The sequence below is a fragment of the Bos mutus genome, chromosome 17, assembly GCF_027580195.1.
Source record: "Bos mutus isolate GX-2022 chromosome 17, NWIPB_WYAK_1.1, whole genome shotgun sequence".
In the NCBI taxonomy this organism is placed as follows: Eukaryota; Metazoa; Chordata; class Mammalia; order Artiodactyla; family Bovidae; genus Bos; species Bos mutus.
Window position 1 is genome coordinate 9,640,993 of NC_091633.1, and position 68,915 is coordinate 9,709,907.

The 68,915-nt window shown below is 49.9% G+C and overlaps 3 protein-coding genes across 5 annotated transcripts; all 3 read right to left on the reverse strand.

The window, feature by feature from the left end:
* Positions 1–8,938: 8,938 nt before the first annotated feature.
* ACADS (acyl-CoA dehydrogenase short chain) lies at positions 8,939–25,433 on the reverse strand. Of its 2 annotated transcripts, XM_070386012.1 has the most exons (10): positions 25,281–25,433; positions 23,671–23,834; positions 11,938–12,087; positions 11,616–11,727; positions 11,121–11,272; positions 10,673–10,843; positions 10,453–10,590; positions 10,182–10,277; positions 9,928–9,984; positions 8,939–9,753 (listed from the first exon to the last, which is right to left on the reverse strand). In XM_070386012.1, the coding sequence occupies exons 1-10, from the start codon at positions 25,324–25,326 to the stop codon at positions 9,601–9,603; spliced, it is 1,239 nt and encodes a 412-aa protein (XP_070242113.1). In that variant the 5' UTR covers positions 25,327–25,433; the 3' UTR covers positions 8,939–9,600. The 2 variants fall into 2 exon arrangements, with proteins under 2 accessions (XP_070242113.1, XP_070242114.1); XM_070386013.1 differs by lacking the exon at positions 10,182–10,277.
* A 2,096-nt stretch (positions 25,434–27,529) lies between these two features.
* Positions 27,530–39,345, reverse strand: UNC119B (unc-119 lipid binding chaperone B). The gene is made up of 5 exons (XM_070386015.1): positions 39,056–39,345; positions 36,338–36,451; positions 33,394–33,514; positions 33,088–33,260; positions 27,530–31,013 (listed from the first exon to the last, which is right to left on the reverse strand). The coding sequence occupies exons 1-5, from the start codon at positions 39,297–39,299 to the stop codon at positions 30,901–30,903; spliced, it is 765 nt and encodes a 254-aa protein (XP_070242116.1). The 5' UTR covers positions 39,300–39,345; the 3' UTR covers positions 27,530–30,900.
* A 6,515-nt stretch (positions 39,346–45,860) lies between these two features.
* MLEC (malectin) lies at positions 45,861–61,129 on the reverse strand. Of its 2 annotated transcripts, XM_005891486.3 has the most exons (5): positions 60,753–61,122; positions 54,418–54,596; positions 53,237–53,413; positions 53,062–53,119; positions 45,861–51,480 (listed from the first exon to the last, which is right to left on the reverse strand). In XM_005891486.3, exons 1-5 carry the CDS (start codon positions 60,958–60,960, stop codon positions 51,251–51,253), a joined length of 852 nt encoding a protein of 283 aa, XP_005891548.2. In that variant the 5' UTR covers positions 60,961–61,122; the 3' UTR covers positions 45,861–51,250. The 2 variants fall into 2 exon arrangements, with proteins under 2 accessions (XP_005891548.2, XP_070242115.1); XM_070386014.1 differs by lacking the exons at positions 53,062–53,119; positions 53,237–53,413 and having other exon boundaries at positions 60,753–61,129.
* Positions 61,130–68,915: the final 7,786 nt, after the last annotated feature.

A 68,915-nucleotide genomic window follows, 5' to 3' on the forward strand; every position in this document is an offset into this window, starting at 1 on the left:
AGGCCCTGAAATAGAGGATGGTTAGTTTTTATGGGCTGGCTAATTTCATAGGCTAATCAATATGTGAACCGTGAACTTCCAGATGTTCAAGCTGGTTTTAGAAAAGGCAGAGGAACCAGAGATCAAATTGCCAACATCCGCTGGATCATGGAAAAAAGCAAGAGAGTTCCAGAAAAACATCTATTTCTGCTTTATTGACTATGCCAAAGCCTTTCACTGTGTGGATCACAATAAACTGTGGAAAATTCTGAAAGAGATGGGAATACCAGACCACCTGACCTGCCTCTTGAGAAATTTGTATGCAGGTCAGGAAGCAACAGTTAGAACTGGACATGGAACAACAGACTGGTTCCAAATAGGAAAAGGAGGCGTCAAGACTGTATATTGTCACCCTGCTTATTTAACTTCTATGCAGAGTACATCATGAGAAACACTGGGCTGGAATCAAGATTGCCAGGAGAAATATCAATCACCTCAGATATGCAGATGACACCACCCTTATGGCAGAAAGTGAAGAGGAACTAAAAAAAAAGCTTCTTGATGAAAGTGAAAAAAGGAGAGTGAAAAGTTGGCTTAAAGCTCAACATTCAGAAAACGAAGATTATGGCAGCCGGTCCCATCACTGCATGGGAAATAGATGTGGAAACAGTATCAGACTTTATTTTTGGGGGCTCCAAAATCACTGCAGATGGTGATTGCAGCCATGAAATTAAAAGGCGCTTACTCCTTGGAAGAAAAGTTATGACCAACCTAGATAGCATATTCAAAAGCAGAGACATTACTTTGCCAACAAAGGTCCGTCTAGTCAAGGCTATGGTTTTTCCTGTGGTCATGTATGGATGTGAGAGTTGGACTGTGAAGAAGGCTGAGCACTGAAGAATTGATGCTTTTGAACTGCGGTGTTGGAGAAGACTCTTGAGAGTCCCTTGGACTGCAACCAGTCCATTCTGAAGGAGATCAGCCCTGGGATTTGTTTGGAAGGAATGATGCTAAAGCTGAAACTCCAGTACTTTGGCCACCTCATGTGAAGAGTTGACTCATTGAAAGGACTCTGATGCTGGGAGGGATTGGGGAAGGAGGAGAAGGGGCGACTGCCGGGTCCAGCCCCGCTGATCCAGGTATTGAAGCGGGGATGGCGTTGGCGAGGATCAGGATAAAATAGCTTCAATTAGATATTAATTAGAGATGTAAAGAGTAATAGAATGAGGATAGCTCAGTAGGAAAATTCAGTGGAGAAAAGAGGCTGAGTAGCTTGGTTTATGCGGGAGACCAATAAAACTTCAAGACAAGAAGCTTGCACCACTTACATAGGCCGCAGGCATCCTTCCGTTCTCCTGAAGGAGAGGAGACACTGAGGCCTCCCGGTCGGATCTTAGAAGCCCAGGCATAATTAGTAAGCATGGTGGGTTCCGCGCTCCAGATGGAGACTCAGCCAGAGTGAGAGACAGAGCGACATGGGGAGACCAGTATTTTGAGAAACTGATCCCAATTCTTTATTTTCCATGGTCTACTTTTATACACTGAGATGTTATGCAAAAGTCACGTGGGGTCAGCAGTCCTGACTTTTATCAAAGTCAGGTGCTTCATACAAATGTATACAGAGGTCTTAGGGGTGTTACATCATCTTCTGGCCAGGGGGCCTGCTGACAATTTATGACCCTCTCCTTGTGACAGCGGTCAGTCAACCAGGACACTTATTTCTCCAGGGGTGATTATTCTTAAAACAGACGCCACCCAAATAAAGTTACATTCCTATAGGGTGAGGGTGTAGTGGGTTTTAGTTAAGGCAAGAATTTATTTAGCCTAAGGTCTAACGTGATTAATATCAAAGGTTAATACTTATTTCTTCTATATATTCATTAATGTGTGTAAGGGCAGGGATATGGAGACTTAGCAACAAACATTGGCTCAACAAATGAAAAACCCTTCACCAATACAATTTCTAATCAGCCCATTATACTTATACTAATAGTTTTCTAACTTTTCTAAGGAACCTGTTTTTAGAAGGTTTAAAGCATCTCGTGCCTCTCACGGTTGGGAGGCTGTGAGCAATCACATGTGGCCGGACAAGCCTGTCAGGCAGGCTAGAGAACCTTCAGAGGAGTTTGTAAGTTAAAACACTCTTGTCATGCCCAGGAGTTTTTACTAACTGGAGCTCTAAATTAACTCCTTCTCTGAAAGAGGTGGTGGGGGACAGCCGCCCGTAAAGTCAGAGGTGTAGGTGGGAGCACAAAGTAGTAAAGTAGGCAGGCTCTGGTTATGGGGGTAGATGCTCGAGAATTTCCAGGGGGACTCCTGAGGCTCGATCCCACCTTTGCGTATGTCGAGCCTCCTTCCTCATGACCTTTGCCATGGGTGGAGTGCCTCACTCTGGCCCCCAACAGACGACAGAGGAGGAGATTGCTGGATTGCATCACCAACTCGATGGACATGAGTCTGAGTGAACTCTGAGAGTTGGTGATGGACAGGGAGGCCTGGCGTGCTGCGATTCATGGGGTTGCAAAGAGTCGGACACGACTGAGCAACTGAACGGAACTGAATGAGTGGGAAAGTGCAATTCACTCATTCATGTCAGACTCTGTGGCCCCATGGACTATATAGTCCATGGAATTCTCCAGACCAGAATACTGGAGTGGGTAGCCATTCCCTTCTCCAGGGGATCTTCCCAACCCAGGGATCGAACCCAGGTCTCCCTCATTGCAGGCGAATTCTTAACCAGCTGAGCCACCAGGGAAACCCGATGAGTGGGAGGATTATTCCAAATATTTTGGAGAAGGAGTGGAGAGTTCCAGAAATGGGGCCACCACCCACGTTTTGGTCTTCTGTGGTTGCCCTCGGAACTGCCGTGGCACTTGTGGGTGTGTTGTTTAGTATATGCTAATATATTACAATGAGCGTATAATAAGGCTCAAGGTCAAGTTAAATCTTCCACCATCTAGGACCCCATCAGATCTGACCAGTTTATGTCATTCTTTTAAAGGCTATGCCCTGCCCTTTTCCCTCCTGTTTCAAATATACATAAGGCCACTGAACTGAACACTTACAAATGGTTAAAATGGTAAATCCCACGTTACGCATATTTTACCACAACCTTTTTAAAAAGGAATATGTGTAGACAAGCTGGCTGGTTGGTTCTCTCTTTAGTGCTAGGCAACTCCTAGATCAGGGCGGAGCGGGGTGCTGGCAGGTTGTATATGTGTGTACGCACGTTATACATATGTTATACACATGTTATAACACATATGCCTATGTGTTATACACACATAGGCGTAGGGGGAATCTTTGTCCTCAGGAGAGGTACACAGGTCGCCTGGTGTAAAGGCCACATGATACCCAGAGCATTCATCCCATCTGCTGCTGCTGCTAAGTCACTTCAGTCGTGTCCGACTCTGCGAGACCCCATAGACGGCAGCCCACCAGGCTCCCCCGTCCCTGGGATTCTCCAGGCAAGAACACTGGAGTGGGTTGCCATTTCCTCCTCCAATGCATGAAAGTGAAAAGTGAAAGTGAAGTCGCTCACTCATGTCTGACTCCGAGCAACCCCATGGATTGCAGCCCACCAGGCTCCTCCACCCATGGGATTTGCCAGGCAAGAGTACTGGAGTAGGGTGCCACATCCCATTTGAGAGGAAAGTAAATAACTGATCCTAGATGCACAGGAAAAGGTCTGGAAAGATGTACCCAAACTGCTCCCCAGAGGGAACCTGTCACTTTTTATCATGAAATGAGTGTCTGAAACATCTAGATAAAACTTCTGAAAGGTTTTTTTTTTTTAATTTTCAAAGTGGACGTTAAAACGTAAGTGAAAATCACTCGGTCATGTCCGACTCTTTGCAACCCCATAGACTGTAGCCCGCCAGGCTCCTCTGTCCTTGGAATTCTCCAGGCAAGAATACTAGAGTGGGTAGCCATTCCCTTCTCCTGAAGATCTTCCCGACCCAGGGATCGAACCCGAGTCTCTTGCACTATAGGTGGATTATTTCTCATCTGAGCCACCAGGTAAGCCCTTAAAATGTAAAACCACTTTAAAAAGTTTAAGGGTGTCCCTGTTGGCTCAGTCATAAAGAATCCACCTTCCAGAGTAGGAGACACGGGTTCCATCCCTGGTCCGGGAAGATTCCATGTGCGACCTCAGAGTGACGAAGCCCGTGCATCACAACTGTTGAACCTGTGCTCGAGAACCAGGAGCCACAACTGCTCAGGCCCTGTGCTCCAACCTCTGAAGTCCATGCACCCCAGAGCCCCTGCTTTGCATCAAGGGGGGGTGCCCTGCAACGAGAGGGCCGCCCACCGCAACTAGAGAAAATCCCCCACAGCAGCAAAGACCCAGCGCAGCCATAAATAAATATAAATCCATAAAAAAGTTGCAGTCACACAAGGAAGGAGTCTTTTGGCAACTCTACAGTTGGCAAGTGATTAGCATCCAAAACATGCACACGGAGGAACCTCCCTGGTGGTCCAGTGACTAAGACCCTGCCCCACCCAATGCAGGGGGCCTGGGTTCGATCCCTGGTCAGGGAACTAGATCCCATGTGTCACAACTAAGACCCTATACAGACAAACAAATAAAAATAAATATTAAAAAATCAACAAGGAGAAGACAACCCATGGCAGAAACAAAGGATGTAAATGGCAATTCACAGCAGAAACCAGAATAGCCAATAAACAGTGAAAAGCTGGGCAATCCCTCTATCGACCAGGGAAATGCAGGTTAAAATCACAATGAGGGTGAAGAAAAATCGTCAAGTGTGCTGGTACCAAGAGACAGACACTCTCCTCCCGTTAGGAGGCCGTGTGCCAATGGAATAACGAGGCAGAGCAACCTGGCAGGCGCCGGTAAAGCTGAAGCGGCCAACAGCGTCAGGCCAGCGAGCCCGCTTCTATTTAAACACTCAGAAGCTCTCACAGGAATAAGGAGACACAGTCCAGAATGTTCGCCACATCGTGGTTTATAACAGAGAAAAACCGGAAACTACCTAAATATGTTTGCACAGGGAGACACCATAGAGAAATCAAAATAAACGAACTGGGGCTAAATGCACCAATGTGGGGAAAGAATCTTAAAAAACATTCAGTTTTTATAGAAGATGACTGGGGCCGTGACACAAATCTCAACATATTTCAAAGAATTAAAATAATGCAGAAAATGTTCTGAGATTACAATGCAACTAAGGTAAAAATCAATGGTGATGGAGGAATTCCCTGGAGGTTCAGGGGTTAAGACTCAGTTTCCACCACAGGGGAAGGGTGGGGGTGGGGTGGGTGTTCCCACTCCTGTTGCGGGGAGGGGAACTGGAGAACTAAGATCACACAAGGGGTCAAAAGAAAAAAAAAATCAGTATCGATGGGTATGGGAGTTGCCCTCTGTTTGTTTTTTACTTTTTGGCATTCCAGCTGAGCTATTTCAAATCCTAAAAGATGATACTGTGAAAGTGCTGCACTCAATATGCCAGCAAATTTGGAAAAATCAGCAGTGGCCCCAGGACTGGAAAAGGTCAGTTTTCATTCCAATCCCAAAGAAAGGTAATGCCAAAGAATGTTCAGACTACCGTGCAATTGTGCTCATTTCACATGCTAGCAAAATAATGCTCAAAACCCTTCAAGCTAGGCTTCAACAGTATGTGAACTGAGAACTTCCAGATGTACAAGCTGGATTTAGAAAAGGCAGAGGAACCAGAGATCAAATTGCCAACATCCACTGGATCCTAAAAAAGGCAAGGGAATCCCAGAAAAACATCTCCTTCTGCTTCACGGACTACGCTAAAGACTGTGACTGTGTGGACCACAACAAACTGTGGAAAATTCTTAAAGAGCTGGGAATACCAAACCACCTGACCTGTCTCCTGAGAAACCTGTAGGCAGATCAAGAAGCAATAATTAGAACTGGACATGGAGAGACTGGTTCAGAATTGGGAAAGAGGTACGTGAAGGCTGTATATCGTCACCCTGTTTATTTAACTTCTATGCAGAGTATATCATGAGAAATGCTGGGCTGGATAAATTTCAAGCTGGAAACAAGATTGCTGGGAGAAATATCAATAACATCAGATACACAGTCTGCAAGATTAACCAGCCTGATCTACTTTAAAAATAAAATACCTATAATATACAGTGGAACTATTATGTAACCTTGTTCTGTATTTTCCAAGTCTCCTGTAAATGTGTTACGCTTTCATAATTCAAAAAGAAAATAAAAATTAACCTGTGTGTACACTTCAAAAATGCCAATGTCACAAAAAAACAAATTCACTCTGAGAAACCATCCTAGAATGAGAGGCACACAGCAACATGTTTGCAACCCACCTGTGTAGTTCAGGTTCAAGGGGACCTCACGTGGACTTCAACATTCAGTTCTGAGCTGCAGAAGCTTCCACTAAGGAAGGCCTGCTCCCTGCTCAAAACTGAGGGTTCATGGTTGACTCTCCCCACAAGCTGGAATCAAGATTTCTGGGAGAAATATCAATAACCTCAGATATGAAGAAGAACTAAAGAGCCTCTTGATGAAAGTGAAAGAGGACAGTGAAAAAGATGGCTTAAAACTCAACATTCAGAAAACTAAGATCATAGCATCTGGTCCCATCACTTCATGGCAAATAGATGGGGAAACAATGGAAATAGTGACAGCCTTTATTTTGGGGGGCTCCAAAATCACTGCAGATGGTGACTGCAGCCATGAAATTAAAAGACGTTTGCTCCTTGGAAGAAAAGTTATGACTAACTTGGACAGCATATTAAAAAGCAGAGATATGACTTTGCCAACAAAGGTCTGCCTAGTCAAAGCCAGTTTTTCCAGTAGTCATGTATGGGTGTGAGAGTTGGACTATAAAGAAAGCTGAGCACCGAAGAATTGATGCTTTTGAACTGTGGTGTTGGAGAAGACTCTTGAGAGTCCCTTGGACTGCAAGGAGATCCAACCAGTCCATCCTAAAGGAGATCAGTCCTGAATATTCATTGGAAGGACTGATGTTGAAGCTGAAACTCCAATACTTTGGCCACCTCATGCGAAGAGCTGACTCCTTGGAAAAGACCCTGATGCTGGGAAAGATTGAAGGAGGGAGGAGAAGGGGATGACAGAGGGTACGATGGTTGGATGGCATCACTGACTCAATGGACATGAGTTTGAGTAAATTCTGGGAGTTGGTGACGGACAGGGAAGCCTGGCGTGCTGTAGTCCGTGGGGTTGCAAAGAGTCGGATACGACTGAGTGACTGAACTGACTTCCGCCTTCCCCCACCCCCAACTGGAAAGGGAGACCCGAGACCTGTGAGAGCTTTTGGAAGCCCAGGAGTGCATACACTCCTGGGCCTTGGCTCAGAGACCCTGGCTTTTCACCTGCGAAATGGAGGGTGGTATGGCTCTATCTGGCCCTGTCGCTGAGGTTCTTCCCAGCCCCATCTGAGAAGAACACGGTCAGCTGGGGTGGCCACTGGACAAATCAGCATACTTCCCAGGTGGGGCTGACTCTGCTGGCCCAGCCCTGTGCCCTGCAGGAGCTCTGTGGCTCTGGCTGCCTGGCCCTTCAAGGTCTGGAGCCATTTCAGCAGGTAGGCCAGGCGGGCTTGATGCCAGGCCAGGAGGGGCCAGAGTCCAGAGCAGGAGAAGCAGGTTCCCAGCCTGGCGTCCCGCCTGGGACCGGGGCTCAGGTTGGGCCCCCTCTGTTCCCCTGTGAACCTCAAAGCCCCCTCACACTCCACCACTGCCTGGAGGAAAGGCCCAGAGACCGCCTCAACCTCGTGCCTGTCCCCACACCCTCACAGGGGCCAGGAGCCAGGGCTGCCTCGTTGGAGGCGTCGTGGTGTCATCTGGACGCCTGTGGTGCCCCAGTCACTGAGTCGGGGAGAGACCGTCCTTTCCCAGCCTCCCAGGTGGCTCAACCGTGGCTGCTCCGGGGCAGGAGCCCTGAATCCCAGGCTGCTCCCCGCACCTTCAGCTTGCCATCCCAACCCAGGGCCCCGCAGAGGGGTGCGCTGGCCGCTTACCTGGAGTAGGAGGAGGCGCAGCTCCGCAGACGCCGAGGCGGCAGCGAAGCGGTCCGCGCGCTCCTCGCGGCCGCAACCGTGCGCCTGGGCATCTCGGGATCCCGGGATCGCGCACCTGTTACCACTCACGCCACGCCCGCCTGCGCAGCGGGGGAAACACGCCGCCGCCGCTGCGTCTCCCGGCCCAGCACTGCCAGGCTCCTCCATCCCGCGCACCTGGACCAGGTGCCCCGCCCCGCCCCCAAGGAACGTGTGCCCAGAGAGCCGCTCTCTCCTGCAGGAGCCTCGCCTCGGGCTCTGCCCGAGGGTCAAAAGCAAGGCCGGCCCTGGGCGCCCGGGGTCGGCGGGCTGGAGGCTGCCTCCCAAACCTGCACGGAAACCGCGCGCGGCGAGAGCCCGCGTGGTTGGGCGCCCACTGCATGGTGGCTCCAAATGGATCATGTCCCCATTCCCTGTGCCCTCCAGAGACCTCAAGTGTACGTCTCAGCCCTTCCCGCTCGGCGGCGGAGGGCTGTCCCCACCTCCTCTGAAGCTCTCTTTGCGGGCTCTTCTCACCCCCACCCCACCCCCCTTTTCTGTCTTCTCCAGCAGCTCCACTCTCTTCTCTGCCTTGGGCCACAGCGGTGATCGTCGCGTGCTCCCCCGGACCCCACAGAGGTTCTTCCGTTCCAACGCCAGCCCCACAGCACAGGGACTGGAAACCCAACCCTCCTAAAACCCGTTTCCTTGCTGAGTTTATGATTAATCTCTCTCTCCAAAACTTTGCGCTTCCCTAGTGGCTCAGACGGTAATGAATCTGCCTGCAATGCAGGAGTCCCTGGTTCGATTCAGCCCGCCCCCCGCCCCCCACCCCGTCTCTCTTACACACACACACTCACACAGTGTGGGGGTTTGTAGAGAGCAGGCTAAAAGACCATCGTTCCCTCCCCAGCAGCAGCACTCAGGCAAGGACACACAGGTCAGGGGACAGGTATCCTTTATTACTCGGTTCCCACATATAATTGTCCCAAAGCACAAGTCAGACCCCTCACCTGTACTCATTTATACTTTACAAAGGTTATCGGTGCGCAGGAAGGCTTCCATAACGACCCAGCCCCAAGGCGGCGAAGGCCTCAGAGAACACAACTTCTGCGTCGAGATGTGGTCGTTCGGGCCTCCAACCCACTCCTCCAGACCCTGAACTCAGAGGAAACGGCAGACGCTGGGTCTCCTGCTGAGCGCCAGGACCCACAGGACAGAACCGGGGAGTCCCCGGGGGAATCATTTCTCCCTTCCCACGGCCGAGCCCCCAGATGAAGAAAATAAGGCACGGTCAACGGTGGAGAGGGTACAAAGTCAAGAAACAGCTGGAGATGGGCATCCTCAGGCCAGGTCGCAGCCAGCCTCCGCTTACTCTTAGGAAGCCGGCTCTGGGGTGGAGAGAGGTAACGGCGGGCAGCAGGCCCACCCAGGAGCCTGGGCCTGGGAGGTGGGAGGGGTCCTGGCAAGAGGGGGCGTGGCCCCGCCCCGCAGGCTGCAGCGGGGGAGTCAGTGGGAAGGCCACGTGACTCCCTCCCCCTTTCCCAGGGTCCTCCGGCCAGCTCGGCTCCTCGGCCGGCACGGTCAGCCCTCCAGAAAGGGCTCAGCTCCGGTAGCTCTTGAGCAGGTGCCCGGCGACCACGAGCCTCTGGATCTCACTGGTGCCTTCATAAATCTCGGTGATGCGGGCGTCGCGGTAGTGCCGCTCGGCTGGCATCTCCGTCACGTAGCCCATGCCGCCCAGGATCTGCATGGCCTGAGGGGCAACGGGAGGGCTCAGGAAAGGAAGACCAACCCCCCCTCCCCAACTCGTGGGGGAAAGACAGGGCAGGACCATCCACGCATAAGGGCCAGCGGGGAGGAAGAAGCAGCCGGCACACTCCCGCTTACCCAACCCTGGGGAGCTCACCCAGGCAGTGGGGACTCTCACCTGGTGGGTGATGGCAGTTGCGGCCTCCGATGCAGCCAGCTTGGCCATTGCCGCCTCCTAACCACAGAGGACGGTGGCGTCAGAAATTCTTAGCACCTGGCCTGTTCAACACGGCGGGCCTGGGGAAGCCGCCCCTTGGAGCGATAAACCCACAGGCTCAAGGAACTGGAACCCCGCCCAGACGGCTCCCTCAGTGCCTCTGCCGCCATAGAAGCTCTGGGCTGGGCCCGGGGAGAACCCTGCCCCACTGGCACCTTGGTGAAAGGCTTTTTGTTGTCCTTCAGCATGGCAGCGCGCCAGGTCAGCAGCCGGGCACTCTCCAGGGCGAGGGCCATGTCCGCCAACTTGAACTGCAACAACCCAGACCCGCCCCACCGTCGGTGCAGGCCCGCCCTCCCCTCTCCCTGAGGGGCGGGACAGAGGAGGGCGGAGGACGGAGCCGAGGCTGAAAGCCATCTGGGAGGCAGAGAGGAAAGGCCGAACTCGCGTCCCTCTGGCGTCCAGGCAAGGCTGCGCGTCTGTTACCTGGATGGCCTGCAGCTTGGTGAGGGGCGCCCCGAAAGCACTGCGGTTCTCCGCGTAGGTCACAGCACAGTCCAGGGCGGCCTGGGCAATGCCCAGGGCCTGGGAGGCGATGCCGATGCGGCCCATGTCCAGGGTTTGCTGTGAGGACCCACCTGTCAGGGGCCAGCCGTTCCCCAGGGCCTCACCCTAGGGAACCCCCGCCCCCCGCTGCCAGGCTCACCATGGCGATCTTGAAGCCCAGCCCCGGTTCCCCCAGCAGGCTGTCCTTGGGGATGCGACAGTCCTCGAAGATGAGGTTGGCCGTGGACGAGGCCCGGATGCCCAGCTTGTCTTCCTTCTTCCCCAGCGTGAGGCCGGGTGTGGGCATGGGGACCAGGAAGGCACTGATGCCCTGGAGGCCGGGACACGCCCCTGACTTGCTCACCGGCCCGAGGCCACGCCCCTCAGACGAACCACCCAAGACTCCCATTCGGGTCGCCACCCCAATTTCCACCTCCCTCAGAACCTCGCTGTGACGTCCTCTGCTGGCTCCTCCCGGGACAGCGCCGCCCCGGGGCCGGAAAGAGTTGGCTGGCAAGAGCCCCAGAGCCCAAGCGGCTCGGTCAGACCACAGAGATGCAGCTGGACATACTGAACGGCTTGCCGCCCCTCCCTTGCGAGCCCCTCACCTTGTTATGCAAGGATCTGTCGGTGCTGGCGAAGACCACTACGGCCGAGGCCTCCCAGGCGTTGGTGATCCAGGCCTTGGTGCCACTCAGGACCCACGAGTCACCGTCTGCCCGCGCGGTGGTGGCCGCGGCCCCTGCGTCGCTGCCGTTCCCTGCCCCACACGCAGACTCAGAGTCCACCGCCGCCAGCTCGCCCAGGACCCAACCTCACACCTCCCACACCAAGCACCCCCCAGCCCTGCCAAGCAACCCCCCCATTCTGCGCCCCCCACCCCCCCAGCTGGTGAGCCAGACCCAGGCGCAGGGAATCAGGGTCTGGCTCCTGAGAGAAGGGGCTGGAGGGCCACACCAGCTCCCTCTCTAGAGGTGCGGGGACATGGCACCTGGCTGTCTCCAAGCCAAAGGGACCGCGGGGTCCAAGTCCCTCCGTCCCAGCTCAGGCAAGGTGGACCCCGGGTGGGGTGGGGGTGGGTGAGCCACGGTCCCAGGTGGTACCTGGTTCACTGAGGGCAAAGCAGCCAATTTTGTCACCACTAGTGAAGGGAGCAACCCACCGCTGCTTCTGCTCCTTGGTGCCGAACTTCAGGATGGGCCCTAAGTAGAGGGACTGGGGGGACCGTGGGGGGAGGTCATCGCAGGCCCCAGCACACCCGCATGCCCACCCCCAGGCCTCCTCTCTCCAGAGGCCCCATGCAAAGGACCAGGCCTAGCGGTGGTCAGGGGCGGGGAGCCAAGGGAGGGCTGTGCCTGGATGTGGGGCCGTCTGGAGCCCCCTCCCCCTCTGCCTGTGTGTCCGAGGCCCAGGCGGGAGGCTCACATTGTTGACACTCATGATGACTCCCGTGGAGGCGCAGCCCCGGCTGATCTCCTCCATGGCGATGGAGTAGGCCAGGTAATCGAGGCCGGCTCCGCTGAGCTCCTCGGGCACATTCATGGCCATAAGCCCCAGCTCGCCCATCTTCTTCACCTGGCCCCAGGAAAGGATGTCACGGCAAGGGCAGGCCCCCGGGGGAGGGGGGTGGGGGTGGGGCCACAGGGCCCACCCTCTCCAACCCCAACCCACCTGCCCCCAGGCTGGTGCCCACAGAAACTCAGGTCGTGTGACCCTAACACCCACCCCGGAACCCCCAAGGCCGGATCTGTATGACAGCCCTGTTGTCTCAGGCAGTCCTGCCCCTGTACTCTGCCCTCACTCATCTCTGTGTCTACAGCCACGACCAGTGAGCATGCAGAAGGCACAAGGCTTCAGGGGCCTCCGAGGTGAAGGAGCAGGGCAGCACAGTGCCACACAGACCTTCTTCAGCCCCTAACGCTCACCGCACAGCCTGTCCTCCCCACCACAGGGCCCTTGCACATGCTGTTCCTGTCAGTGATGCCCTGTATCAACTGCTGTAGTCTAGTGCCAGTGAAAGATTCGATAAAGGGGAAGAGCCTGGAATGTTTGACTTGGAATCCAGGAGTGGCCGGGGTTAATTATCAAATGCCTTTGACATGCTCAGCGCTGGAAAGTGCTTCATGTGTATTCTTGGTCCAGTCTCTCCGAAGCTTGAAGCTTTGCTGAGTCAACCTCATGTCACAGGTGAGGAAGCTGGAGCTCAGGGAGGTGGAGCGCTTTGCACAGGGTGGACCTTGTAAATGGTGGGGCTGAGATTGAAACCTACCACTGACTCCAGGACTACAACCAGCTCAGTCTGCACAAGGTGAGTGATCCATGCACGGCATTTAAAAGAGAAAGTCTTATTGACCGCTAGTTGATCTACAATGTTGTGTGAATTTTCTGCTGTATAGCAAAGTAACTCTGCTATACGGATTCTTTTTCATATTCTTTTCCATATGGTTTACCACAGGATCCTGAATATAGTTCCATGTGCTGTACAGAGGGCCTTGCTGTTTATCCATCCTATATACAATAGTTTGCACCTGCTAATCCAAAACTCCCAATTTGTCCCTCCCTCACCCCCTTCTCCTTGGCAACTACATGTCTGTTCTCCCTGTCTGTGAGTCTGTTTCTGTCCTGTATTAATAGATAGGTTCCGTTTGTGTTGTATTTTACATAACACATGTAAGTGATATCTTGTGGTATTTGTCTTTCTCTTTGACTTACTTCACTTAGTATGATAACCTCTAGGGCCACCACACTACTGCAAATGACATTATTTCATCCTTGTTTATGGCTGAGTAATATTCCACCATATGTATGTGCCACGTGTTCTTTACCCGTTCATCTGTCCATGGACAGGTTGTCTGCATGTCTTGGCTATTGTGGACAGTGCTGCTATGAACACAGGGGTCCATGTATCTTTTCAAATTATAGCTTTGTCTGGATATATGCCCAGTACTGGGACTGCTGGACCATATGGCAACTCTACTTTCAGTTTTCTGAGGAGCCTCCCACTGTTATCCACTGCACCAATTTACATTCCCACCAACAGCATAGGAAGGTTCCCTTTTCTCCACACCCTCTCCAGCATTTATTATTCGGAGACTTTTGAATGGTGGCCATTCTGACCAGTGTGAGGTGGTACCTCTGTAGTTTCCATTTGCATTTCTCTAAGAATTAGAGTGGCATTTCTTATCATTAAGTGACTGAGACGTTCTTGACTCGACAGTGATGTCTGGGAAGAGGGGCATCGGTGAATTTGCTGAACTTTCACAATGATTTGTGTCTCTCTATGAAACTGGGTGTTTGATTCCACCTTGAGTTGTTCCCATGCGAGACAATTTGCAAGACTCTACGCTTGGGGTGGGCCTGACCCACCTCAGGGTCTCCCCTGTAATACAAGGGAGGAGATGGCCCGTGCGGAGGCAGAATGTCAGCCTCACAGGGACAAGCACACCCTAACCCCCAGGTTCAAAGAGACTGAGTATGTTCAAAGAGACTCTGCCGAGGAGATTAAGCAAAGGACCCTGAGGTGAGGAGGGGCTTCCCTGGATCATCCAGGGAGGCCAGTGTCCTCACAGGGTCCTTGTAAGGGAAAGAGGAGAAACCGGAAAAGGCCAGGCAGTGATTCTCCCTGGGGCCTGCCCAAAGGCCTGTCCACACCTTCATCAGAGCCCAGAGAGCCCAGCTTTGGATCTCCGCCCTCCAGGAACGGTCAGGCGCTAAGTGTGCACTGTTCTACGCCTGGAGAAGGCAATGGCACCCCACTCCAGTACTTTTGCCTGGAAAATCCCATGGACGGAGGAGCCTGGTGGGCTACAGTCCATGGGGTCGCTAAGAGTGGGACACAACTGAGCGACTTCACTTTCACTTTTCACTTTCATGCATTGGAGAAGGAAATGGCAACCCATTCCAGTGCTCTTGCCTGGAGAATCCCAGGGACGGGGGAGCCTGGTGGGCTGCCGTCTATGGGGTCGCACAGAGTCGGACACGACTGAAGCGACTTAGCAGCAGCAGCAGCTCTACGCCACTGCTTCTGGGGCCTGGTGCTGCAGCAGCAACAGGAAGCTAGTACACAGTGACGAATGGGATTCAGGGCCACCAGGGACGTGGCATTTCGAGAGTCACTAAAAAAAAAAAGAATTCTGTGGTCACCGCACACCTGGGGGCAGCAGGGGGTGACACTGCTCAGGAAGCCGGCGGGGATCGAGGAGTGGGTGAGGGTGGGAGGATCTGAGAGTCAATTTCTAGGTAAGTTGATAAGAAGTCAGGGGTCCCCGAGGAGGAGAGAGGGACACATTTTTTTTCCCCTATATTCCTTAGTCTTAGTCACATACGATGTTTTTTTCTTTAAGCCCAGAGCTGATAAAACAACTCAGCTTCAACTCTGTACTAAGGATTTTATATATAAAACAACAATGTATCCTGCTTGAGGATGTTTCTCTTGTCCGTGATCCTGTTCTCTTGAACATGATGTTTCTCAGCCCTGTCGGACTTTGCGAACCCATGCACTGCAACATAGACTGTATTATAGACTATATTCCATGGACTATCCAGTCCATGGGACTCTCCAGGCCAGAACACTGGAGTGGGTAGGCTTTCCCTTCTCCAGGGGATCTTCCCAACCCAGGGATCAAACCCAGCAGATTCTTTACCAGCTGAGCCACCAGGGAAACCCAAGAATACTGGAGTGGGTAGCCTATCCCTTCTCCAGTGGATCTTCCCAACCCAGGAATCAAACCAGGGTCTCCGGCAATGCAGGTGGATTCTTTACTAACAGAGCTATGAGGGAAGCCCAAGGATTACATATATAACAACAATATATCCTGCTTGAGGACATGTTTCTCTTTCTTGAGAACCTTCTGACTAATCCTGTTATCTTAAAATGTATATTATGGGAGGGGCGTCTAGTAAAATCTTTCTATTGTTAATTCTAATTCTGTCATCTTAAAATGTAAATTGTGGGAGTGGGTCTAGTAAGATCTTTACAACCTTGAGACATTCTTATGATTTATTGTAATAACCAATTAAAAAAGTATATAGCTCCCTTGCTAAGACTGGCATTCTCCGCCCCCTTCTGATGTCTGTGTCAGAAGCTTCCTCTGTCCCTTTTCACAAAAAGAGCTCTGAGTGGTCAAGCCTGGTCTCTGGTCCCGAAGCTAAATCTTCTTGGGAGGTCACTGAATCTGACATGGTTCACTGTAAGCTATCAGATCAAGGAGTGGGCGAAGGTGGGAAGTAGAGTGCAGTTGAGGCGCTGTCTGTCTCTGAGCACGACCTGGGGACTTAGAGCCCAGAGCCAGCCCCGGGGTGGCCTCAGAACAGAGCCCCTTTCGAGCCCACACTTAGGGCCTCTGGCAAACCTATTCCAGAGTGAGGTGGTGGTTTATTGGGGAGGCCTGTGCTGGCTTACCAGCTAGGGCTGCATTCTACCAGGAGCCAGAAATACGCAGGGTCCCCAAGATTCATGCTCAGGCCCAGACAGGAACCCCACTGGAGGGCTTTCTCTGGCCATTGAGCAAAAGAAACTGAAGTAGAAAAAAAAAAAAAAGCCCCATTTGTCTCACCCTACATGCACCATCCAGCTTCTCTAGGCATTAAGACACACAGCCCCCTCTTTAGTCTCTCTCTCTCTCTGTCTCTCTCTCTGGTCCATGACCGTGGGATAAATGACACATCAGCCCATCACACCAAGAAGACTCCATTTCACCCCAGGAGACAGAAGGGGAACCGAAATTCCCAGGTGGAGTACAGGCAGGACAAGGATGACCCCGCGTTCCTGGGACGGGTGGGGCCTCTTGTGCAGATGGTGACGCTCCTGGGAGACACCCAGAGTCCGATGAGAAAGCCAGGGCCCCTGGCTCTCTGCCCCTCACCCCACCCTCTAGTGCTCTCTGTACCAGAAGAGAAAGCTGCCAGAGTCCACAATGACTGCACCCAAGTGGCGGCCTCACCAGCATGCTATTTTCCCCCCAACCTTTTTCACTCTCAAGTGTATCTGGAGATTTCTGGCAATACGCCATGGCCAGCTGCAGGAACATTCCAGGGAAAATGTGGAGACAGAAAGGCAGTGGAGAGAAGAGGGCATGATCAAGAAGAAGAAGAAGGTGAAGACAAAATAAAAAGCAGTACACACATACAAAGACCGTGTGTCTGGCTGTAGAAATCATTTCTGATCACGGCATGTTTAATGGTAACTGGCTAACAGCAGCCAGCCTCCCTAATATTTTTGCCAATATTTTTGCCAATTTTGAGCGATCTCAAGGAGAACCTCTCAGAGACACCACCCACAGTGGTTACTCTCCATGCCTGTGTCTGTGAACCAGGAGTGTGGACCTGCAACCCTGACCGGGCCAAGCCTAGTGGTCTCCAAACCCGCAAGAGAGGGACTTCCCTGGCGGTCTAGTGGTTAAGACTCCCCGTTTTCAAGGCAGGGGCTTCGGATTCAATTCCTGGTTGGGGAATTAAGGGTTCCCATGTGCTGCGTACATTCTCAGTTACTAAGTTGTATCCAACTCTTTTGCGACCCCATAGACTGTAGCCCACCAGGCTCCTCTGTGCATGGGATTTTCTTGGCAAGAAGACTGGAGTGGGTTGCCATTTCCTCCTCCAGGGGATCTTCCCAACCCAGGGATCGAACCCACGACTCCTGCATTGCAGGCGGGTTCTTTACCACTGAGTCACCTGGGAAGGCCCCACTTGCGTGGCCAAAAGTAAATAAATAAATATTTTAAATGCATGAAGTTTATTAAAAAAAAAAAAAAAACTCCCAAAGAACATGTGAGAAAGAGAAAGACCCCTTTCCTAGCAGAGCAAGCCTTCAGCACCTGCTGCCTTCATATGTGGGACCTGTTTTAGAGGGTGCTTCATATAGAAAGCAGTGCTTTTAAGTCACTTCTAAAGCTCACATTTCTAAAAAGTCACATTTGTCCTGAGTTTGCCGATGCTCATCAGAGTCCAAACTAACTCCCTTTAGAGAATCACACCTCCTTACTTGTTGAAGATCTGCTGCTTTATTCATGAGAAGGGGCCACGGGAAGCCACCCAGCTTCTACTCTGTGCCGGTGTGTGCCGAGTGCTGGGACAGTAAGAAATTCAGGATGACTTGACCAAAAAGTTCAAGTCCATAAATTCAGCAAACGTCTTCTGAATGCCAAGCACTTACTTGGCAAGGAGGTGTTTCGCTGGGCCAGGAGGCAGGTGTTTGAACAAGCCTGGCCTTCAGGAAGGCAACCTTAGAAAATAACTGGGACACGGGACACACACAATAGCGTGATAAGCACACCCAGAGAGCCAGGGATTATGAACACAGTGACAAATTCTTGGTGGGAGAGGTGAAAGGTGATGCTATTCAGGGGACGCCACCAGGGTGGCGTTAACAAGAGTCTGTGCATATGAATAAGAGGGAAAATGGAGTATGGTTCAAGAGGCTTCTATGTGGTAAACGATCATCTGAGATTAGGGCAAGAGGAGGAAAAGCAGATTTTGCACCCAATAAACTTACTCAATTCTTCTCCCCTTGACTCTTCCTCAGAAAACCCACTTTTCCTGGGAGAAAAAATTCTTCAGGAAAAAAACATTAGAAAACACTCACTAAGTATCTCCTGCAGGTTGGACAGAATCTACATCTGGCTCCTCCGATCCTAGCTGTCTGGCTTTACTGACTGAGAAATGTAATTCCTGGCTTCTGTTTCCTCATCCGGAAACTGGAGATCAGTGGAGAAACTGCCTGAGTGTTTTGTTGATGATTTAAGGGTAAGTACATGAAAATCACCAATTTAATGGACATGAATTTGAGCAAACTCCAGGAGGTAGTGGAGGACACAGGAGCCTGGCGGGCTACAGTCTGTGGGGTCGCAAAGAGTCAGACACGACTGAGCAACTGGACAGCAACCTGGAATATGGTAACCCCCAAATAAGAGTTACTCCTGTTATTATTACTACCGTCATTTTAAAACACGACTGGTATTATTTTAAATTTTGCAACCTGTCCTATTACCCCTGTGTCTACCGTTTTGACCCTTCTGCTTGTTTAAGTCCTGGATTTCCTTCTGTAACTATAGCTGAGCACCACCCATAGTAACAGAGACAGTGAGAAAAACAATGAGCCAATACGCTTCGATCCTCAGCGAAGGGACTCCCTGGGCAACCGCTGCATCCCATCAGTGACCAAAATGAGAGCGTCCAATTCATGCGAGGCAGTGGCAAGATCAGAGATCAGAAGATTTCCCGCTCTCTCTCCCCAAGCCCTAGAACCTCAGGCAAATCTTACAACTGTTCCTTTATCCTCTGCTGTTCAGTCACTAAGCCTGCAGCACGCCAGACTTCCCTGTCCTTCACCATTTCCTAGGGCTTGCTCAAACTCATGTCCATTCAGTCGGTGATGCTATCCAAACATATCCTCTGTTGTCCCCTTCTCATCCTGCCCTCAATCTTTCCCAGCATCAGGGTCTTTTCCAATGAGTCAGCTCTTCGCATTGGGTGGCCAAAGCATTGGAGTTTCAGCTTCAGTGAATATTCAGGGTTGATTTCCTTTAGGATTGACGGGTTTGATCTCGCAGTCCAAGGCACTCTCAAGAGTCTTCTCCAGCACAACACTTCAAAAGCATCAATTCTTTGGCAATCAGCCTTCTTTATGGTCTAACCCTCACATCTATACATGACTACTGGAAAAACCATAGCTTATATAAGGACTATACAGACCTTTGTAGGCAAAGTGATATCTCTGCTTCTTAATACGCTGTCTAGGCTTATCATAGCTTTTCTTCCAAGGAGCAAGCATCTTTTAATTTCATGGGTGCAGTCACCATCCACAGTGATTTTGGAGCCCAGGAAAAGAAAGTTTGTCACTGTTTCCATTGTTTCCCCATCTGTTTGCCATGACATGATGGGACTGGATGTCATGATCTTAGTTTTCTGAATGTTGAATTTTAAGCCAACTTTTTCACTCTTCTCTTTCACCTTCATCAAGCGGCTCTTTAGTTCCTCTTCGCCTTCTGCCATAAGGGGGTATCATCTGCATATCTGAGGTTACTGATATTTCTCCCAGTAATCTTGAATCCAGCTTATGATTCATCCAGCCCAGCGTTTCTCATGATGTACTCTGCATATAAGTTAAATAAGCAGGGTAACAATATACAGCCTTGATGTACTCCTTTTCCTATTTGGAACCAGTCTGTTGTTCCATGTCCAGTTCTAACTGTTGCTTCTTGACCTCTTTACAGATTTCTCAGGAGGCAAGTCAGGTGGTCTGGATTTCCCATCTCTTGAAGAATTTTCCACAGTTTGTTGTGATCCACACAAAGGCTTTAGCATGGTCAATGAAGCAGAAGTAGATGTTTTTCTGGAACTCTTGTGCTTTTTCAATGATCCAGCGGATGTTGGCAATTTGATCTCTGCCTTTTCTAAATCCAGCTTGCATATTTGGAAGTTCTCAGTTCCTGTACTGTTGAAGCCTAGCTTGAAGGGTTTTGAGCATTATCTTGCTCACAAGTGAAATGAGTGCAATTGTGTGGTAGTTTGGACATTCTTTGGCATTGCCCCTCTTTGGGATTGGAATGAAAACTGACCTTTTCCAGTCCTGTGGCCACTGCTGAGTTTTGCAAATTTGCTGGCATATCGAATGTAGCACTTTCACAGCATCATCTTTTAGGATCTGAAATGGCTCAGCTAGAATTCTGTCACCTCCACTAGCTTTGCTGGTAGTAATGCTTCCTAAGGCCCATCTGACTTTGCACTCCAGGACTTCTGGTTCTGGGTGAGTGACCATACCATAGTGGCTATCCAGGTCATTAAGACCTTTTTTGTACAGTTCTTTTTCAGGCATGACCTAAATCAAATCCCTTATGATTATACAGTGGAACTGAGAAACAGATTTAAGGGACTAGATCTGATAGACAGAGTGCCTGATGAACTATGGACAGAGGTTCGTGACATTGTACAGGAGACAGGGATCAAGACCATCCCCATGGAAAAGAAATGCAAAAAAGCAAAATGGCTGTCTGAGGAGGCCTTACAAATTGCTGTGAAAAGAAGAGAAGCGAAAAGCAAAGGAGAAAAGGAAAGATATAAGCATCTGAATGCAGAGTTCCAAAGAATAGCAAGGAGAGATAAGAAAGCCTTCCTCAGTGATCAATGCAAAGAAATAGAGGAAAACAACAGAATGGGAAAGACTAGAAATCTCTTCAAGAAAATTAGCGATACCAAGGGAACATTTCATGCAAAGATGGGCTTGATAAAGGACAGAAATGGTATGGACCTAACAGAAGCAGAAGATATTAAGAAGAGGTGGCAAGAATACACAGAAGAACTGTACAAAAAAGATCTTCATGAGCCAGATAATCACAATGGTGTGATCACTCACCTAGAGCCAGACATCCTGGAATGTGAAGTCAAGTGGGCCTTAGAAAGCATCACTACCAACAAAGCTAGTGGAGGTGATAGAATTCCAATTGAGCTATTTCAAATCCTGTTTGAAAGATGATGCTGTGAAAGTGTTGCACTCAATATGCCAACAAATTTGGAAAACTCAGCGGTGGCCACAGGACTGGAAAAGGTCAGTTTTCATTCCAATCCCAAAGAAAGGCAATGCCAAAGAATGCTCAAACTACCACATAATTGCACTCACCTCACACGCTATTAATGCTCAAAATTCTCCAAGCCAGGCTTCAGTAATACATGAACCGTGAACTTTCAGATGTTCAAGCTGGTTTTAGAAAAGGCAGAGAAACCAGAGATCAAATTGCCAACACCCACTGGATCAACGAAAAAGCAAGAGAGTTCCAGAAAAACATCTATTTCTGCTTTATTGACTATGCCAAAGCCTTTCACTGTGTGGATCACAATAAACTGTGGAAAATTCTTCAAGAGATGGGAATACCAGATCACCTGACCTGCCTCTTGAGAAATTTGTATGCAGGTCAGGAAGCAACATTTAGAACTGGACATGGAACAACAGACTGGTTCCAAATAGGAAAAGGAGTACATCAAGGCTGTATGTTGTCACCCTGCTTATTTAACTTATATGCAGAGTATGTCATGAGAAATGCTGGGCTAGAAGAAGCACAAGCTGGAATCAAGACTGCCAGGAGAAATACCAATAACCTCAGATATGCAGATGACACCACCCTCATGGCAGAAAGAAAGAAGAGGAACTAAAAAGCCTCTTGATGAAAGTGAAAGAAGAGAGTGAAAAAGTTGGCTTAAAGCTCAACATTCATGGCAGAAGATCATGGCATCTGTTTCCATCACTTCATGGGAAATAGATGGGGAAACAGTGGAAACAGTATCAGACTTTATTTTTTGGGGCTCCAAAATTATTGCAGATGGTGATTGCAGCCATGAAATTAAAAGACGCTTACTCCTTGGAAGAAAAGTTATGACCAACCTAGATAGTATATTGAAAAGCAGAGATATTACTTTGCCAACAAAGATCCGTCTATACAAGGCTATAGTTTTCCTAGTGGTCATGTATGGATGTGAGAGTTGCACTGTGAAGAAAGCTGAGCGCTGAAGAATTGATGCTTTTGAACTGTGGTGTTGGAGAAGACTCTTGAGAGTCCCTTGGACTGCAAGAAGATCCAACCAGTGCATCCTAAAGGAGATCAGCCCTGGGTGTTCATTGGAAGCACTGATGCTGAAGCTGAAACTCCAATACTTTGGCCACCTCATGCGAAGAGTTGACTCCTTGGAAAAGACTCTGATGCTGGGAGGGATTGGGGGCAGGAGGAGAAGGGGACGACAGAGGATGAGATGGCTGGATGGCATCACTGACTCGATGGACATGAGTTTGGGTAGACTCTGGGAGTTGGTGATAGACAGGGAGGCCTGGCGTGCTGCGATTCATGGGGTCGCAAAGAGTCGGTCACGACTGAGTGACTGAACTGAACTGAACACTTGGGAGTATGAATTCTAGCCCCACAAGCTCGTAAGCCTTGGAAAATCACGTCCCCTCTCTGTGCTTCAACTTTCTCAACTGTAATAAAAATAATAATAGTATTAATAGCTTCTGTTTTTCACATGCACCATGGACTTAACATACACAATCGCCTACAATCCTTACAACCATTCCAGGAAGCCAAATGGAGATTAGACCTGCAGCTGGGGATGCCTTTAGTACTAAATGCGATGAAGACAACTTCAAGGCTTACCACATAAAAGTTGCCCAACTCATTTTGGTGCTCAGAATGCCACCCACCTACTACTTTGAGCTCTTTAGATGTTATATCCACAGTCCAGGCACAGTGCCTGTGAACACAGTGCACTGTGAGCACACAGCATGCACTAAGATGGGAAAACTGGCCCCAAGGCTGAAGAAGCATGTTAACAGCAACCACAGGTTCTGAATTCCCCAGACGGGCAGCCAGGGCGTGAAGGCCTGACAGAACCGCTTTATCACAAGTCATCTCAACAGCATCTACTAAGTGTTTGCAATCGTGTGCCAGACAGCTGGTTAAGTCCCACGGGAGGGTACAGCAGAAGCACTTGTCCTCACAGGAATGATACAGTGACACAGGGTGGACAGGACCGACTGGGATCTCAGCAGCTGGCAGAAGACAGATGTGGGTTGGAACCTTAGCTCTGTAACTCATTAGCTTCATGACCTTGTGCTCATTATTTAAGCCTCTCATCAATCTGAGTTTCATCAACTACACAACAGGATACGTAATAATGGCACCTTCATCTCATTGGACAGTTTTAAGAGACAGATAAGCCAGGCACTTCCCTGGTGGTCCAATGGTTAAGACTCCGAGCTGCCACCGAAGGGGGCATGAGTTCGATCACCGGTCAGGGAACTAAGATTCTGCATGACACATGGTGCAGCCAAAAAAAAGAAAAGAAAAGAAACAGGTGTGCTAACCCATCAGCACTTAGGTGAGTACCAAGCACATGTCAGCGTTTTATGTGTTAACTATTATTATCAACACAATGCCTGGTATATAGTAAGCATAGCAATCATCCACCGTGATCACTGTTATTCCAGAAGTTATTATCCTGGCTACAGGCCTCATGCTGGACAGTGGAAACCTCCAGGGCATTTTCTGGCCCCCAGGACCATACACCCTGAGGGTTCCCTGACTGCAGTGTCACTGTCACCGGTTGTCACTGTCACCAGTTATCCTGGAGCAGAGGGCAGATTCCATCACTGGGTGCTGTGGTTGGAATTCTCACCTGAGCTGCTGGGAAGCGATGCTCCTTGTCCACCTGGGCTGCGATGGGAAAGAGCTCCTTCTCGGCAAAGTCGCGGCACGTCTGCCGCAGCATCTGGTGAGTCTCGGGCAGTTCAACAGACTGGTAGACGGTATGTAGGCGACGCCAGCCCCAAGGCCAGGGGGCTGCCAGAGAGAAAAGGAGTCAGTGGAAGAGGAATGCAAGAGGTCTCATGTAGTAATTAAAATAATAACAGTGATCCACTTACTGGGTGGGCTTCCCTGGTGACTCAGATGGTAAAGAAACTGCCTGCAACACAGGCGACCCAGGTTCAATCCCTGGGTTGGGAAGATCCCCTGGAGAAGGGAATGACTATCCACTCCAGTATTCTTGCCTAGAGAATTCCATGGACAGAGGAGCCTGGCAGGCTACAATCCATGGGGGTCACAGAGTTGGACACGACTGAATGATGAACACTTTTTCACTTATGAGTGGTTCTCCACACAAATGACTCGTGTCCCCCAGGGGGACATCTGGCAATGTCCAGAGACATTTTTGGTTGTCTCAACCAAAGGGTGGTAGGGAGTGGGTAGAGGCCAGGAAAACTGCTAAACATTGTACAGGACAGAACCCATGATAAAGAACTAGGGGCCCAAAATGTCATTAACACTGCTGTTGAGAATAGAACGGAATGTTCACCATGCTTGCTGAACACTGTACAACAGTCCTCCTCAGTGGCCAGTATAAGACCAGTGACGTGAGAGCACAATTCTGTGACCTCAGGCCAGGATCTTAACTTCACTGGTTTCTCTAAATGTGGAGGACAACAGTACTCTGCTCCTGGGCTAGAACCATGAAAACTAACTGTAGCACTTAGCACTTAACCCTAACCTTGCTGAGAGCAGCGACAGCTCTCAAAGAGGGCTCCCTTTGTTATTATTCAGGGTGAGTGGGTCTTGACCAGGCAAAGGAAGCCCTGGCCACAGGTGCCACTGCTGCCACAGGGTAGAGAAATTAGAAGATGGGAAAGAGGATACCAGTGAGCTCCTGTCATCTGCCAGGCACCTGTATTTTAATCCTTGTTTAACAACTCTATGACTTCTGGGAGACCTGGGTTTGAACCCTGGGTCGGGAAAATCCTCTGGAGAAGGAAATGGCAACCCACTCCAGTACTCTTGCCTGGAAAATCCCATGGACGGAGGAGCTTGGTTAAGCTACAGTGTGTGGGGTCGCAAAGAGTCGGACACGTCTGAGCGACTTCACCTTACCTTCACCTTACCTAACAACTCTGAGAACAGCAGTATACTGTGGTCGTTTCACACAAGGGCCCAAGGTCACAGATGTACAGTTTGGGTTCAACCCCAGACCTGGCACCCTAGGAATGGCGTACCTTGAACCTCCTCCGAAGGTGCAATAAGTTTCGGGGTGAGAGTGGTGGGGTGGTGCAGCGTGAGAAGCGGGCCGGAGCAGGGGCCGCGGCCACGCAGGCGCAAGGAGCAGCCTAACTGGGGCAAAGGCCGCCCGGCCGCCCGCCCTGCTGCAGGGGTGAACCCGCTGCCCGGACCCATGCCCACCCGGACCCACGCCCGCCCCGCCCGCCGCCCCACCGTGCGGGGTCAGAACGCACTCACCTCCGCGGACAAGGCCACAGGCCCGGGCGAGCAGCGTGGCAGCCATGGAGGACAGACACGGCGGGCCGGTACTGGGCTTCTTCCCGGCGACCTCCGGGCCGCAGCACGGGTTCCGGGCCGTGCGGGGAGGGACCTGCGCCTGTCAGGAGCCCCGCCCCTCGGGCCTCGGGGGCGGGCCCGGGGCCGGCCGCGGGTGCCCTGCCTCAGCCCGCCACCCCCACCGCGGAGATAATCCAACTCTTTAGGCAAAGTTTCCCAAGCTGGTTCTGTTCCGCCTGCTAAGTCGTATCCCGCTCTGCGACCCCATGAACTGAAGCCCGCTAGGCTTCCTTGTCTTTCACTATCTCCCGGAGTTTGCTCAAATTCACGTCCATTGAGTCGGTGGTGCTGTCCAACCATCTCATCCTCTGTCGTCCCCTTCTCTTCCTGCCTTCAATCGCCTTCAGGCTTTCCCGGCATCTGGGTCTTTTCCAATGAGTCGGCTCTTCTCATCAGGTGGCCAAAGTATTTGGAGCTTCAGCTTCGGTCCTTCCGATGAATATTCAGGGTTGATTTCCTGGTTCTAGGCTGACCTTAAAACTCTTCAGGGGGCGAGCCTGCTGTTGCTGCTAAGTCACTTAAAATCCAGTTCCGTGATCTAAAAAACTCCACTTGGCCTTCCCCGGCCCCAAACCCACCGCGCCCTCGCTGTCACTGCTGAAGCCTCACAGTGCAGCTTTTCTCCAGGATCTCTAGCTGCTTCCTGCCTCAGGACCTTTACAGTCACCATTCCCTCCGCTGGAAGACTCCTTCCCATCAACACCTCCCTGAGGAGGCTGGTGCTTCCCTTCACAAGCTCTCCATCCCATTGTTTTATTTCTGGCAGGTAGCATCTGAAATCTTATCAAGTCCCTTACTAGCCTGAGTGCCCAGTGGGGCAAGGGTCTTACGCTGCTGCTCATTATCTTGGCATAAGGAGTTGGGGTGCCAGGAGGTTGTGAAGGTGGGGTGACACTGCTGCTTCCCTGTCCCTCTGTGGTCCCACGTCTCACTCCCAATTGTGGAGCAGAGAACCCCACCTATCCCTCCAATGGGAGCCTTGAATGCTGTGTCCTAATGTCCTGCATTTTGTCCTTAGTCAGGACCCCTCCACCCTGCGCCCCAAAATTACAGCGATTTCTCTTGCCTGACAAGCATCTTCCATGGGCCCAGGTGTGAGTCAGACTTCCACAGGCTCCAGGCACTGCCCACATGCACCCAGGAACCCAGTCCCTCCAGCTGCCTTTCTTCACCCATTAACTCAGCCAGGCGTCTGTCTCCAGCACAGACTGAAACCAGAACTTGATCTGATTTCTGAAGATCAATTAAAAGATGTGGCAGTCTTTCAAATGTTTTTTTCCTTAAGTCACTAAGTCATGTCCAATTCTTTGCAACCCCATGGACTGTGCCCACGAGGCTCCTCTGTCCTCTACTATCTTCCAGAGTTTGCTCAAATTCATGTCCACTGAGTTGATGCTTCTATATTTGCATTTAGAAGAAATGCATTCAAAAGCAAGCCTCTAAACCGACAGTACATTTACTGTCGTTGGCAAATGCTCCTCTGAGGCTTTCATACCTTTTACTACCGCACGTGGGCACCAGCCCTGGGTAGAAGAAAAGGGGGAAGAGAAGGGGAAAATCAATGAGTGTTTGTAGGCAGAGGCCAACAGACCTTCAGGTGCCACAAACTGTCTAAACCAGAGTTATTTTTAACTTGCATCGTTTGTGACCTTAAACATGAATGTAAGTGTTATATTAAAAATATGCATGTTTTCCAAAAAAGACAGGAATCAGAAGTTGGTTCCAAGGGGTTGCGTGGAGGGAGGGAACTGGCTGCAGACAGCAGGAACTTGAGGAAATTTTCCAAGGTGATGGAAACGTCCTTTATCATGACTGTGATCAGGTATCCATTTATCAAACTCATCAAACCATACTCTTAAATGGGTTGAATTGACTCTTAGATGAGGTATGGTTAAAACACACCTCAATGAACCTAACTTTAAAATACATATGCATTTAAAATTCTCAAACCATTTCATTAAATTGCAAAGCAAAGACACATGAAACCTAACACACAATACTGTGTCCTATCACTCTAGAAACCAGGGCTACCCTTTAAACCGAAAGGTTTACAGAAAGGCCACGTAAAGAAACTCAGAGCCCACCCCCACTCCATACCTACTCCCCCTGCAAAGCAAGAGGCCCAGTCAGGAGACACGAGAGGGCACACATACTGTGAAAATCTTTCTTTTATTACTGTCTCTTGTGGCAAAATAACATTTTATACAAATAAGTCACCTAGTTTACTTTGGACACAAAGACAATAGAAACTGGAACGAGGATCTTAGGTGAAGGAAGGGGAAAGGGAGGAAGGACAGATTTGGTCATCGACGTTTCTTATATTCTGTGAAAAATAGACTTACAGGGGAAAAAAATAGACTTTCACAAGTTCAACGACTTTACGTGATCCTTTGTATACAACAAGGGGTAAATCCACCTCCATCAGATCCTTCTTGTGCCTAAGACGTTCCGTGACATGGAATGTGAGAAACAGGATCGACGCTTAGGTTCCTTCACCAGTAGACTGGCATCCTCTGCATCAGGGGTCCTCACCCACAGACACTGAGTCTGTGCTATAATTCTGAGAATGGTCCCCATTCCCCAATCTGACATCATGGTGACAACGGCCACCAGGAAGAAAGTGACTTTACAGCAAAAAACTAAGAGGACACTGGGAGTACTCAACTGAGAGGATCAGGGTGGCAAGACACACCAGAGCAAGACACCCAACTGGCACACTGGACACAGCCTATTAAGGCTGTTCCAGAAGTGAGTCCCACTTCGACTAAAAAAACAAGTTAAAGATCCCCCCAGCTACTGCCGCATCAAGACTCTTCAGTCTAAGGAGCGCTCCAAGACCCCCAAATCACTGCCCGTATTTGAGAATCAGGTGGTCCATACTTTGAGTGCCTTCAGGAAGTCCTGCAAAGCCCTGAATACTTGCGTTCCCTGCGAGACAGCTACGAGCTGATACATGAGGAGAGGATGACCTACTTTATCCCAGAACGACTTTTACTTATTTCCTGTTTACTCTTTAAAACACAGAATAAAATAAACCATGGTCTTCTCTGCAGAAGCTAAAAGGGCATCTCAGCCCAAAGGCGCCACAGGAAAAGAAAGGTGCTCTCCCAGGAGCCTCCAGGGCAGAAGGACAGGAGCGAGACAGGAGGAGGAGGGGTGCAGGCGGCAGCCCTCTGGCCACAGCTGGGTGAGCTGGTCTGCTGGGATGTGTTCCCTTCAGGAGCTGCCTCGCCAGTGCCAGGTCTGAACAGAGGGAGGGCGTGTCTCCCCGGCAGGCAGTTTCTGGCTGGCTGCCCCAGTGCCCACAGGTAACTGCTGCCCATAGTCCAAATTTCTCAACGCCACAGCCTCCTGATTCAGCTTCTGATGAGTTCAGCTACTTTCAGAGAAAGTATAATTTCCAATTCTCTCCCCAGTTCGGGTACAGAAGGATGAATTTCAAGCTTATCCTAGTCAACACCCCAGAGGCTCCTCAAGGTTTCCTGAGTAGCTGGACACAAGAATCTGGAGTCCCAGGTACAGACGCCAGACCTTCAAGTGCAGAAGGGGACCAACCCCTATCCTGCCTCACAGTGGTCTCCAGTGAAACTAAGGCAAGCTCCTGGGAAAAGGGCGCAGCACTCTTCAAGCCAGAACACCCGCCTCCCCCTGCCCTCCTCCCAGCAACCACTAACACTGCAGCTGAGGGACAGCCCACGAGCCCACAAGACGGGATCTGTCTGGGACACACTCTCCTGAGCAGGGCTCTGGACAGCTCCAAACCATTTCCTAGATAATAACTAAACATCAAATAGTGGAAACTCTCCCGAGTGGGCTTGTCGCAGAGAGAAGAGCCCATTGAACACAGATCTGTTGAAGGTGCCCCAGCGAGAGAGAAGGTGAAGAGGCAGCGCCGACGTCTGTCCGCCAGGGACGGGAAGGAGCCACACCTAAGGCACCTGGATTTGCAGCCGACTCCAGTTCTGGGGCCCATCAGGTCTGGGGTGAGCAGCCTGCCCTGCAGGGAGCCCAGTTTCTTCTTGCCTCAGGAGCTGGGTGCAGGGCTGGCACCCACCATGAAACCAGGGTGCTCTCAGTGAGCAAGTTGCTGGCCTCTGGCACAGCCCAGACTCTGGCCTGGCACAAAGCACTGGACCAAAGTTCAAGGCCACTCATGCTCTACAAACCAAACAGGGTGCAACACGGGGCAGCGAAAGGCCAGGTCCACCTGCGGCACAGCGCGGGCCCTCCTCTCCTGGCCCCGCCCGGCCTTTCTCCCCAGCACCGGGGAGACGGCGCTCCTGTCAGAGGTACCACGTGCCTGGGCGCTTCCTACTGCGACCTTCCTATGAACGCTGAGCCCTGGCCACGGCAAAAATCTCATCATAAGGACAGGAGTTAGGCCTGAGCACCTGAATCCACCCACACAGACAGCAGTTAGGGAACTAAGGCGGGGCGAGTCCGTCCAATGAGGGCCTGAGGGAAGTGCAGAGAGACACGTTTTGGAGAACACATGTCTCTGCCAGGCCACCTCAGCCCATTTCCCCCTTTTCCCAACACCGAGACCATTCCGACTAGCGGTCCACAGGACCAGAATCCGCCTTACTCAGGTGGGACCGGCCAGGATGGTTCCAGAGCAGCTTCAGTACAAAAGCAGAGAGGACAAGATCCAGAGGAGCCGTGGGAGTCTGATCGGCACTCGGGAGTCTAGCCACACATCACGTACGCTGGGAGCACCCCTGACATTTTGTAAAACCTCCCCACAAGCCTAGAAATAAAAAACCAGAACACAATGAGGCCTGTGCTGGCCTCGAGCGACACTACAGTTCCCAGAGAGAAAATGGACACATTCGATTTCAGGAGAAACTCAAAAGGCAGGAGCTAGGAAAAGCAGAGCAAGCTCATCTTCCGTCTGGAAGGAGAACGGGAAGGCACGGCCAGGCTGAAACCTCGGGGGTGTGCCAGGAGCAGCAGCCAAGATCCCGGAAGTCAGACAGGTAAGGGCTCCCTAGGTTCGGCAGCCTTGCCCATCCCCGCGCCTCAACTCCTGGCCCCATCCTCTGCTCCACTCCGTTCAAGGTCCTCTCCAGCAGGTTAAGGACAATGCTCAGGCTGAGGTCTGAGTGTGCTGATGGCGGCCCTGCAGGTGAGGGAGGAGTCTCAGCTTCACAGAGGGCCCCTGAAGCTACAGAAGAGCCTTCTCTCCCTAGTACAGCTGTGCCTGCAGAGACCCAGGCTCATCAGGACATCCTGAAGGAGCCGGGAAAATAAACTTTCTTTCTATCTGGATTCCAGGAGTCTTATTTTAAGTTTGACTACCTCTGCAACCTAAGGGGCAGGGGGAAAAGGGAGGAAAAAATACAGGGGGAAAGAGACACAGCACTGCTTGGCACCTCTCTTGGAGCACAGGAAACTACCACCCCGGCCTCGGCTTCCGGGGGCCACGTTCCAGATATGGGTCAACAGACAGCAGCTTCAACCACCTCCGTGCGCCAGGACCTCGGGCCACAGCAAAGCACCTCCCCGTCTGCTCTGGCCGCTGCTACTGGCCCCCATTATAGGCATAGTCGGCCTTGTTGTGCATTATCAGCTTGTTGTCGACGAAGTAAAAGCTGTCAGAACGGGTCTCATAGGGATTTTCAATCATCAGACGAACTACAAGTTAGAAGGGAAAAAATGCAGAGTTATGTGTGAGTCTGCCCTATGGCCCAGGTGGGAAAAAACTCAGCATCCCCTCTAAATCCCCAGGTAACTCAGTGGTAAAGAACCCGCCAGCCAATGCAGGAGACAGAAGAGACGCAGGTCCGATCCCTGGGTCAGGAAGATCCCTTGGAGGAGGAAATGGCAACCCACTCCAGTGTTCTTGCCTAGGAAATCCCAAGGACAGAGGAGCCTGGTGGGGCTACAGTCCATGGGGCTGCAAAGAGTCAGGCATGACTGAGCACCCACACACAAAAGTGCATAAACCAGCCCTTCCTGAAATGTGAGCGTGTGCTATCAGAATAATGAGGTCAGAACAGAGGGAGCCAGGCCTGGAGAGCTGGGGAGACCTGGGACCACAGAGGCCCCCAAACGGTGCGTGCCATCCACTTCCACAGCAGGAGGCCACCAGCGCTGGGCCTGGCCCTCCGTGGCCATCATCAGCCTGGTGCTCAGTCAGAACCCTAGGGAGAGGAGCTCGCCCGTCTGCCAACATGCATCAAAGCAGCTGACTGATTGGTGCTTCTGGCCCCCACGTCCAGACATTCTGGTCCAAATTTAGAAAGTGGTGCCTCACTGGGCCCACCCACAGGCACCCCTACAACAAAGGAATCCTAGGTGTGCAGGGGGGCAAGGTGTCTTCTCCAGAGATGGCGCGTGGTTGTTAACTCGCCAACAATCCTGCAAAGGCAAGCCTGCCCTGGGACCCAGACTTGAATTTTCTGTGTGTTGAGACAGCTGCCCCAGGTCTTCAACTATAAATGGAGGGTCAAGGGACCTTCGAGCCACCACCCCTGGTTGATTCTGAGTCAGTGATCATGCGCTATTCTGAATCCTCTGGAGGAAACGCTGTCGCTGACCACAGTTCTCAAAAGGTGCGTTGACTGCTTCAAGTTCTCTGAACTCACCAACGTTATTTAGCTCACATCCAGAGGACTGACCCCCATCCTCTTTTAGCTTATCTGGTTTCAAGGAGAGAAAGTTAGATGGCTGGCCTTTGATAAAAAACTTGAAATGCTGTACTTAATCTCTTGCAAGTATCAACAATTCCAGCCCAGCTTGGGGAGCAGGCTTTATAAAAACAGGATCATGATGATAGCAGATATAGTTGACACCCTGCCCACTTCTCATCAATCCTCACTTTACCTGTGAATAGGACTGCTGCACAAGCACAGAGCACTTGTCAGAAAACAACACTCTCAAGGATCTGGGACTCTGAGAAAACTGGTCAGTGTATGCAGACCCTTGCCCACAATTCAACTAAACTCCACCACTACTCACAGATCCCATTGTATCTTCATTGCTCTAGAACAACTTACCCTCACGACTTACAGGCGATGCTAATGTGAAAGAGCCAGATGGAAGCCACAGGACTACACATCCTGTTCGTCCTGTCATCAAGTCCATCTCCTCCCTGGCCTGGCCTTCCCTGCTTGGTGCCTCCCCCAGGTCTCCCTCCCCATATCTCTTCCTAAGACCTTGTTTCCATTCTGTCACTCCTGCTCCCACACCTCGACCAGCTCGCTATTTCCTGCCTGATCTATTCTGACAGTTTATCTCATGACCCTTCTACTGGCAGAGAATGAGAAAGAGGTGGTCCTCAGATTGAGAATCCCACTCAGCTTAGTTTCACCAGAGCTCTGATTAAGGAGGAAGCAAAGGGCCAGTGCAGTGCTGAGCAGGAACTGGGGTTCAGAACAGTGAAACCGTGACTGGCTGTGTATGGAATGGGCACCCCGGGGAGGGCCGGGGTCTCCTCTCATCTCCCTCCATTACGCCCTTCCCTGCACAGGCTTCTTAAAGGATGGCCTGTATTAACAACTTCAGAGTCCCGCTGCCAGCAGAGCCAGAGTGTGAAACACGAGACAGGAGCGAAAGGAAATGAGAAGCCTGAGGTCAAGTGACTGGAAACCCATCACATCCCTGGTTCTCTGCCAACAAGATCGCCAGACCAGATGGATTTCACTTCAAGGTCCACTCCTGCTAAGCTGAAAGATCCAAAACGTTGCACAAGTCAGGGGATACCTACTGACATCCTCAGAAAGTTGGGGAAACTCATAGATGTGCTCGCAAGTGTTCCTGCTGCTGGGGATGCAGAAGCCGAAATCAAAGTCAAAATTTTTCAGCAGCCGTTCCCGGAAGTAGTGCCGCTCGATCATGCGGAAGTTTGACACAGGTTTGTCTCCCACGGTGAACTCCACCCTGCGAAACACAATCTCCGTAAGCTCGGCTTTGTTGCCTCCTCCCTCCGCTAGAGCCAACCCCAATCCAACACAGGACATTCTTCTCTGTGAACCAGAAGAAGGTGCTCCCCTCAGGAGATGCCGGGACTCACGTGGCGCCCACGGTGCGCAGGCGGAGAAACGCCGGTGTGAACTGGTAGCGGACGAAGCGGCCTGCGCTGACGTCCACATCTCCGCCTGCCTCCCCTTCCTCGTCCTCTTCCTCCTCCTGGTCTGAAAGGGCACACGGAACGCCGGCTCAGCAAAAAGCACGACCAGTCCGGGGTACCGACACCCACAGCAGGACGGCCGTGCTCACTGAGCACCTGCTGAAGATTCCTGGCTCCATCCTGCACACCTCACAGGGTCCTAACAACCCTGGAGGTGTTGTCTGCATTTTATCTCCACTTTACAGACCCAGAGAGGTGAGCTTATGGGTCCAAACTCCCCCCAGTCTTCAATCAAAACCCCAGGGTTGAATCCCTGGTCAGGGAACTAGATCCCACATGCCACAACTAAGACTCAGAGCAGCCAAAGAAGTAAATTGAATAAATATAAATATTAAAAAAAAATTAAAATGAAAATAACGCTGCCGAGAATTCCCTGGTGGTCCAGTGGTTAGGACTCTGTGGTTCCACTGCAGGGGGCATGGGTTGGATCCCTGGTCAGGGAACTAAGATCCTGCAAAGCCATAGCAAAATATAAATAATGCTGCTACATACAATATCCTGTAATAAACCATAATGGGAAAGAAAATGAAAAAATATATAACTATACACCAGAAAGTAACACAACACTGTAAATCAACTATAAATTTAAAAAACTTTTAATGTTGTTGAAAAAATAGAGCCAACAGACTTACTCAATACAAAACTGCCATGAACTTTCAATTTATAAAAAAACACACTATCTCAATTTATAAAAAAACACACTATCTGTGAAGTTCAATAAAGCGAAGTGAGCCTACAGTAAATTAAGGGAGCAAGGATGTAGATCCAGGCCCATCAGACTCGAAGCCTATTCTTAAACACGAGGCTATTTGCCTTTTATATAACCTGAGGCCTTGGGCCATGTCCTAACGCTGAAGCCTGAACACCAGGTGGGTACCAGGCCCCTGAAGTGGTCTGTGCTTTACAGACCAGGTCGGCTGTTGACCAAGTTAATGTGCTTGCTGCTAAGCAAAATAAGGAGGCTGCAAAAGTTGAAACTATCGAGAAGGCACCTCCAAAGAATGCAGAAATTTCTGGCACAGCAAAGACAAATCCCTAGAAATAATTCTGCTATTTAAATGAAAGACAGTGACCTTCAGCCTTGGGGAACTGCACCTCCTTGGATTACTACCTATTCCAGGCCATACCAGGCCCAACACTCTGACCATCTGAGAAAGAGTGAAGCATGAAGCAGATGGGCCATGAACCAACACGCAGGACCCAAGAAAGAAGACGGTCCACACCAGTAATGATGGGCTCTGGTCTAGCCCATTCCTGAACCCAAAAGGAACTGGCAGACATTCTAATGTGAACCAGGAGTTAGCGCCCTCTCTAGCAGCCACCCAGTGTCCAGCAAGAGCATTTTTTTCCAGGTCTGGCTGACCAATACAATAAGAGAAGTCTTTTTTAGCATCAAATATCCCAAGAGCAGTGGACAGCCAGACTGAGTGGGAGTTCAAAGGTAGACTCCAGAGGCCCGGCTCCAACTATGGGATTCAGAAAGAAACAGAGCAGATCTTCTTGGGGATTCGAGCTCATCAGAAAAGTGCTGCAGGAGGGCTCTGGTTCGGCGTGCACCTTAGTCAATCAAGGTCCTTAAAGGCTGGACGGGCTGAAAATCAAGGTATTTTTACAGTGTCTGGTGCTGACCTTCCTGTGACAGTTCAGTTTTGTACTGAAATGACTATTCTCAGTCCTGTCTCATCCAAATCCATATACCCGAAGTAGCCCTGGTGTTCCCTGGGTCCTGGGAACATCTTAACACAAGGACAGGAAGCTTAGAGATGCGAATGGCACAGACCCAGGAAACTAGGTGGCCCCGACCCTCCCAATACAAGCTATGTACCTACCAGCTCGAGCCTTAGTGCCCTGGTCAGTCCAAGATTATGGTAGCAATCTCATGTTGGGTCAATCAGCAAGGAATCTCAAGTGGGGTCAAGAGACGGATGCCTTAGTCTGGCTGAGACTTTTTCATGAAAGCCTTTGACTTACTTGGTTACTAACAGCTGTCTTACCAAACTTACAGGCTCCTTCTGAATAGCAAATAGATGTGAAAAGCTTGGCAAAAAGAGGCATTAGCACAGACTGGCTGCAACTCTGGACTATCTGGGCTGGAGTTCTAAAAACAAACTCCAGGGGGCGCTCAATCTCCAGTGACATGCTCCCCAGACCTACAAGTGGTCCCCTAGTCAGAAATGAAGTGCCCTGGAACCACATCACAAGCACGAGCAGTATTCATTCAAGGCTAACTGAAGGGGTCCCAAGCAAATGAGTTCACAGGCCTGGGCCTTCTGGTCATCCAGAAAATGCTGGAGATTAAAATCCAAACCAGGACTAACTAGGAAATCTGAGACACTATTCAATGGAAAGGGCGTGAGAAGAGAAAGAAACTGCCTCATGATGTGGACTGGAAGCCTCCCTATCGCCCTTCCAGAGTGTCCCCACGACTCAAGGCTCGGGCAGGCTTTCCTCATTATACTTTCATTTCAAGGATTCCTTCCTAAGTGGAGGTGACGCGATCAGATCAAAGAGCATGGGACCTTAGGAAAGTCACTTGGAAATTCTGGGCCTGTTTCCTTATCTGGAAGATAAGGATAATAACTCCTCACAGAGGTGTGAGGATTCCATGAGATGATGTAAACAGAAAACCATGGAACTGATAACCAGTGCAGAGTAAATACTCAGCAAGCACAGCTTCAAACCTGTAGGCCAGGCTTTAGGAGGCGGCTCAGAGGCAGGCCTTGCGGAGTCCATGATACAGGATGCAATGGCACACAAAAACTCAAGCCTCAAAGACTCTTTGCTCCAACAGTCAACTGACTACTGTTGATGCGATACTGAGACCTACCTGAAACACAAGGTTTGGCAATTTCAAAAAGCACTGTCCCTGTCTCCAAATCCCGAATTTTGAAGCGGGTAAAATCAATACTGTAGATGTTGTCTTCAGGTTTACATAAATAATCTGAAAATGAAAGAGAGAGAGAGAGACCAATGCTGTTAAATAATCCTCCGAAACTACCATTTCCTTCTCAAGTTGTGAAGCAAACTTGGGTTGTTTTTTTTCTTACATAAAATATACCCCAAAACTTCCTCTTATGTTATAGCCAAAAGTTGCATGCAGAGAATTATGGGATCCAAGAAAGGAGAAAAGTGCATGGACTTGGTTTAGATGGAAGATTACCGTAACACTTAGAAACAGGAATGGTAGAAGGGAATTTCTCTGGAAACACTTCAAAAATGACCTAAAAACCTTTCATCAGAAGTCAAAACACAACAGAACTTTTTTAGAAATCCATTTAAAAACATGCTGACCCAAAAGTCAGACACGACTGAGCGAGCACACACGCATGCACGCAGTGGTGAATGTGGTGCATGCCTGCTGACCGTATCACAAAGCAGAGATCAGCCAACTTTCTCTGTAAAGGGTCAGAAAATGAGTAACTTAGTTTTTGAGGCCACACACTCACTATCAGAACTACTCAACTCCGTCACTGTAGCACAAATGCAGTCACACAACTATTTACAGACAAAAAAATACAAATTTTATATAACTGTGTGTCCCAAGAGATTTTTTCCCCCAACCATTTGAAAAGGTAAAAATCATTCTTGGATTGTGGGCTGCACAAAACCAGGCGGTGGGCCATACCCACCCAGGTGGCAGGACAGATTTGCTGGAGAGGGCATGAGGCCAAAGGGAGATGGAGCCGCCAATAGCTTCATCTGTTAATCAAGACAGTGCTGACCAAAGATGATTTCATTTCTTTCTTTCCACCATGACTCCTGAGAGCATCATCTCCACAGTTCACTTTGGTACTGTATCTTATACTGCCTGCTGTGTTCGCTGTTTCATGTTTTACAAGCTGACTCTCCAATAAGATGGCAAAATTGAGAGCTACTGATTATTCCATAACTTCCCAAGGCACTGATATTGGTTCTGCACCTTTACAGGGGCCTCAATCAATACCCTGCTGAACGGAAGAGACTTTAAGAAAAGTAACAAACTCCAGAGGTCACCAAGCTGACTTATGACTTTCTCCAAGAAGCTGCGGAGGTGTTCTGAAACAACGGCACCAAGCTCAAGTTCCTACACAGGGCCTGAGTGCCCTCTGAGCATGCCACTTAGCATCAGGCACTAGCGGCTAGATTCATCCTTGCTATCAAGAGAAAGCAGGAGGTGAGAAAAGGTGAGGTGGTGAGCATTTCCACACTTTCAGAACCCCTGGTGATAACTGGGTTGGAATAGAAGCAGCTTTTTCACAATGTTTCTATGAAACAGAAGAGCAAGACCTTCTAAAGCCACACTCAGGATAGTCCCAAGGCAAACAGTGATTGAAAACGGACACGTGACAATACTCAGAATCAAATTAAAACTGTCTTAGAAGATGGGAATTCTATTTCACACAGGTTGAACCAAGGCCTCAAACTGCCATCCTCAAATCACTGGGATGGCCTCCAGCTTCCTGAGGGCCACCTGAGCTGTGGACCAAAGCAAGTCAACAGATAAAAGGAGAGCAGCCTTAATCCATCAAGCTGGTGCTGGGGCTTCAAAGTTAGAAGTCCAGAGGATGGAGCAGGTGGGTGGGCTGGGCAAGCAGGATCTAACCTATGGACTGGAAACTCAGGGGGAAACAGCAGCAACAGAGAGGGCATCAAGTAAGAGGATGACCTGGAAGAGAACAGGAAGAGGGAGGAGAGCCAGGACAGGTGGCGGGCTATGTATTTCTTCTATCAATAAAAGGTGTAAAACCGTTGCATCCTATGCAAGAAATGCATCTCTGATACTCTGACATATTCATCAATCACTAGATCAAGTGTCAAAGGCAGGATTCACATTTAGGTTTTATACGTGGAACGGAAACTTTATTAATATATACATTACATACATATAAATGAGGCAGAAACTCCGCGGCAATGTACTTAAAGAAAAGAAAAGCCCACCTGCACACAAAGAGGGCAACGCTTGGGACCCAAAAGAGGCAGGGGGCCGAGGCAGGGAGCCACAGCAGGCTGGAGCCAGGAGGGGCTGTCCGGGGGGCCGGAGTGGAGGGAAACGCGGAGAAAGCAGGTAGGGTCTGGGCTGGCAGAGGGCAGCAGAAGCTGGCTCAGGTCGAGGGGGCCAAGCTGAGCAGGAACTTCTCTGATAGCAGCGAGCTGGGGGCTAAGGGAGTCGGGGAGAGGCAGCGGCCCACTTGCCAGGGTCAGGAGGAGCTAGTTAAGAAGCCAAGAGAGGGGGTCCCCACCCAAAGACATCCAGCTGAGGAGGAGTACGGTCGGCCGGGCCTGAGGGCCCAACCGGGACGGGCCACAGGGAAGCCTGACGTGGCCGGAGTCAGGGGAGGGCAGTCGAGCTCAAGGGGACCCATCCCCTTGAGGTGTAGGTGAGGGAGGGGAGCGCCGACTCGGTCGGGCGGAGCAGTGGGCAGCGAGGCCTGGCCAGTCGGGGACGCCTGGGTGGACCCCCTGGGCCCGCCGAGCCGCGAGCGGCCGGCTCCGCGGAAGGCGACACGGGGTCCGGGGGCCCGGCGGCCCGACGCCGAGGGGAGGACGCGGCCGGCCCCGTACTCACTCTCGGTGACCTGGCTGAGGCGCAGGACGTGCTCGGGCCGGATGGTGTCCAGAGCCAGCAGCTCCTGCTCCGTGACCGCTGCCCCGATGCCGTCGTCTGCCGCGTGGTGGGGCGCCTGCCGCCGCCCCTTGAGCCTGTTCAGGACGCCGCCGCCAGCCTTCTTCTTCTCTTCCTTGCCAGTTACCAGCCCCGCGGGCCCAACAGCCGACCCCAAGGCCGCAGCCTTCGAATTCGACCCGCTCATCGCTCCGCCGCCAAGATGGCCGCCGCCTCCGCAGCGCCGTAACTATGGAGAGAGGGGGCGGGGCCGGGCTGGGACCTGAAGGCGGGGCCGAGGTGGGCGGGGCCTGCGAGCCGCGTCGCTGGCGCCCCCCGCCCCTACCCTCCCCCTCAAGCCCCGACTCCAGCACTGGTCCAGCCAGGTGGGCCGCCACGTTAGTACCCCGGACTCTCCACTTGGCCCCCGAAGTCACCCCAAACATCTAGCATATATTTCGTACGGTCAAATGACTTTCTAGCACATAAAATGCAAACAAGGCATCTTGAGAAAATGTGGTTTCATCTGCAGTCTAGAAGGTAAGTTAAGACTGTGTTTGCTGTGCAAAAGCAGCTGTCCGATTAGATTTCCATTCTTAAACCCTACTGCGTCAGGCTTTGGGCTAAACATTGAACTGGGCTGCAAGGAATATAAGAATATGAAAGGGGGCAGGGATTGAGTCTGCTGTATTCACCACTGTATTTGGGCAGCCTATAAAGAAAGCTGAACACCAAAGAATTGATGCTTTTGAACTGTGGTGTTGGAGAAGACTCTTGAGAGTCCCTTGGACTGCAAGGAGATTCAGCCAGTCCATCCTAAAGGAAATCAGTCCTGAATATACATTGGAAAGACTGATGTTGAAGCTGAAACTCCAATACTTTGGCCACTTGATGCGAAGAACTAACTCATTTGAAAAGACCCTGATGCTGGGAAAGATTGAAGGCAGGAGAAGAAGGGGATGACAGAGGATGAGATTTGTTGGATGCCATCACCAACTCAATGGACATGAGTTTGAGTAAACTCCAGGAGTTGGTGATGGACAGGGAGGCCTGGTGGCTGAGGTCCATGGTGTTGCAAAGGGTCAGACACGACTGAGCGACTGAACTGAACTGAGCTAATGCCTGTTGTTCAGTGGCTAAGTCATGTCTCTCGGAGACTCCATGGACTGCAGCACTCCAGGCTTTCCTGTCCTTCACTGCCTCCTGGAGTTAGCTCAAACTCATATGCATTGAGTTGGTGATGCTATCCAACCATCTCATCCTCTGTTGCACCCTTCCCCTGCCCTCAATCTTTCCCAGCCTCAGGGTCTTTTCCAGTGAGTCGACTGTTCGCAACAGGTGGCCAAAGTATTCGAGCTTCAGTCTTTCCAACAAATATTCAGGGTTGATTTCCTTTAGGATTGGCTGGTTTCATCTCCTTGCTAAGGCATTCTCAAGAGTCTTCTCCAGCAGCACAATTTGAAAGCACCAGGTGCTCAATAATGACTGACTGACAATGAATGAATGAGTGAAGGAAGGCTTGCACAGCAGGGTGCTATGGAAGAGCTCCCACTTTGTTGGGGAAGACTGTGAGGTACATAATTCACTACATGGCCCTTCCTCTTGACCAGCCTAGTGTAAATGAACTAGAAGAAAAACCAGACTGCTAACTGTAGCAGCAGAGGTGCTACCAGAGTACACAGGAGAGGTCTGGGGGGTGGGAGAGAGGCTTCAGGGGTAACGTCTGCACTGAAAATTGGAAATTCACCGTTATGTCAACTGGAGGTGAGTGGGAGGGGGGAAGACGCTGCCCTCTTACACCCCAGGTGGCTCCTTTGCTCGAGTCAGGATCCACTTTCTTCTGTGTTGGAAGGCCCCCGGCCTGAGTGCTGCAAAATGTGTCTGCAAGGCTGATGTCACCTGTTAGGCTCAGGCCAAAGTGAAACTCTACCCATCTCTCTACGGTTAGCCTCAAAAGACTGGATTTATGCAGGACTTGCTGAGTCCTCTAACCTGATATGAGGGGTTTGGGAGCAGCTGATAAGCCTCATCTAGTTTCTGGATAAAATCCAAACCTGACTCCACCTCAGTTGCCCAGCAGGGTGAAACAGTATGTGGTCAAGTTCCTATCAAAATACTGTCCTGTCTTGGAGAGATTACCCACCCCCACCTCTTCCCCCCACCCGGGGTGGGACTTCTCAAACAGTTCAGGGAATTTTAAGATGTGTACAGAGAATTAAGCTCTTTCCCTTTGCAAACAATTCTTTTCAAACTACTCAGCAGTAAGTAGCTACTGAAGAATTTCCTAAAATGTTAATATGCTACTTGATTGTGAATCACTAAGATGGTGATGGGCGGGGCGGGGGTGAGCATACAGCCACTTCCCACAATCACTTGCTCCATGAATCTTTGTTCTCAGAGCACCAGAACTCGAGTTACCTGGATCCCGGCTTTTCTCTTTTTAGGGATGATGACAAGCGTGTTGACCACTTTATTTGCAATTCCACATCCAGGAATTTAGCCGATACGTGTTCACAAAGATGAGGGACCATTCTAACACTGAAAAGTTACAGTAAGTTACAGTTGCATCTATTCATGTCATACAGCTATTAAAAAGACTGAGATCGGTCTCCACGTACTAGTATGGAGAGACCTCAAAGATAGATTAAGTTTGTGGGGGGAGGTGGACAAGGCATATAATCCCATTCACTTAAAATTTAAAAGTACATGAATATTTGTATGTGACTGCAATGGAAGGGGTTTGGATATAATGTATTAAGTGACGTTCCCATTGGGAAGCAGAGTATTAGAAGGGACTGAAGGGGGATATATTCTCTTTCAACACTCTTGAGCTGCTTCTATGCTATTTTATCACAACAAGCACATGATCACGGGCTGCTTGTTTACTTTGAAATAAATAAATAACTTTGGATCTGTGTCTGGAAGGTAGATTCTAAGTCAAAGTAGCCTTATTATCTCTTAAAAACTTGAAAGCTACCTCAGACTGGATCACTTTTTTCTGTTCAAAAAGAAATTTAAATAAATACTGCCATATATGGGAGCTGAGGCCTGTACTCTTTCTGATCACTATCTGTAAACTGTGGTTAAAAAGATTATGTCTTTAGGAGAACAGTAAGCACCCCAAAAAGAAAGAAAAAATATCTGTAATTATTCCTTTTTAAAAAGGAGTTGGAAAAATCAGGGCTGTAAACTCCAATCAGCCTCTCCTCACCGAATCTTCCTAAGGTATGTCAAAAGGCTCTTAAATAAAAAGTGTTTTTTGAAAAGTATGTCTTCTCATTCCATTTGGTGGAAAAAGGAAAATAGAGATTTACTGCATTAAACAACAGCCCCCTTGTCTGCCTGGGCCAGAACATGGGAAGACAGGAGTGGAGAGGCTGACCTCCCTTTCTTCCCGACTCAGTCCTCTTCAGGTCCCTCTCCTTCAGTGGGTTAGTTTCTTCCCTGTGAGAGCTGTGCCAGTGGATGTTTTCCAGGACAGTCTCAGAGTTGCCAGGCAGTCGGCCTCAAATCAGGCCAGGCAGGTGGAGCCCAGAGCTGGTGCAGCCAAGGTAAGCGGGACATCACAGGGCTTTTTTCTGCTGAGACAGGGAAGTTCAGTCCTCCTTCCTGCTGCCTCCCTGAGGTGGCATCCATTGAATCCTCGGGTCATGGCTGGGACTGCAGGCGGGCCTTGTGGTCTGGGAAACTGAGAGCTAGTAATTTCCCTAGTACCCAAGTCACTTCTCTCCCTGGCTGAGGGCTCTTTAAGTATTCATTTATTACTTTTATCCCACCTGCTTCCAAAAAAGATTCATGGTATATTCCAAAGTCATACAGCATAAGACTGGTGGGCAGACATTTGTGTAGTTTTCTTGAGGGCAGAAATTTCAGCATTTTAAGTGCATATATGGATTTTGGTTTGTACCACATGGCACACAGGATCTTAGTTTCCCAACCAGGGATCGAACCTGCAGTCCCTGCAGTGGAACTAAGGAGTCTTAACCATATACTGTTTGCATATACTGTTTTCAGTAATTCCTTAATGGAATTCAAAGGCACATTTGCCCATGTGCAAAATAAACACATATGTAAATATGTGTATGCATGCATGTTCAGTTGCTTCAGTCGTGTCTGACTTTTTGTGACTCCATGGACTGTATATGTACATATATAAATACTTATAAAATGGAAGATATAAACCAAACATAAACATGTGTATTATCCTCTAGGGATTAAAGAGGTAGGGCTAAGACCGATGAATATTTTTTACATCCTGTACCCCATATAAAATTTTTAAATGTACCTTTGCACTTTGTATCACTAAGCCTTAAAAGGTTACTTTTCTTTTTCAGAGAAAGAATAATATAATAAACCTCTGTGTAACCAACACCCAGCTTCCTCAGTTATCTACCCTCAAAAGGTTCCTTCTTAAAACTAGTACATCATGTTTTATGTCCCTTGATATGTTCCAGCGTATCCTGGTTTACAGTCTATGGGAACTTGAATACTGTATAAAATCTCAATTATGTGGAACTGGTTCACAGTGCTTTTCAAGTCCACTATATCCTTCTACTTCTCTGCATATTCATTCTATTAATTTTTGAGAGTTTGATACTGAAACAACAACTAAAAATCTTAAGTTTATCTACTTAAAAAGATAATTGTAATATGTAGAATGATATGTAACCTTGTTCTGTATTTTCCAAGTTTCCTGTGAATATTTTATCATACTTTCATAATTTAAAAAATTAAAAAAAATTTTAGTAATAAACTCCATCTCAAAAAAAAAACAAGTCATACATCAATGTTAAAAGAACACAGGGTAGGTCGCGTATGCCCTCTGACCCTTTGTTTTCTTATTTACACGTCAGGCCAGTGACTGGTCTTTCCTGGGGTTGAGAGGAGATGAAAACAGCAATGAAAAGCACTGTGCTGGCGTCAGGGAGAGTGTCTCATGAACAGTCGCTATGGCAATACATTTAAGTGCCCGCTTTCTCCACGACCCCTCTGCTGAAGGCAGGCACCCTGGGCAGGGAAAAGCCATGGAGCTGGATGGGCGAGTGCAGTGCAGTGACTAAAAGAACAGTCACGTCAGCACAGAAAGGAGACGTGTCAGGGACCAAGGTTTAAGGAAGCAACAGGTGGGAGGTCAAGTAGAAGCCATGAGAAAACCCACAAGAGGGGCTTCCCTGGTGATCCAGTGGTTAAGACTCAGCACTTCCAAGGCAGGGGGCTCAGGTTCAAACCCTGGTCAGGGAACTAAGATCCCACATGCCTCATGGCTAAAAAGTAAAACCCAGGAGGAGTCTTAAGGCCCAAGCCAAAAAACAAGTGGGTTTGTTTTTCACTAATTAAGTGGTTAACAACAAACAAAACTAAGACTCTTGGGCCAAATAACTGTGGAGAGGTGCCTACCATTTCCGGTTGCTAGAGAGCAGAGGCCGTCTGCTCCGTGCTTCGCCTCTGTTCCGCCTTGACCTCTCGCCATTGCTATGGCAACAGGCATTCCAGTAAATGTTGGAAAAACTCTTTTCTTTCTTCCTCTATGGGGGTGGTGGAGGGGCGTGGGGTACTAAGTATGGAGAAAGGTCCGACACATCGGCTCCAGCCAACCGGGAGCCTGATTTCCTCAGCGAGATTAAGATCTGGACCCAAGAGTGGTTTAACCCAACCCCCGGCACTTGGCCCAAGACCTTCTGTCAGACAATTTCCCTCCCTGTGAGTCCCTAGAGTAGGGCTTCTTCAGGTCTCTTCCCCATTTGGCAGCTCACGCGAAGCTACTTGAAATAGTAACAGCCAAGTCTAAATTAGTCAAGAACTCTAGTTATGGGTGGGCTCAAGCTAAGAATGAGGCTCTGTGGGCCTCCTGGCTTATTTGAGCCCTGAGAACAGACTCCATCAACAGTGGTTTCATTCTTGGAGCTGAGCGCTGAATTCTGCCCTTCAAGGGATAACTGAGGGGAGGCAGGCCACACTCTCCCTCCCTCTCCCCATACCAGCAGCCTTGGTTCCTGCTTGGAGAATCACAGAACATGGCGTCAGGGGTGGGGGGGGGGCGGTGTGGGAGAGTCATGGTCAAGAGCGAGAGAGTCCTGATTTAAAACCTCAGCCCTGCCTTTTGCTGGCTTTGTGACCTTCAGCAAGTCACTTCACCTCTTAAAGGTGAATACCAACTCGTTTGTTAAAGATTAAACAGATTAACGTCTGTGGAAGTGCTGGGCCTTCCTGCCAGGCCCATTTCAAAGGCTCAGTCAAAGGTATCTGTAATGATTATTGCTATAGCCTTAGCAAGATCATGGGCTTTCCAGCCAGACAGACTGGGTTTGAATCCTGGCTTGACCATTTACTGGCTAGTCTGGGGTAAATTTCTGAAGTTTTCTGAGCTTCGTGTTTCTGAGCTTATCAACACCGACAGCACACTAGAAGAGGAGAAAGCAGAGAAAACCATCTCATGGCCGAGTCTGTCCACAGGTTATTGTGGAAGCTGAGGGGAAAACCGGAGGGGAAGCAGCAACGGGCTCAGTGTGTCTTGGAAATGAGAGTCCCGGCCTGGTGTTCCAGTGAAAGTGGAAACAAAACAAAATAATTGTTTATTTTTCCTTGAGAGAGCTGCTGCCAGTTGAAAAGGCCCAGCGGCATTTCACAAAACTTCGTTCCCTTAGCCAAACATCCTGGTGAAAAGAAAGCTCCCTGACACATCATGGGAGAACCCTTTGCAGCCAAGAGAACCCCTGGGTCTCCACCTCACTTCTTTGCGATCAAGTTCAAACTCAATCCCAACACTGAGTGTCACTGCAAATTGTTTATTAAAACACAAAGCAATGGACAGTGAAAAACATTCTGATTTTTTTTTTTTTTTTCCACTTTTTGGTGGGAGTTGGGTGGGGGCATGGGAGGGGTAGGGCAGATGGAGAGAGCCCGGAAGGAAAGACAGCTCTGTGCACCCCGGCAGCTTTCCCGGGCCAGCCAGGTTCAAAGCTCCTCAGTCACACCCCGCTGTGTTGCTATAAATGCATGTTGTGGCTACAGACAGAGCAGGTTTGGCCTCCGCAGGGAGAGGATGGGCTTCTAGAATAGGAGCTACAAGGGCTACCATGAACTGGACACTGTGGCTCCAGCACTTGGTACAGAATCGACCGACCAAGAGGGGCAGGCTGGTGTCCTAACAAGCCCAGCTTAGGCCGATGACAGTTGAAGAGGCTGCCCTGAGCTCTGAAGGGACAGCTGGTCCAAGCATGGGAGAGCTTGGGGGAAGGAAAATCCTCGGAGGGGACTGATCCAGGGTCCAATTTCTTTTCATTCCCCGGATCACGACGCAGCAGGGAAGAGAGGAGTCAAGGGTGTCTCATTCCCCGGTCTGTCCTCCCACCTGGCCCTGCAAACTCCCCTCTCCCACCTGACAACTCAGCCCTCCTTTCCTGACAGTTGTCCTTTGAAAGGACGGAAAGCGCACTTCAGATTGTTGTTGATTTTCCTTGTACTGAAATAAAGGCCCGAAGCTCAAAATAGAGGTGAGAATGGAGTCCTGCTTTTCCTGGTGCTGCGTGCCCCCATCTCACAAGACTGCCTGGATGCAAGAGGTGCCAAGGGCCTCTCTGCCAACTCCAACAGGCACTACTGTTTCCCTGGCTGCCAGCACCATCCTGGCTCCTTGTTTTTATACTCCTGGGGCGGGGGGGGGGTGCGGGGCAGGAGCAGGGAACCCGTCCCAAGAGATCCATCTTGCTCTTTCCCTGCCAACCCAGCCAGGCCCCAAATTGCCAGCCCTCATCCAAATGGTCTGGCAGCTGAAAGCCAGCTAGCCAAAGGCTGCTAGGCAAGGACACACCAGATCGGCAGTGAGCCACCCACGTAACAGAGAAGAAACCACCCTCGCCGGGCAGTGGACCCATTGGTGCCAACCTAGTCTTGTAACAAAACGGGGAAATCTAGCCCTCTTGCCCCAGGAGAGGTCTAAATACAGAAGGAGCCCTAGCTCGGGCTGAAAGGGAGAAACGACTCCAATCTCTCTGAAGCTTGAACGATAAGGCTTCTTTGCAATTTTCTTAGAGCTCTTTCATCCCTAATCGTCTCTTCCCACAGAAGAGGAGCAGATTCCTTTTCTGGTTTCTGAACGGATCCCAGGTGTCTCTGGTTCTACTTCTGCACCATCCCTTAGGCTCCTTCCCCAGGGTCACAGCAGGAGGCCCTAAGCTTACCCTCCCTCCCCACCTTGTTTTTGTGACACAGGAGTATCTCTTATTAGTCTCTCATTCTGGAAAGCTCACCTGCTCTTCTAAGTCTTTTTGGAGAGGCGTGGAGGATAGCATTATATGTTGCCACTTGATGCCATTAAGGCTCCCCGAGGCAAGAAGACACTTGGACTAGGTCAGAGCCAGCCAGCAAAGGGGAAGGGAGAGAAGGGACGGGGAGGCAGCCCCACGGCAGGAACAGTGAGACCCCCTGCCCAGACCTGAATCTTGTGGGAACACCCATCCTGGCTCAGAGCAGGAGAGGAAAAGGCACTGTGCTGACCGGCTGGGTCTTTCCCCAACCCCCAGGGAGGGTGGAGAACCTACTGATTCTCCCCCTGGGCTTCCCAAGGTGAGCCCGTTTCTAGGAAAAGGAGCGTAAGAGCTAGGAAAGGGAAAATACTGCTGCTGCTTTCCGAAGTTCAACTCAGATCCTAGAAGCCACGGCCAGGCTTTCCCAGGAGAGCGCAGAAGCAGGATGCGAAGGGCGAGAAATTCCTTAAAACAGAAGCTTCTCCAAAAAGAAAAGAAGTCACAACGCGATTCTAAAACTGGATTAAACAGTCCCCAGGCACAGAAAGGGGGCGGGTAACGTAACTCAAACTTTACCCCATCTCTTCAAAGCCTAAGTGACTTCTAATATGATCCTCCAATTTTGGGCCAGTATCTCTTAGGCAAACGGTGGGAACGGGAAAACAAGATCACACTCTCCAAGCGACAGGTGGGCCCACAGGCCCTGTGGTCCTCCTGCGAGTCTAACACCACTGAAACAAAGAGAACCATCTTTCAAGTCGCCAAAACGCAAGGTAAACATTGAGCAGCTTCTTCTCGATCATACAGGTTTTTTTCTGTTTTGTTTTTTCCCCCCAGAACAACATATTTGGTTTAGGGTACCTGGGTCCCACAGATTGTTTCCTGGCATGATGTTCCCATCAGGGTTGAGTGAAGCCCCCTAAAAGTCTGACTGGAGGCCAGCTGGTCTCTGACCCCAATCAGGGCAACACTGCAGACTCAGCCCACCTCCCACGGACATCTGTGCCTGGTCCAACTGGAAACTGGACCTGAGCCACACTTCTGGCACCAGGAGTTTCATCTCAGTTAGCGTTTGCTCTTGGCTTTGGCCAGCTGGGCTGAGGAGGATCTCAGAAGCTCGGACAGAGTGTGGATCCCGTAGAGAAGAGTCGAGGTCTTTCCTTTCCCACCCCTAACAGGCCTGACTTCTCACCTCCCCAACCCCAGCCAGCAACTCCCCTACCGCGCAGACTCTCAGCCCTAGCACCAGCTCAAGACACAGACACAGGGACAAACAGTGCAAAGAGCAAAGGATAAACAACAGAGTAATTCTTGACGCGCACAATACAAAAAATAAAAATAAACAGTACCCCGTTCCCACCCCTTTAACCTAAACTTCATGTACCTATAACATCTTGAAGGAGCAAAAAAAAAACAAACAAACCAAAAAGCTTTCAAGTTCAGCATCCCAAGCCAACCGTGACCAGCCCTGGGCGGCTTTGAGAGCTGGGTGGGCTTGGCTACAGGGTACTTGACCCCCGCCCCTGCCATACTTCTTCCTGTTTCCTCACTTCCCCTTTAGCTTTTATGAGCCACAGAAAGCTGTTCCTTCCTTTCAGACACGACCAAAAAGGAAAGCGCCCATCCCTGTCCCTGAGCTCAGGGAAAGGGTGGGCTGGGAAACAGAGGCAGAAGCGAGGCTGCTTGGCTTACAGTACCGTGAGGAAATGGCCCCAGGAGTCAGGGTTTCCTTCTGAGACTCTGAGTCACTGGAGGGAAGGGTTGAGGTGAGGAGGCGGGGAGCCCTCCTTCCTCAGAGAGACCCAGCAAATGAATGGACAAGGCAAGATGGCGGCCGCAAGCCCTCCCGCATCCTGTTTACCCCGTGGCGTGGGCAGTGGCCTCAGGAGAGCGGCGATGGGACGGGAATCCAAGCCACCGTCAGAAGCCTGAGTGACCGTCGGGACGCCCACTGCCCCAGGCAGGCGGTCCCCAGGACAGAGGCTTCAGGACGTCCCTGCGAAATGCAGGAGGCTTTGTGATGCACTCCAAGTGCGCCTCTAGTCATAGCTTCAGGCCGCAGCCACCCGGCTGCCTGACTCTTGCCCGAGGACGGACATCTAAGTCACAACTGAAATGAAGGGCTTTGACTCTCTCGAAGGACTAAAAGGCGGACCTGGAGTAACTTCGGTCAGAACCCAAAACCCAGGATGGGAGCCCAGGGGCTACTTCCTTTGTCCCAAAACTACCAGTTCAAATATGCAGAGCTCTTGGAAACCAGAAACAAAAAAAACCCTCAAAATTCAACAGGTTCTAAAGATGGGCCTGGCCTGAGAGTCTGTGCTGTTCCAGCCCCAGCAGCGGCTCATCCTGTGGCTCTCCATCCACAAAACTCCTTGTAGCTTGCCTGGGTCCCAGCTCAGTGCTCCGCTAATGGGGAAAAGGCTGACTGGGATCAGAAAGGTGGGCAACAGGGGAGCCTCACTTCCCTCAGAAAATTTTCGCAGGGAATTCAAGACAGACATATCCGGGGCTGCCAGGCCTAGGGCTGCCTGTTAACCTTCCTGCCCCATCACACCAAGAACTTGGCAGTGACCTGGACAGGGGAAATGAAAGGTCATAAGGGCGCACTCTTAAGGTCAGTGAGAGGCGTCACTGGGCCAGATACAATTATTCTAGCTCCTTGGGGCAGCTCTAGCCTTAAGCCAAAACTGGCTGAACCATGACGTAGGACGAGGAGGGAATCAATGAACGTCGGATACTAGATACTCTCAACAGTGGTCAGTCACTTAGTAGGGCTCAGGTCTCTGAGGTTGCTCTTAAGTTATGCTAACGTAAGCCTTTTCCAATCCAAAGACCAGAAGAGACTTTTAAGGTCAAGTGTTCTGTGTCTGCAGGCTGGAAAGCCTCTGTGTCCCCTGGCAGCAAGCCCCTACAAAGGGGCCAGTAAAAGAGCTGCTCGGTCAGGTCCTCCTGGCTGCTGGCTCAGAGATCCAGGGAGGGAGGTACCAGTAAGGTGAGGTGGTGGAGGAGAAGACATTCAAGCAGAGGGAACTCCAGATCCCCAATGTCTCCTTCCCTTCTTGGCAATAACTTAGCAGGATGGTTGAGAGAGAGCGAGAAGAGATTTCCAAATGAGCCAGGTTCAGAAAAATAAGAGAGAGAGAGGAAATCAAATCCCCAACAGGCACTGAAATCAAAATGATCTGCTGTGGTAAGAAGTCATAGGCAACTCGAGGACCTGATAGAAACGAATCGCCTTGGATACCAGACAGTCCTCTAACTGGCGCGTGTCAAGGAGAAAAGCGATGACAAAGCTCAAACACTTAAGGTGGAACCGTCACTGGGCTAAAACCAGACAGGCTTCCATGTAAGGAAGTATTAACTTTTCCTCTTTTGAATCCCCCTTCCATTTTTGTCTTATCATACAAATTATACACCTTCACACACACACACAGACCACACACCCACTTGGAATCCCAGGACATCTGAAAACTTCTCTGGACGTCACTTCAGAACATACCCAACTCCCAGCGCTGGTCTTCTGGAGTAAGAAGATCGTATTTGCCTGCTGTTAATTTCTAACCTAAGAAAAGGAACCAGGTCAGCTCTGAGTTCAGAGTTCCTTCCACTGGACGAAGACCCTTGGCCAGGTGGGATCGAGTTTACCCTACGTACCCGAGAGAGGAAAGAGACAGCTGGGGGCTGCCCCAGGGAGAGGATGAGGACTAGAGCAGGTCTGGGACCAGGTGGTGGATGAGGGCTGCTCTCTAGTCACTCTGCCTCTTTTCATCTCCTTTAATTGTGTGTGTGTGTGTGTGTGTGTGTGTTTTCTCACGTTTTTGTTAATCACTATAAAAAATACAGAAACCCAAACCAACACGTTCGGTTTCTTTCCCACACCCCTCCACCTGTTCAGGATGGTGATCGGTTCTCACAACCGGCAGAGGCAGAAGAGGGTTGGAATGAAGACTCCGAAGGCCACCAGGATGGGAAACATGAGGCTGCTGTTGTCCGAGGCGTAGGGGTTGGGCGTGCGGGGGCCCGACTGCACTCGGTTCTTATTGGTCTGTCTCTTGAGATTAGACCCTTCATCGTATTCTTCTTCCTCCTCCTCTTCTTCTTTCTTTTCCAGTCCTGGATGAGGCTGCAGCTTTGGCACATCTGACACGAGAACAAGAACACCTTTTAAGTAAGACTCACGGCATTTAAATGAGGCCCTTAAGGGAAGTAAATGAGCCACAAGAGACCCTATGACCTAAAGCAGGATCCACAGGAAGGAGCAGCCACAGTTCCCAGCCTGGAGAACAGCAGATGGCTGCAAACATGGGTCTTCCTGAGATTTAACTAAAACGGAGTAGAAGTCTTGCACCCTGAGAGACTCCCTGTCTCCCTTCCCTGTCCTACTTCTTTAGAGCCTGGGGAGAACCAGACTGGATGAGGACAGTGACCCAACATCCCAAGCTTAACCTTTTCAAATCTCTCCTTCTCCCTCCTCCAACCCCACATTCCCTTCTGATGCACACAGCAACCGAGGAAAAGCTGATCCACGGAGTTCTGGGTTCTCCGCACACCCTCCCCCTCTGTTCACTGTCCCCTCCCAAGGGATTCTGTTTACCCATCAGTCTGGGAGTAAGACATCCTCTGGGATGTGCCTCCAGATGAGGTGGGGAAAGGCATGGAGGTGGGATGGGGGAGCAAAGTCACTGAGACAGATGCCTTCTCTGCAAAAACCGGCCTGGGAAAGCTGGCAGCCAGGACCTTCAACCCCAAGAAAGAGATGGACTTTTGGGCTGGATCCCAGAACAAGGAGACATTAAGTGAACTTCTGCTAAGTGCAGCCCAGCAACAGTGTGCTCTTAGAGCACACCACTCAGGGCCCTTCCTCTGCCTTTTTCCTCTTTCTATCTACCTGCCCCGCACCTCATTCACAGAAGTCAAAGAAACAGAATAAGAGTAAGGTTTAGGCAATTCCAAATGACTACAAGGGTCAGGGCACACCCAGTCCTGATTTACAGAGCAGTTAAAAGGATTTTTGTCTAAAACCAACTCACTGATTAAATGGTGACAGGAAGATCTGAACACAGACCCTGCTGCAAAGCTTAGGGCTAGCACCGTGCTTGCTACACTTCAGCCTGGGCCACCTGACTCCGGGTTCCTCATATTAAGGCTTTAAGTGTTAGGGGTTTCAGAATAGTGATCAGCTAAATCACCCCTAGCGGTTCCCTCAATCATATCCTTCAGCTCACGTCAAAAAGCAGATCAGAGGAGCTGCCCAGGCGGCTCAGTGTAGAGAATCTACCTGCCGATGCAGGAGACATGGGTTTGATTCCTGGTCCAGGAAGATCCCAGGTGCTGGGGACAACTAAGCCCCTGAGCCACAGCTACTGAGCCTGCGCCCTAGAGCCCAGGAGCTACAGCTACTGAGCCTGCGCCCTAGAGCCCAGGAGCCACAGTTACTGAGCCTGCACCCTAGAGCCCAGGAGCCACAGCTACTGAGCCTGCGCCCTAGAGCCCAGGAGCCACAGCTACTGAGTCCACCTGGGGAGCAACTGCTGAAGCCTGAGTACCTAAGACCGTGCTCCATAAAAGAGAAGCCACCACAATGAGGAGCCTGCATACCACAACTAGAGAGGAGCCTCCGCTTGCCCCAACTAGAGAAAAGCCCTCACCGCAATGAAGAGCCGGCATAGCCAAAAATAAATAATTAAAAAAAAAAAAAAGCAGACCAGAAACACAACTTACCATCCACTGTCCCAGCCATGATGTAGAGTGCACAGACTTTGGGGTTGTCATAGTATCCCTAAAATAAGGGAAACAGCGGTTACCGCCACACAGCAGCAAATAGCTCCCCGCTGCCCCTGGCACCCATCCTTTTGAGCTCGTCCTTGGCTGAAAGGGGACAGAGGAGGAGCGTTACCTTGACAAATTCGATGTAGAGTTTGCCTGTGAAGGTGGACACCTCGCCCTGGACGCTCAGCTTCCCCTTCCGGATGCTCATCGGGATGATCTCATCATGGGCAGTACTGTGCCCTACACGATCAAAGATATCCAGGTCCTTCACCACCACGTGGCCGTTCAACCGCACGTCAAACACCTGCCAAGATGAGACAAGCAGACAGTGTCAAAACCACCTGCTTCAGACTTTAAGGCTCTGTGCTTCTAACGTACGGGTTGCAGGTTCGACCCCTGGTAGGGCAGGTTCTCCATGCCACTCGACACAGCCAAAACAAACAAAAAACCATCTGCTTCACACTCCTTCAGCAGCTGGACATTAGGCACCTGCCTGGGCTTCAAGTTCAAAAGTAATTTAAGGAATGACAGGCAGGGCTGGATAGACTTCAGGGTGGCTAGAGACCTTTACCTGAGCCAAACCAAAGGCACATTCCTTCACTGTCAAGGTTGCTAACTGGGAACAAAGAGTGCAAACAAAAAACTCAAGGCAGAAAGAAGGAAAGTCAGAAGAAGGGACAGGAAAATATCACAGTGAAAAACAAGAAGGTGCAGACAACCAAGAAGGGAGAGGTTATAACCAGGAGGACCTTAAGAAGATTAGTTAATTGCTAAGATCTAGGATTCTGGCATTGCCTTCTGTCAGTTCAGTTCAGTCACTCACTCGTGTCTGACTCTTTGCAACCCCATGGACTGCAGCACGCCAGGCTTCCCTGTCTATCACCAACTCCCGGAGTTTGTTCAAATTCATGTCCATCGCATCGGTGATGCCATCCAACCATCTCATCCTCTGTCCCCTTTTCCTCCCTCAATCTTTCCTAGCATCAGGTTCTTTCTGTCACAGGTACCTTCTGTCAACCACGAGGCAAATGCAGCCTCGTGGTTACGGGACACAGCTGGGCAAGAGGAATAATGCAGCTTTGGGAGTTCCCTGGTGGCCTAGTCATTAGGATTCCGGGCTTTCACTGGGGTTCAGTCCTTGGTCAGGGAACTGAGATCCCACAAGCCACATGGCGTGACCTTAAAAAGAAAACCCAGCTTTTCCTCAAACGTCAATTATTCCTCTCTCCTAAGCACCTACATTCTCTGGGAGCTTTCTCCCAGAGTGGCGGGGTCCCACTGGTCAAGTGGGGGCCTGAGCCGCCTCACCTTCTGCTGGGACTGCGCGAAGTAGACCTCAGCAAACTTCAGCACCAGCACGTAGTCCCCCTCCTCCTTGATGGGCACTTCGTAGCCAAAGGTCTCCTCGTTGTACCGCTCTGTCTGATATAGGATCTGGTCCTCCGGGTTGGAACGCAGGATTGGTAGCTTCATGCCATAGTCAGAGGCTGGCGACAAAAGATACAAGAGAAACCACATCAGAGGCCAAACACAAAAGCAGACTGGAGACCCCAGAATGGCCAGGGGCGTTTCCCCGGGCAAAGCTAATAACCCTCCCCCATTGCACCTGGCTCCAAAGAGACCAGCCACAAAGGCAGGAGTCAGGGAGCTGTTACCAAGGAAGAGTAAAATGAAAGAAACCAACACAGAAATCACCCCAACAAGCTCCCATCACCCTCACAGCAAAACTTTCAAACATTCATGAAATTGACTTTTCCCCAGCCATATTCAGAGTGATGGGAATGGAACAAGTCTAACTCATTATTACAACAAAGCACTGCCCTACAGCTGCTGGGCTTCAGAGAAACCTCGTAAAAGCAGGAGGATGGCCAGGAACACTGCAAGATGATTAAGTTCAAAGAATTTTTTTTCCTCATTTGGAAGAGCTCAGTCTAAGTAAAAAAAAAAAAAACAGGATATCTGTTAGGAAAGTCATTCTTCATTGTCTTTACTGCAAATAAGAAACCAGCTTTCGTTGCTTTTTACAACGTTTTCATTCAAAAAGTTCCAGGGCTGGTCAAAAGCAACAAGGTCGTTAGAAAGAGGATGTGATGCTCTCTAATTTCCTCTGGGTCTAACACCTTACTTCCCACAGACTCACGAACTCAACCTCACCCGTGGTCTCAAACATTCCCCCAGACAAACTGAAAGAAGAAACAAGATTCCCGCTGTATCCCCAGGACATAACGTCGTCCTGGGCACGTTCATCAGCGCGCTCAGTGTGATCCACTGAACAAACAAATGGCAACAAAGGAGGTGCCCGCAGCGTAGTCAAGTCACATGCTCCTCTCCACAGGAGAGCCATCCTAGCAGGGAAGGAAAATGGTCCACGGTCCTGTTGCACCTCTGGCCTCAGATTCCCAGCTCCAGAAGGAGCCACCTTCCCCATTTGGGACAGATGAGGAATGTGTGCATGTGCGTGCTCAGTCACTCAGTCGTGTCTGACTCTTTGCGACCCCACGGACTCTAGCCCACCAGGCTCCTCTGTCCAGCTAACAATACTGGAGTGGGTTGCCATTTCCTCCCCCAGAGGATCTTCCCAACCCAGGGATTGAAACTGCTTCTCCACTGGTGGGCTGATTCTTTACCACTGAGCCACCTTTCCCATTTTAAACAGATGAGGAAGAAGGCAGAGTAAAAAGTTGTTTTTTGTGGGTGGGTATCAGAAGAGCCAAAATCCTCTACTGCCCTCAGCTATGACTCTGTGTATGTTTTTCTTTCTCCCACACAACAAACTAACCCGGGTCCTTCCTCAAATATGCTTCCACACTCAGGGCCAAGAGGTGAACACTATGCCTTCCAGAGCTCTATCCATCTACTTTCCAAACCACAGACTCAGCAGTGATTTTGGTACACGGGCCTAGTCTCTCCTCCACCTGGGAGGAGGAGTCTTGGAGCTAAGATGTCAAGACCACCTTCCAGTTTCACATGGTGGCTCTGAAGACATCTGGCACCTGGATCCCCAGGGTGATGTTTGAGAGCGGTCACTCTGGCAGCTTTATCTTCCGAGAATCCAAGAGACAGGATCTTTTATCTCCACAGGAGGTAAGAGAGTAACTAGAAGATCCAGTGGCTGAGGTCAAGCCTTCCAGAAAAATAAACAGAACTGTTAACAGTTCCTGTAAGTGAATAGCAGCCAGATCAGATGGACTGATGAGACAATGAACAGGAAACTCATTGCACTTTTGTCTCCAGACATTTTTTCTTCCTATTTCTCCTTGAAAAATCAAAGGGGCTGGGGTGCTGAGTAGCTCTACAAAGGATGTGCTGCCAACTGCCCCAGATACAACCCCCAGGCTCAGACCACAAACCTATAAAGATATAAAGATTGCCGATCCTCTTCCAAATGAGTTCTAAGAATCTCCCTCTTTCACAAAGACCGTGATCCTTACAAATTTGGAATGGTCACTCGATTTGCTTTTCGGAGACACAGAAAATGTTATGCATGTGTGGAGAATCTATTTTCCCCCCTTCTGGCATGGAAAAAGTGAGAAACTGACGGTAACATAATCTGTGGCAGTCTCAGTCTCACAGCTAAGAAAACTCAGCAAAAAACTACTCAACAACCTTGGAATTACCTTTAAAAGCTTTTCCAAGTGGCTTGCCCACGAAATTTCCCACATGCAAAGCTGAATTTGCCCAAGTCTCAAGAGAGACAATAGCAACTTCCCCTTCCCCTCCGAGCCTTTATGCCTTCATGGCTACCTTAACAGTGAAGTGAACACGGGGAACATACAATGGCAGCTGGAATTAGAATTTCGAGTTAGCCCGACAGAGGTCAGACGGTTAACCAAAGATGGAACGGGGCCAGAGGGTCCACACTCTGTCCACAGCTTCTTAGCTCTAGACAATAGAGTCACCAGGCTACTTGAAAAACTCAGTCCAGGTTTGAGGGGAAGATGGGCCTGGATTTGAATCCTGGCTCTGCTACCTACTATGTGATGTAGAACATGTTGTTGTCTCTAGGCGTTTTTTCATCTGGAAAACAGGGTACCATCTACCTAAATTCTCTGCTAGTGAACTGCTCCTAGGAGGGCCTGCAAATGAAATTGGCCTCTTATGTAGCAGTATATTAAAGTGCTAGTCATTCAATCATGTCTGACTCTTTGTGACCCCAGACTGTAGCCCGCCAGGTTCCTCTGTCCATGGGATTCTCCAGGCAAGAATACTGGAGTGGGTTGCATTCCCTTCTCCAGGGGATCTTCCCAACCCAGGGATCGAACCCAAGTCTTTGCACTGCAGGCAGATTCTTAACCGTCTGAGCCACCAAGAAAGCAGTATAAGAAGAGAATTTTAAACAAATCCCTTGGCCTTAAGCAAATCAGAAGTACCAGTGTCTCTCTCACATTATCTTTCAAGCTCTTATTTCCCCAAAGCCAGATCCTTCCCCAGCCAAAAGGGAAGAATCTTCTTTGTTGTTCTTTAATTGCTCAGTCCTGTCTGAATCTTTTGCAACCTCATGGACTGTAGCCCACTGGGTTCCTCTGTCCATGGAATTTCCCAGGCAAGAATACTGGAGTGGGTTGCCATTTCCTTCTCCAGGGGATCTTCCCGATCCAGTAATCAAACCTGCATCTCCTGCATTAGCAGGCGGATTCCTTACCACTGCCACCAGGGAAGCCCCTGCAGGGTCTTCCTTAGGTCCTAGAGAATTAGTAATCTGATGGGCTCAGACCCCTGGCCAGCTTTTTCCCCTCCAGAGCCATATTCTGCTCCACTTGTAATTCCTTGTAAAAGATCTTCAAGCAAAGAAAAAGACAGACACTTGAACCTACTCTGGACAGAATTTTCAGACTCATGTCACTGATTCCTAAAGCATGACAAGTTTTATGAAGGAAAACAAGGTTCAGAGAGGGAACGCAAATTCATCAAGGCCGTACAAATAACTAGCGGGCATCTTTCTATGAAGAAGAAATAGCCTTTTTCCTAAAACCGAGCCAATCTCTATGCCTTCAGGCCAAATAACCAAGTCTTTTCCATCAGAGTCCAGAAGAACCCACAAAGAGCAAGTTACGAAGAACCTGGGATGCAGAGCACGCCAGAATCCCACACAGAAAGCTTCTGAATCACTCTCCATAGTGGTACCTCTGTCTGCTGAAGCACACAGGTGAAAAAAGCCTTTCCCAGGCTGTCAGCATCTTCCATGAGCCCTAGCTATCCTCAAGGCAGAAATGAAATTCAATACACAATGTGAAGTGCCTTTGAAAGCAAAACCCACTAGGTGCCTTGGGCCACTCACAGTTTCCGAGAATGCCAAACTACAAAGACACTATAGAGAGACAGCAAGTTCAAAAGCAGGCCAAACTCTTATCTGGATTAACTTGGCAACAAACATCTGAATTCATTAAACACAAAAATGGACTTTCCTTGGGTGCTGAAAACATCACGGGCGTATGGAAAATAAAGACGTTCAGCTCCAAAGGAAATTAGTGTAAATAGCAGCAGGGTTCGGGGGGTGGGGAGCAAGGGTCTCCAAATACTTGGCACACCCTTATCCAAACAGAAGGAGCAGCTGCACTTCCCTTCGTGGTACTGACTCCCCTGCACAGAAAGAATCTAAAGAGCTGCTTTCCGAGAGAGAAAGACTAATCACTTCTCAGCCCGACCTACAGCCAGCAAAATGCTGCTCTCAGGAGCCCTCCAAGTGCAACGTCGCAACTGGCTGGCTCAAGCTACATCAACCTAAAGGCTGACAACCAGCCTCCACCCTCATTCAACCCTTAACACTGCTGCAATTCATACCCAAGTGGACTACCAGTGTGGAGCAGGGAACCTCCATTTAGAGTGCCAGGGTTCCAGCCAGGATTCCAGAACAAGTGAGCTTTCGTAATATGGTAAGTTGCACAATTTTACCTGCTACAATAAATTCTTCCAAAGGCACTGCAACTATGATCCAGTAACCTAAGGAGAGACAGCCTGACTGACTGCTGATCAGACTCAAAAAAAAAAAAAAAAACAAACCCACTGGTACCAGCAAATGAAAACCAGGATTTCTGAATAAGGGAAGTAAAGTAGCTGGGGACTAAACCTGTGTGCTCTCAGCTCCCTCCTCCCCACTAGGGACCAAAGAGAATAAGGTCACCTAGGAAAAGCCTGGAATTTGTTAATTGAAAAGGAACCATCTGTACATGGCCTCACCACAGCTATCTCTAGAGGCGAAGTCCACAAACGGTCTCTAATTTCCTCAAGGGCTTCTTCCGCCCTGCCCACACCCATGAAGAAAGAGGAAGGGTCCAGGCTGAAGATAACAACCACCTCCTGCTATTAAGTCTGCCTTTGGCTGCTGTGATGGCTGCTGAAGACCAGGGCCCTGACTCAGCTGAACCCAGGCTACTGAGACCTACATGCCAGGGCTAAATAAATTCCAGAGCTAAACTGAAGACAAACGTGGAGCTTTGGAAAACTGCTCTGTGCCCCAACACCCCCACGTCTATGGAAGCAATAAACACCCCCCAATACAACAAATTCCAAGCAGGCCAGGGCAATTAATTTGGTTGAAAGAACCAAGTTAAACCTTTTAGGAAAAGCAAGAGCCAAATCTGGGCATCGTGGAAAAAAGAGTGAGAAAGTCTGTTTCCTACTTTTCTGGAGATGGCCTGTTGCCAAGCTGGCAGCCTCTGAACCCAGCCGACAGCATAAACCTCCTTCCAACACATGAAACGGGGAACTTCCTTCTTAAACCTGTTTTCCAATCCTAAGAACAGAAGAAACAAAGTCTAGATTTTCCCAAAGAGTGGTCTGCAGATGACCTACATCAGAAGCCCCAGGGTGCAGAAACCTGGGTTTAATCTACAGGTCTAGAATTTGTATTTTTAACTAGCTCCCCCAGCAATTTTCACACTGAGAACTGTGCAGCTCTTGCAAAACTACTGTTGCTCAATCAGTTAAGCCAAAAGCAATTTTCCCATAACCTGGAATCACACCTCTCAGGACCACTGAGGGGTAGGCTCTCCGCACAGGCAGGCAGAATATTCAGACCTTACGCTGCTGACACACCACCAGCCCCGTGTGCAGTAGGGTTGGCGACATAACCACACTCTGGGAAGGGCCTTAAAGCTTCTACTTTTAAGCACACATATGCCCCGCTCCAAAAGGGGGGGGGGGGGCGGGGGAGGAGGCTACCATCAAACTTTCCTGGCCCATCCTCTTCGAAGATTCCTTTCCATTCTGGCTAAGAATCAAGACCCGCTCCTGCAGAGAGGGTAAAGAGAGCGGCCGATTTCTGGGTCGGCAGAAATCTACCAGAAACTGACCACCAGGCTAGGAACAGCGAAAACCGAAAAACCCGTGAGGCCTAGAGGTGGCAATAGGCCGCCCCCGACTTTACTTTCCCAGCGCGGTTGGAGGTGAGGGGTTAAGAAAATACAAGATGCGAGGTCCAAATATAACTTCTCGCCAACTCTCTGCCTCGATGGCTCTTGGCTGCTTCGAGCCAGTGCCAGTCTCTAGGCTCTGATCGGGTCCCCGAGGAAACTGTAGAGAGAAACTTCGCTCCAGAGACGTGGCCCCGGGGTCGAGGAAGGGGTTCGGGGCCCGCAGCCCTCGGCGCGCTGCGCCCGGCACGGCAGGCCCGGGATCCCGCGGCTCGGCCGAGGGGCTCTCACCTCTGCCCACCCGGCCTTCCAAAGGGTCCTTGCGGAAGTGGATCCCGTGCACGTCCACATGCGCCTCCCCGCCCGCGTTGACGGCCCAAATCACGCTCTCGGGCAGCCCGGCCCCCGCCAAGCGGACCACGCCGAGAGCCGGCAGCAGCAGAAGCAGCAGTCGCAGGAGCGCCACGGCGGCTCCCTCAACCGCCCGAGCGCCTAGCATGGCGGCCTTCACAGCGGGGGCAGCCTCCGCCGAGTGTTGTCCTCAGCCGGCCGCCAGGCCGCCCCAGACTCAGAAAAACAGCGCCACGGGCCGCTGTGCCTCAGCCGCCGGGGACATGTCGCTCTCAGGCCTCCTTCTCAGCCACGGGTGCCGCCTCCCACCTTAGGAACAACCTACCCCACCGCCCAGCCCCCGGCCACGACCCCGTAACCAATCAGCTCCCGGCCCTCATTAATTACCCACCACCCCGCCGGGAGGCGCCCGCCCATTGGCTGCCAGGAGCAGGAGAGGGCGTGGCTACTCTCAGGCGTCGGCCCAACCATCAGGCATGAAAGGGAGCGCGCGCAGAGGCTGGGAGTTCGGTTGAAGCGGCGGTTCAATGCGGAAGTGGCGGGGTGCAGCGCCGAGGCGGCCCCGGAATCCCGTATCTGAAGAGGAAAGGTGGCCTAGGGGGGAAGGTTTAGGATAGGGCGCACTGACACGTCGCCAGCACTTCCGGTGCTCCAGATTTTGGGGGCCGAATAGGCTCTCGAGGGGGGCGTTACCGACTTTCCCGATCCCCGCTTTCTTTCTCAGGGAGAGGCATGAACATAAGATCTAGTAGGAGAAGCAGTGATCACGCTTCCGACCTGATACCCAGCCTTTGTCCCCACGCCAGGCAGAGAACCCATCCTCCCCTAGAGAGGCCACATGAACAGGTTTTCAGGGCAAGGGTCCCACGAGGACAAGATCCCGCCCCCACCCCTTAGCGGGCTCTGGGCTGGTGGTAGCGTCCAGATGGCCCTCCAATCAGGAGGCTCCAACGCAGCGGAAACGCGTGGCCTGGCGGGGAGGGGCTCCAGGCTACCGTATCTCCATGGCGACAGCCTCAGGCTAGCCCCAGCTTGGAGGGGCGGGACTGGGGCTTCCCCGGCCCCGGCAGAAGGACTTGAGAGCGGTACCCAGTCTGAAGGTCCAGACTGTCCCACACAGAGGTGACGCTAGCTTCCTCCTTTTCTTTGGCAGTTCACACCACGCTCTCCTGCCTTGGCGATCCCTGCGCTGTGGTCGCTGCCCGAACTCCCACCTGTCAGAGAAACGGGCCCAGAGAGGGACCGAGCATTGCTCAAATGGTCAAACCACAAGTTTAGGGCGGAGCCAAGGCAAAACCTCCTTTATCCATTTGTTCCACAAATATTTATCGAGACCCTACTCCTAGGGTTGTCAGATTTAGGTAAAATACAGGAAGCACAGTTAAATTTGAATTTCAAATAAATGAACATACACTAAAAATAATTTATTGCTTGTCTAAAACTGAAATTTAACTGGGCTTTTTGGGTTTTTTTCTGACAATGCTGCCTACTACCTGCCAGGCAATGAGTTTTTGGCAGCAGTGAACAAAACTACACTCAGGATCTCACATGAGAATCACAGTCCTTACTCAATTATTTAGTTAGACCAGTGATGAGTACTCTAAAGGAACAAAGTGAGGTACCAAAGTGAAGTATAGTTGGGGAAATTTTTCTTTTTTGACCCGGCGGGTGGAATGCCTGCCGGGAAACACGGCAGGTTCTTAGTTCCCTGACCAGGGATGGAACCTGTGGCCCCTGCAATGGGAGAACAGAGTCTTAAACACTGGACTGCCAAAGAAGTGCTCGGTAGAAAATTTAAATTCACCTGAATTGCTTCCCCAGCCCCTAAGAGCAGATTCCCACAGAGATAATTTTTGAAGTATCCTCTTCTTAGTCCTATTTTCCCCCCTTCTTTTGCAAGAATATGAACTTGTTTCCTTCTGGGGACCTGTTTCACCTCCCAAGGCCTCTGGGGTCCTGCTCTGGAGCTTCTAATCCTCCTTTCCTCTGAAAACTGTCATCTTTGGAGGAACCTGACAAGTCAGAGCTTATAGAGCCCAGAGAGCAGGGTGCAAGTGGGGGAATACAGGCACAGAGAGGTGATGGGGACTTCTTCCCTTCTGGGCAGCTGACCTGTAAAGCCCATGTGCTGGCCATTTACTACACTGCATCCAGAAACTCATGTTTATTTCATCCTCAAGGCAGTCTAGTCTAGAGGAAACTATCACAAAAACCATTAAACTTTTTTTTTTTTTAGAAACCGTTTAATTTTTTTTTTTTTTTTTAACTTTTAAAGAGGACCCAGGTCGCACAGTGGTAAAGAATCTGCCTGCCAACACAGGAGACACAAGAGACTGGGGGTCGATTCCTAGGTCAGGAAGATCCCGTGGAGTAGAAAATAGTAACCCACTCCACTCCATAACAGCATTATTTGTTATTCCCATTCTTGCCTGGGAAATCTCATAGACAGAGAGCCTGGTGGGCTACAGTCAATGGGGTTATGAAGAGTCGGACATGACTGACCACACACACACACAGAAAGCCTAAACGTAAGCCTTCTCTCAGTACCTTAGATCCTTGGTCACCCCAGGCGATGAACAAGATACCTGATTTTTCTCCACCCCAAACCCCTCCCCAAAACTAGGCTCTTCAGAGTTCATTCCTGGCTGGGCTATCCTAGTACGCAGAGGCCTAGCCCCATTTTTGAGATTCAGATGCTTGTAGTTGGGGCTACCTCTTAGGTGAAACAGAAGTTCTAAGACCCTGAACGTGGGATGAGAAGCATGGGATCTGAGTTAGACTGCCTGAGTTCCAAGTCCTGCTCCACCATTCACTCACCATATGGTCTTAGGCAACCTCTCTGAGTTTCAAGTTTCCTCAATTGTGACTTAGAGATAGTTTCGACTTCAAAGGGTAGATGTAGAATTAGAGAAGGTAATGCAATCATTTGACTCAGAAATTTCACTCCATTTCACCCAAAAGAAATGAAAACACATGTTCACATCAACAGTGGTACATGAATGTTCATAGCAGCATTACTCATAATGACCCAAAACTGGAAGCAACCCAGAGGCCCATGAACTAATGAAAGGGTTTTAAACGTGGTATATCTATACAATAGACTGTTCAGCCAGAAAAAGTAACAAAGTTCTGGTACAGACTATAACATGGATGACCCTTGAACACACTGTACTGAGAGAAAGAAGCCAGAAAAAAGAAAGGCTATAAAATCTAATACTGCATTTATGTAAAATGTCCGGAATAGGCAAATCTATAGTGACAGAAAGTAGATTAGTGGTTGCCTGGGGCTGGGGAAGCAGGGAGATTGGGGTGTGATAACTAAAGGGTATGGGGTGTCCTTTTGGGTAACAAAAATATCTAAAATGGGTTGTGGTATGGTTGCACAAATTCTGTGAATGTACTAAACCACTGATTTGTACATGTTAAACAGATGAATTGCCTGGTATGTGAATTTATATTTAAATAAAACTGATACCAAAAAGAAGATGAAGGAGGGAGAGGAGGGGGCAGAGGAGGAAGAGGAGAAGGTGATGTACTTTAGAGTAGAGATTAGAGTAGTGCCTGGCACAAGTCAAGCACTCAGCCAATTGTTATCCTGGAATGAAAGGGTCCCTGAGTTCTTGCTTTCTGCAATTTGTACCCCGACCTGTCCTGTGAAAGGTTGCCAGTCAGGCTTTTTTTAGGAATGCCAGGAGTGGTAAGTATAATCACTGAGGCTGCAGCCTCCTCAAATTCCTTTCTGCTGAAAGACCCTATGCCCCTTAAGGGTGACCATGTCTTCTGTAGGTGACACCCCATAACCAATTTTGGTGAAATTGGTGGTACTATTTAACAGGGGATTTCCTAACAGAAGTATTGGGCCGCTTGACTCACCAAGCTATTTCTCTTTTCTTATCTCATGAGATTCTTGTTGTTTAGTCGCTAAGTCATGTCTGACTCTTTTGCGACCCTATGCACTATAGATTGCCAGGCTCCTCTGTCCATGGGATTCTCCAGGCAAGAATACTGTAATGGGTTGCCATGTCCTCCTCCATATGATCTTCCTGACACAGGGATCAAACCTGAGTCTCCTGCATTAGCAGGCTGATTCTTTACCATTGAGCCACCAGGGAAGCCCTGTGAGATTCTTACAGCGTTTGAAAGCCCCATACCTACTCTCCTCATATAACTGAGGAAGCAAGCCTGCAGGGATAGGAGCCAGCAGATTTCAAATGGCAGACATTGCTTCTGCAAGAAGAAGCTGGCACCTATACAGTGGGTCTCATCTGAGATAGTGTGATTCAGGGGCAGTTTTATGGGAGCAAGTGGTGATAGAGGTTGGAGGAGTTAAGATTCTAGCAGCTGAAGAGTTATCATGAGCGGGACTCAGGGCTGGGATGCCAGTGGTGGTGAATGAATGCATTAGTGGCTCAGTTGTGTGCGACTCTTTGCAACCCCATGTACTGTAGCCTGCCCTGCTCTTCCGTCCATGGGATTCTCCAGGCAAGAATACTGGAGTGGATTGCCACTCCAGGGGATCTTCCCAACCCAGGGATCGAACCCAGGTCTCCTGCATTGCAGGCAGATTCTTTACCATTTAAGCCACAGGGAAGCCCCCTGAGATGGGGGTAGTGGGGGGAGACAAAAGTGTTAGGGTCCCAGCTGCCAAGCCAGACTGGAGGGCCTGACTCCGAGGCAGGATTACATCCAAAGTCTCTGACCTAGGAGTCCCCAAATAGCCCTGGACCTCCTCTCAAGGCTGGCTGTCCACACGGCAGGGAGTGCGAGCTCTAGGAAAGCAGAGAAGGGTGTCAGTTCCCTGGTGGCACCGGGCCCAGGCATTTCTCTCCAGCTTCCAATGTCTCCTGCCTGCTGTGGAAGGTCAGCCCCATCTCAGAGCACAAGGACTCTCAGAGTGGCTGCATCCCCGCCCCCTTTAGCTGGGGCTGGTTTTCTCCAAAAACTACTTCAGCTCTTCAGAGGAGGAGAAGTGCTCATTCACTGCTGGTGAGAATGGTAAGCCGCTTTGGAAAACAGTTTGGCAGCTTCTTACTACTCAGCGTGCTCTTACTGTGATATTCAGCCATCAAACTCCTGGGTGTTTATCCAAAGGCGGTGAACACCCACATCGACGCAAAAACCTGCACACAGATGCTGACAGCAGCTTTGTTTATAACTGACAGAATGTGGAGGCAACCAAGATGTCCTTCAGTAGGTGAATGGATAAATAAACTATGGTACCTCCAAACAATGCAATACTCTAATATTATTCAGTGCTAAAAAAGAAATGAGCTATCAAGCCATAAAAAGATGTGGAAGAACCTTACATGCATAGTACTAAGTGAAAGAAGCCAATCTGAAAAGGCTACATACTGTATGATGCCGAAACTATGGAGACACTAAGATCCATGGTTGCCGGGGGTTGTTGTGGGGAATGGAGGAATGAATAAGCAAAGGACAGGGAACTTTTGCACGCATGCCTGCATGCTAAGTTGCTTCAGTCATGTCACAGCAGCGAAACTACTCTGTATAATATTGTAATGGTGGACACATGTCATTATGTGTGTGTGTGTGTGTGTGTGTGTTTGCTAAGTTGTTTCAGTCCTGTCCAACTCTTTGCGACCCTATGGACCGTGGCGCTCCAGACTCTTCTGTCCATGGGATTCTCCAGGCAAGAATACTGGAGTGGGTCGCCTTGCCCTCCTCCAGGGACATGTCATTATACTTTTGGTTAAAGCCATAGAATATACAGCACTAAAGAGTGAACCTCAGTATAAACTGGACTTTGGGTGATAATGACACGTCAGTGTAGGTTCATCAGTTGTAACAAATGGACCACTCTGATGAGAGATGTTGATGGCAGAACAACTGTGTATGGAGTGAGGATGGGGAGTAATGTGGGAACTCTAAGTGCTTTCCATGCGGCTTTGCTGTGAACCTAAAACTGCTCTAAAATATAAAGTCTATCTAAAAAAACAAACAAACACTACAAACCCTCCAGAACCTTCTCACAATGGAGAATTTGCCCTCCATGCAGTGACGTGCGTGGAGATTTGACGGTCAAACAGAACTGGGCTCCCTTGCTTCCTCAGCAGCTCCCAGCTGTCACTCCTTTTCTTTCTAATCGCCTCTCTCCTAAAATGCAAAAAAGAGCATCCATCTCATGGCCGTTGTGGGGATTGAATGAGATGGTTTAAAAAAGGACATAGATTATTCTTCTCTGTTCGTGGAAGAAAGATACACATTTTGTTGGAAAACTCAGAAGAGAATTTCACAAAGACAAAATTTACCACAATTCCATCCAAAACTGGGATAAACTCAGGCCCTGAGGGAACAGTTCTCAAGAACCACTGTTTCTGAGCCATTTGATTCTCACAACCACCACAAGAAGTTAGGAAAACAAAATGTCCCCATTTCACAGATAAGAAATGAAGTTCAGAAGGCTTAAGTGGATTGCCCATACAATGAGGAACCAAAATCTGTGGGGGTTTTTGGCTTCTAATCTACTACTTTTCCAAGCTACCTATCAGACACAGCTCGGTGCAAATCACAGCTCCACCATTGATTGCTGTGTGACTTTGGGTAAATGAATTCACCTCTCTGAGCCAAAATTTCCTCATCTGTGAAATGGTGAGAATAATTATACATGCCTTGTAGGACTGTAAGAAGTAAAAAGAGAGGTTTTAAACAAGGAAAGTAAAAAGGACATGTTTTAGACCCTTGAGCCCAGAGCTAAGCAGTCAGTAAAATATTAGTCATGGGTGTGTGGAGGCATGGAGCCTAGATTCAAAGCCAAGCTCCACATCTTAGAGTTGTGCAGTGTTGGGAAAGTCATTTTTCCTCTTTGGGCCTGTTTCCGTCTGTAAAATGGAAATAAGATCTACCATGTAAGAGTGTTAGGAGCCCTTAACAGAGTAGGTCTTCAATGCATAGTAGCTATTAATCACATGAGAAGAAATAATTAAAACATGTAAGACTAGTGATATGGTAAATAGAAAAGGCCTTGGTGAAATCCTTAGGCTAACGAGATGACAAAAACCTTTCCACCCCAAGGAGGGAAAAGCCAAAGGGTCTCAGAGTTCAAAAGTAGAAAATGAAGCAGCTGTTTGGAAGCCCCCAGGGGTAATTTCACCTTGACCCACAAAACCAAAAAGGGGTGGGTCTTCCTGTACGGATAAGGATCAGAAGAACAAAGCATGCTATTAATTAAGTCTTGCCTATTTTAAGTTTATGGAATATTTTTCCACTTTAAAGATAAGCTCACAATAAAAGTTCAAAAGGTAAACACAGAGAGGGGGCGGGGGCCAGCCCTGCCTTCTGCTCAGCCCGCCCTGCCAGCCCTTGGTCTTGGAGGTGGGTGGTCTGGTCCCAAAGCCAAGTTTCCATGCTCAGGGCCTCCAGCAGTTAGACAGCAAGGAGACCAGAGCCACCCAGAGAGGAGGGGAACCAGCCCATGGTGTCTCCTGGTCCTGTCCCAAATAGGCAGCTTGGACCAAGAGAAACCTGGCTGGGTCTCCAACTTCACGGGAGGGAGTATGGACTTGGCTTTTCTTGGCTTCCCCCAGGAGGATATGAGTCACAGGGAAGTTGCCTGGGACAAGGTCAGAGACAACAAGCGTCTTCCCATCTGGTAGCCATGGGCAAGTCACTTCCTCTCTGCGCTTTTAGCTTCCTCACCTGTAAATGAAGTGGTGAGAACGCTCAGCCGCCCAGGGTTGGGATGAGATTTATATAAAGCGAATTTCCAAGAGAGCCTCACACGGCCATCATCAGCACTTCCTACGTATTAGCTGTTCTTACTATCTCCCAGACTCCTCTTGTGTTAAGGACACAATTTTTTGGAGTTGGGAACACCAGGGACAGTCTTGACAGGTCATAAACTCTCTTTGAACCCCAGTTTCCTTGTGGTAAAATAGAGTGGTTGTATAGATGGAGTGAAATGAGGAATGGAAAGGACTTAACATACCCAACAACACTGTAAAGCAGCTGCTGTATCCTTTCCACTCCTTCCCCGTGAGATAGGCAAACTAGGGAAGCAAGAAGAAACGTAGTAACCAGTGCTTGCATGCCAGTTTACTTGTCAGCTGTTCCTTTAGACTTGAACTTCCCACCGTGATGGAAATG

What these genes read in the sequence shown, in the direction of transcription:
- ACADS (XM_070386012.1), bottom strand. Translation starts at nt 25,326, where the DNA reads ATGGCTGCCACGCTGCTCGCCCGGGCCTGTGGCCTTGTCCGCGGAG. An exon ending in CTGTGGCCTTGTCCGCGGAG is followed by an intron (nt 23,835 to 25,280) that starts GTGAGTGCGTTC and finishes TCTCTCTGGCAG; the next exon opens with CCCCCTGGCCTTGGGGCTGG. An exon ending in TCATCATGAGTGTCAACAAT is followed by an intron (nt 11,728 to 11,937) that starts GTGAGCCTCCCG and finishes CGGTCCCCCCAG; the next exon opens with TCCCTCTACTTAGGGCCCAT.
- UNC119B (XM_070386015.1), bottom strand. Translation starts at nt 39,299, where the DNA reads ATGAGCGGGTCGAATTCGAAGGCTGCGGCCTTGGGGTCGGCTGTTGGG. An exon ending in TGCCAAACCTTGTGTTTCAG is followed by an intron (nt 33,515 to 36,337) that starts GTAGGTCTCAGT and finishes GTGCCCTTTCAG; the next exon opens with ACCAGGAGGAGGAAGAGGAC. An exon ending in CCAACTTTCTGAGGATGTCA is followed by an intron (nt 31,014 to 33,087) that starts GTAGGTATCCCC and finishes TCTAACTTGTAG; the next exon opens with TTCGTCTGATGATTGAAAAT.
- MLEC (XM_005891486.3), bottom strand. Translation starts at nt 60,960, where the DNA reads ATGCTAGGCGCTCGGGCGGTTGAGGGAGCCGCCGTGGCGCTCCTGCGA. An exon ending in TCGCGCAGTCCCAGCAGAAG is followed by an intron (nt 53,414 to 54,417) that starts GTGAGGCGGCTC and finishes TCATCTTGGCAG; the next exon opens with GTGTTTGACGTGCGGTTGAA. An exon ending in CATGGCTGGGACAGTGGATG is followed by an intron (nt 51,481 to 53,061) that starts GTAAGTTGTGTT and finishes TTCTCGTGTCAG; the next exon opens with ATGTGCCAAAGCTGCAGCCT.